A 72,089-nucleotide genomic window follows, 5' to 3' on the forward strand; every position below is an offset into this window, starting at 1 on the left:
GGAAGCTACAAGAAACGAAGACAAACAACACGCAATTCTAACACGACGCTTTGAAATTTGAATTGAAATATTTTTAAACTACATCCACCCAAACCCGGACAACAACCAGGAAAGAGTTTTGCTAAAGAAACTGGCCAGAAGAGGAAGCTTAGTGATGATGCGTTAAGGGAGAGAGACAGGCTATATGAAAGAAACAAGAGGAAGAGAGGTTTTGTCCCGACCTGGCCACAGAAATGGCCGTGGCTTGGTCATGACCAAGAGAATAATGACGTTTTGTGCCAAATCTGCAGGGCCTATCCGTCGTATGCTGACAAGTAAGTAAAGTATATGCTTGGTCCTGGTAGATCCTGGCTGTTTTGAAGCTAGTTTAAAAGTCTAACCAGTTTGCCTTTGTGGAAACCCCAAGGTAACAACATTAGCAAAGGAGCCAAGCATTTTTTTTTCAATTTTTAGATCTGTAACTCCAATCCAGACAAGGCATACTTTAGTTTTGATATGGACCTACATCTGTATTTTACATTTCTGACTGTGAGTTAGCCAACTCTGAGGGTTGCATAAAAAAATGCCTTCTAAATTTTATGGGAGTCTATTTTTTTACACTTGAGAATGACCTCTGATAAATTCTATTTTTTTTTTTAACTTCATGGTCAATAGACTATTTTATGTTTTTTTCTGGATTGGTTTATATTATATAGGCAGTTTTATTTGCAGGATTTAAAGGTGGATCATGAACTCTCGCGCACAAAACCATGGGCCAGTGCTCCTACACTGTGGGCCACTAACTTCTAAATTCTACTGGCCCTGTGGGCCAGTGGGGCAAATTGGTTTATGTCAAGCCCTGTAATCACATTTTTAAAAAAAAGCAATTTGTTAAAACCATAACTAAGTTATGTTGTGATTTGAGAACCATCTGATGTAACTGGGGTCAAAATGCATAGAACACTGCCATCTACTGGCGCCCAGACGCTCAGACCCTGACCCATAATCCTTTGCATACAGGTTTTTGTTTTTTTTTTTAGTACCAGAGTTCTGCGGTTTAAACAACAGAATCCACGACGACAGCTGTAAATGAACATTATACAAACAAAATTTATATTTTTTTCTTTAGCTGCAGCAAGATGCTGCAACAACTATCAGGTGCACAAAGAATTATAATTTATGGGATATCACAGTACTTAGGGCGAATACTGCCATGAACATTACTGGGCAGTAGATGGCAGCAGAGACCACAAACGGGAAAATACTGGATAAGCAACCTGAGCTGCTTCTGACATTTAAAACAAACAATAACAAGTAACGTCTACAAACCCAGAGAATATATTCATGAGAGTTTTAGGCACAATATGCAAAGAGCTTAATGCTGTTGTTCGTGTGGAGCCTGATCAAAGCTTCTCAAATGCATTCCTCCTGTCGTGACTGCACCGATATTACCCATAATGCACCACCTGCACACAGCATGTCCACACTAAAACCTTCAAAATGAGTGCAGTACTTTAAAACTAAAACATACGAGGTCTATTAGAAAAATATCCGACCTTATTTTTTTCAAAAACTATATGGATTTGAATCATGTGCGATTACATCAGACAAGCTTGAACCTTCGTGCGCATGCGGGAGTTTTTTCACGCCTGTCGGTTGCGTGATTTGCCTGTGGGCAGGCTTTGAGTGAGGAGTGGTCCAGCCCTCCCGTCTATTTTTTCATTGTTTACGAATGGCTGAGAGACTGCCACTTTGCTTGATCAAAATTTTTTCAGAAACTAAGGCACATCCGAGTGGACACCATTCGAGAAATTCAGCTAGTTTTCAGTGAAAATTTTAAAGGCTGATGAGAGATTATGGAGTGTTACGGTCACTTTAAGGACTGCCCACAGAGCCAGAGGGCGCGCCATGCTCCGAGCCGCCATCATCAGCCTGTTTCGAGCTGAAAACTTCCAAATTTAAGCCTCTTTTGACTCAGAACATCGTGAGAGAACAGAGAAGTTTCAGAAGAGGTCGGGATCAGCAGTTTATCCGGACTTCTTTCATTACAAAATCTCCTTTAACGGTGGAATGTCCGGATAAACTGCTGATCCCGACCTCTTCTGAAACTTCTCTGCTCTCTCACGACGTCCTGGGTCAACAGAGCCTGAAATTTGGAAGCTTTCAGCTTGAAACAGGCTGACGACGGCAGCTCGGGGTGCGGCCCGCAGTCCTTAAAGCGAGAGTAACACTCCATAATCTCTCATCAGCCCATAAAATTTTCACCGAAAACCAGCTGAATTTCTCGAATGGTGTCCACTTCGATGTGCCTCACAGTTTCTGAAAAAATTTTGATAAAGCAAAGTGGCAGTCTCTGAGCCATTCCTAAACAATGAAAAAATAGACGGGAGGGGTGGACCACTCCTCACTCAAAGCCTGCCCACAGGCGAATGACGCAACCAACAGGCGTGAAAAAACTCTTGCATGCCCACGAGGGTTCAAGCTTGTCTGATGTAATCGCACGATTCAAATCCATATAGTTTTTGAAAAAATAATAAGGTCGGATACTTTTCTAATAGACCTCGTATAGCTGATATTTTCACTTTATAAAACTTCAGAAGTGATGTTAATTTAAATAACGTGTCCAAAATTTGTTTTATTAAAATTTTAAACACAAGTTAAAACTGTATGCCTCTGGATGACTTGGGTGATATTGCCGGTGAGTTGGTATGGTGTCAAGAAGGATTATCTTGTGACCAGTTCTTCTCTGACTGCAGAGGATAAAGCGATTTCTGCTGAAACCAGCTCTCCTCTGTTTACAGAGAATAGAGTTGGTTTTTGACTACAAAACCTTTAACAAGTAAGCGCTGAAATCTTTGATGTCAGACTTGACAAAGGTTTTTAGCTGTTAATGCTTGATTCACTTCACCTACAAAACATATTAGCAATCTAAAAATTATGCATTTTATTGCATGAAATAAGTATTTGATACAATAGAAAAACAGACCTTAATATTTGGTACAGAAGCCATTGTTTGCAATTACAGAGGTCAGACGTTTCCTGTATTTCTTGACCAAGTTTGCACACTGCAGCAGGGATCTTGGTCCACTCCTCCATACAGACCTTCTCCAGATCTTTCAGGTTTTGAGTTTTAGCATCCTCCTAAGATTTTCTACTGAGGACCATCCAGGACCTTGAAATGCTTCTTACAGGGCCCCTCCTTAGTTGGCCTGGCTGTGTGTTTGGGGTCACTGTCATGCTGAAAGACCCAGCCACAACCCATCTTGAATGCTCTGAGGGAAGGAGGTTGTTTGCCAAAATCTCACGATACATGACCCCATCCATCCTCCCTTCAATACGGTGCAGTCATCCTGCCCCCTTTGCAGAAGAGCACCCCCAGAGTATGATGTTTTCACCCCCATACGTCACGATTGGGAAGGTGTTCTTGGGGTTGTTCTCATCCTCTAAACACGGCAAGTGGAGTTGACCTTCTCCCATGCCTTCTCTGGATCGTCCAAATGGTCACTGGCAGTGGTGGGCACAGATAACCAAAAAATTAACTTCGATAACAGATAATCAGATAACTGAAAAGTTATCTTTTATAACGCTAAACCGATAAACCACCCAAAAATGTAGTATTGTCTCCGGCACACTTGCAACTACTAACAAGCATTGAGTTTTAACTAGATGTGGGCGGTCGATCCCAATATCGATAATATCGATACAAACGCTGGCATTGATATTGAACGATCCTCATGTAAAAAGATCGATACTCAAGCTTTTTTTCTCTCCCACACACACTGACTGATGCGCACGTAAATTCATCAAAGTCTACTCTCTGTCTGTAAGAGCAGCACTGCACTGTGTTACACAACACGGAGCAGCGCACCCTTTTATTGTGGTTTGCCAGCCCTCTACCTCAGGAGATTTTAAGTTGTGTTGAGTGATTTTTTTTTAAACAAAAATGTTGATTGTGATAAAGTATTTTGTTGTCACGTACGATGTTTGGTGAAATGTCTAGGTCTTTTGGATCATTTGGATCTATGAAGCTTAAATATGAAAACGTATCGGCATCGGTTTCGGTAATACCGGGCCTGTATTTACTTGGTATCGGATCAATACCAGAATTCCCGGTATCGCCCACCTCTAGTTTTAACACCACGATCGCTTTTGGTAGCATCAAAAGCGACAACAGACCCAAACAATGAGTCAGCACTTCTGTCTTTGAACATCCTGTCGCCTGCTGGAAGGTCTTGTTTAATACATGGCTTCCAGCACAGAAGCAATCTAAGAGGAGCCACAAAGCTCAGCTCTCTACTCAATCACAATGCTCCATGAGGCGGAGGTCTTGGAAAATAAAGTAATGCTGAGTTATGGTTTGGTGTATAAATAAAATGAATACTGATAGAATAACTCCATTAATGTCAATTCTGTCATTTGTACAAAGTTAAAATAGAACATATATCTTTTAATGTTGAATAATGCACTAATTCTTAAGTTTTGTAACAAACAGACACATCGCAAAGGATTCTGGGTAAACTGTGCCTCTGCTAACACTGATTGGTTGACTCATTCATTATGTAAACCAACACATTAATGTGAGGTGTGTCGTGTGTTGGTGTTTACAGATAAATGTGCTTTTGTAAAATATTCCATTTTTTATTTGTAAAAAAAATGCATTTTCAAAAAAAAAAAAAAAAAAAAAGCCAAGTTGTAATTAGATAACCATCTGATATAACTGGTTCAAAAATAAATAGAACACTGCCATGATCTACTGGTGCCAGACGTTCAGTAATTAATGCTGCGTTTACACATAATGACGACAAGTCACAAATTCCACAAAGTATACATTCTTGGCCGCTGATCATGAATGCGATGATTTGGGGAAGAGGCAGGAACTGCTGCAACCTGTTACCACATGTTACGATTAATGGCACGTGTTGCTGGAGAATTATCAGAAACCATTACACACGGTCAAGAATAATGTTCCGTGTTGATGCGCGCTATTGCGTGTTATTGCATGTAACAGCGCATCGTTAAGTTCTGTCACATTGTGAACGAGGTGAATTGTCTCCACACATTCCAGAAGAACTTTGTGACTGCATGCGTAGTTGGGCTCTGTGCCATGGAGTAGCGCAGAGAGGAGGACGACGAGACGGACAGCGCCAGATGTGTGGCTTCATGCGGCTCTCATCTCGCGCGTTTTCCCAAACATCAGGCACATGCAGCAGGTGGAACACCTGCAGGAGCACGCTGAAGAGCAGTGAAATTGCTTGCTTGCCTCTACTGGTGGTTGGCTCTCACTGCGGTATTGTATCACTTCCTGTTCCGGAGCACAGCGGTGTTTTTCTGTATCTGTTAGCTGTTTAATCTGCGCAGTTAGATTGATCTAGTTATCTAGATTACGATTTGTTTCCCAGTGTAATCTTTACGTGCCTTAACTAAAGCACTCCTTCTGCTGAATCACCTCTAAATTATTTACACATTATTCACTTTGCGTGTTTTTAGGAATCCGCTAGCTTAGCGTAGCTACTAGCTCTTAGCCGATTTAGCATGGCGGCTTCTCCTGTCTCTCCCGCACTTTTCTGCTCTGGGTGTGAAATGTTTAGTTATTCCTCGGCCTCCTTTAGCAGTAACGGTACTTGTAATAAGTGTAGCTTATTCGTAGCTTTGGAGGCCAGGCTGGGTGAATTGGAGACTCGGCTCCGCACCGTGGAAAATTCTACAGCTAGCCAGGCCCCTGTAGTCGGTGCGGACCAAGGTAGCTTAGCCGCCGTTAGTTCCCCCCTGGCAGATCCCGAGCAGCCGGGAAAGCAGGCTGACTGGGTGACTGTGAGGAGGAAGCGTAGCCCTAAACAGAAGCCCCGTGTACACCGCCAACCCGTTCACATTTCTAACCGTTTTTCCCCACTCGACGACACACCCGCCGAGGATCAAACTCTGGTTATTGGCGACTCTGTTTTGAGAAATGTGAAGTTAGCGACACCAGCAACCATAGTCAATTGTCTTCCGGGGGCCAGAGCAGGCGACATTGAAGGAAATTTGAAACTGCTGGCTAAGGCTAAGCGTAAATTTGGTAAGATTGTAATTCACGTCGGCAGTAATGACACCCGGTTACGCCAATCGAAGGTCACTAAAATTAACATTAAATCGGTGTGTAACTTTGCAAAAACAATGTCGGACTCTGTAGTTTTCTCTGGGCCCCTCCCCAATCGGACCGGGAGTGACATGTTTAGCCGCATGTTCTCCTTGAATTGCTGTCTGTCTGAGTGGTGTCCAAAAAATGAGGTGGGCTTCATAGATAATTGGCAAAGCTTCTGGGGAAAACCTGGTCTTGTTAGGAGAGACGGCATCCATCCCACTTTGGATGGAGCAGCTCTCATTTCTAGAAATCTGGCCAATTTTCTTAAATCCTCCAAACCGTGACTATCCAGGGTTGGGACCAGGAAGCAGAGTTGTAGTCTTACACACCTCTCTGCAGCTTCTCTCCCCCTGCCATCCCCTCATTACCCCATCCCCGTAGAGACGGTGCCTGCTCCCAGACTACCAATAACCAGCAAAAATCTATTTAAGCATAAAAATTCAAAAAGAAAAAATAATATAGCACCTTCAACTGCACCACAGACTAAAACAGTTAAATGTGGTCTATTAAACATTAGGTCTCTCTCTTCTAAGTCCCTGTTGGTAAATGATATAATAATTGATCAACATATTGATTTATTCTGCCTAACAGAAACCTGGTTACAGCAGGATGAATATGTTAGTTTAAATGAGTCAACACCCCCGAGTCACACTAACTGTCAGAATGCTCGTAGCACGGGCCGGGGCGGAGGATTAGCAGCAATCTTCCATTCCAGCTTATTAATTAATCAAAAACCCAGACAGAGCTTTAATTCATTTGAAAGCTCGTCTCTTAGTCTTGTCCATCCAAATTGGAAGTCCCAAAAACCAGTTTGATTTGTTATTATCTATCGTCCACCTGGTCGTTACTGTGAGTTTCTCTGTGAATTTTCAGACCTTTTGTCTGACTTAGTGCTTAGCTCAGATAAGATAATTATAGTGGGCGATTTTAACATCCACACAGATGCTGAGAATGACAGCCTCAACACTGCATTTAATCTATTATTAGACTCTATTGGCTTTGCTCAAAAAGTAAATGAGTCCACCCACCACTTTAATCATATCTTAGATCTTGTTCTGACTTATGGTATGGAAATAGAAGACTTAACAGTATTCCCTGAAAACTCCCTTCTGTCTGATCATTTCTTAATAACATTTACATTTACTCTGATGGACTACCCAGCAGTAGGGAATAAGTTTCATTACACTAGAAGTCTTTCAGAAAGCGCTGTAACTAGGTTTAAGGATATGATTCCTTCTTTATGTTCTCTAATGCCATATAACAACACAGTGCAGAGTAGCTACCTAAACTCTGTAAGGGAGATAGAGTATCTCGTCAATAGTTTTACATCCTCATTGAAGACAACTTTGGATGCTGTAGCTCCTCTGAAAAAGAGAGCTTTAAATCAGAAGTGTCTGACTCCGTGGTATAACTCACAAACTCGTAGCTTAAAGCAGATAACCCGTAAGTTGGAGAGGAAATGGCGTCTCACTAATTTAGAAGATCTTCACTTAGCCTGGAAAAAGAGTCTGTTGCTCTATAAAAAAGCCCTCCGTGAAGCTAGGACATCTTTCTACTCATCACTAATTGTCAGCCAGGCTGACAAAGAGTCAGAGCTCTATTGAGCTGAGTATTCCATTAACTTTAACTAGTAATGACTTCATGACTTTCTTTGCTAACAAAATTTTAACTATTAGAGAAAAAATTACTCATAACCATCCCAAAGACGTATCGTTATCTTTGGCTGCTTTCAGTGATGCCGGTATTTGGTTAGACTCTTTCTCTCCGATTGTTCTGTCTGAGTTATTTTCATTAGTTACTTCATCCAAACCATCAACATGTTTATTAGACCCCATTCCTACCAGGCTGCTCAAGGAAGCCCTATCATTATTTAATGCTTCGATCTTAAATATGATCAATCTATCTTTGTTAGTTGGCTATGTACCACAGGCTTTTAAGGTGGCAGTAATTAAACCATTACTTAAAAAGCCATCACTTGACCCAGCTATCTTAGCTAATTATAGGCCAATCTCCAACCTTCCTTTTCTCTCAAAAATTCTTGAAAGGGTAGTTGTAAAACAGCTAACTGATCATCTGCAGAGGAATGGTCTATTTGAAGAGTTTCAGTCAGGTTTTAGAATTCATCATAGTACAGAAACAGCATTAGTGAAGGTTACAAATGATCTTATGGCCTCGGACAGTGGACTCATCTCTGTGCTTGTTCTGTTAGACCTCAGTGCTGCTTTTGATACTGTTGACCATAAAATTTTATTACAGAGATTAGAGCATGCCATAGGTATTAAAGGCACTGCGCTGCGGTGGTTTGAATCATATTTGTCTAATAGATTACAATTTGTTCATGTAAATGGGGAATCTTCTTCACAGACTAAAGTTAATTATGGAGTTCCACAAGGTTCTGTGCTAGGACCAATTTTATTCACTTTATATATGCTTCCCTTAGGCAGTATTATTAGACGGTATTGCTTAAATTTTCATTGTTACGCAGATGATACCCAGCTTTATCTATCCATGAAGCCAGAGGACACACACCAATTAGCTAAACTGCAGGATTGTCTTACAGACATAAAGACATGGATGACCTCTAATTTCCTGCTTTTAAACTCAGATAAAACTGAAGTTATTGTACTTCGCCCCACAAATCTTAGAAACATGGTGTCTAACCAGATCCTTACTCTGGATGGCATTACCCTGACCTCTAGTAATACTGTGAGAAATCTTGGAGTCATTTTTGATCAGGATATGTCATTCAAAGCGCATATTAAACAAATATGTAGGACTGCTTTTTTGCATTTACGCAATATCTCTAAAATCAGAAAGGTCTTGTCTCAGAGTGATGCTGAAAAACTAATTCATGCATTTATTTCCTCTAGGCTGGACTATTGTAATTCATTATTATCTGGTTGTCCTAAAAGTTCCCTAAAAAGCCTTCAGTTAATTCAAAATGCTGCAGCTAGAGTACTGACGGGGACTAGAAGGAGAGAGCATATCTCACCCATATTGGCCTCTCTTCATTGGCTTCCTGTTAATTCTAGAATAGAATTTAAAATTCTTCTTCTTACTTGTAAGGTTTTGAATAATCAGGTCCCATCTTATCTTAGGGACCTCGTAGTACCATATCACCCCAATAGAGCGCTTCGCTCTCAGACTGCAGGCTTACTTGTAGTTCCTAGGGTTTGTAAGAGTAGAATGGGAGGCAGAGCCTTCAGCTTTCAGGCTCCTCTCCTGTGGAACCAGCTCCCAATTCAGATCAGGGAGACAGACACCCTCTCTACTTTTAAGATTAGGCTTAAAACTTTCCTTTTTGCTAAAGCTTATAGTTAGGGCTGGATCAGGTGACCCTGAACCATCCCTTAGTTATGCTGCTATAGACGTAGACTGCTGGGGGGTTCCCATGATGCACTGAGTGTTTCTCTTTTTGCTCTGTATGCACCACTCTGCATTTAATCATTAGTGATCGATCTCTGCTCCCCTCCACAGCATGTCTTTTTCCTGGTTCTCTCCCTCAGCCCCAACCAGTCCCAGCAGAAGACTGCCCCTCCCTGAGCCTGGTTCTGCTGGAGGTTTCTTCCTGTTAAAAGGGAGTTTTTCCTTCCCACTGTAGCCAAGTGCTTGCTCACAGGGGGTCGTTTTGACCGTTGGGGTTTTACATAATTATTGTATGGCCTTGCCTTACAATATAAAGCGCCTTGGGGCAACTGTTTGTTGTGATTTGGCGCTATATAAAAAAATTGATTGATTGATTGATTGAAATTAGACTTTTAGCTGACTTGGTGTCAGCAATCAAACTGAATGTGGTCCAACTTTGTTTAATTGTGCGCGCAGTTTTTCCTCCACCTGACTGGAGGAGGTGCAGAGATGCCTGGCTGCACGTGAGTCTCCTCTCGCTCCTCTGGCTCAGACTCGTTCTCCCGCTCATCAGTTACAACTGCAGATGGAACACCTGCAGGAGCGTCCTGAGGAGCTTCTGCAGGAACTGTGGAACGACATTTGGAGCCGAGTTTAATTGTGCCCACATGACAGAAAACTGATTCGTTGTGGTGCGCAGTGAAATGTGATGCTGCGTTACAAGTCTTGTCAAAACTTGACAGTTTCCGTGTCACTTCGTAATAACGCGTGACAGTTTGGGCTCCAAGAACCATCACAGGAACCACTACGAACGTTGTCACGTTCTATTAAGGATCACTACTCATCAAGACGGATCAATACGCTCAGGTGCGACCTCCATGACGTGAGACGAAATGAGAGTGGTGTGTGACATTCGTGGAAGATTTTTTGACAGGCAAAAACATGCTCCACGAATATCAAGAATATCACGCACCAACACGCACTATTAAGAAATCTATTCAGATGAGTTAAGTCACATTAAGAATGTCAGGAATGTGTCACGATTGACAGAAAAATGATATTCGTAACGCGTCTTGCTTATGTGTAAACGCACCTTAAGCTGGGTTTACACTGTGCGAGTTTTTGCCCTTTTTCAGTTGATTTTTCATTTGTGCGAGAATTTTTTGGATCACACCAAGTTTCAGGTTAATCGCACATCCTGCATCGTTTAATATACATGGAGTAACGAACTGCATTCAACATCTCACGACCGCCTCCTGGTTGGCGATCGTATGATCAGATGAAAATCAAACCTGTTTGATAATCTGGTCGGCCGTCGTGATGGTATCCCACTGCTGAAGCGCTACAAGCGTCTAACCTCTCGCACTGTGCCTGTGCAAACACCACAGACATGTCTTGTAATGTTTTTTTTTTGTTTTTTTTACTTTGATGTCTCCCATCGAGAGTTTTTGTAAAAAATAAGAAATGTAAATTAAATTTGAAAAAAAGCTTCTGTTTACCTTTTGCTTCTGGAAACACAAGTTCAACATGTGGTTTTTGAACGTACGTGTGTGAGAACATAAATCGTACACTCTGAACTTTTACACTGTGCGGTTCTGTTGTACAGTTTGAGCTGGAACAGAGTACAGTGATTGAAAATATCAGCCCAGCTTCAGTTTGAATACTGCCATGAACACTACTGGCTAGTAGATGGCAGTAGAGACCGTGAAAACTTACCAAAACAAAATTCTTGATAATCCGTGTCTGCTACATTTAAGATGTGTGGAATTTAATAAACGCAAACACAATAACAACGTGTATTAACCCAGAGAATATATTCACGAGAGTTTTAGGCACTACAGTTTAATACTGTTGTCCGTAGAGCCTGATCAGAGTGTCTGAAATGCATTTCTCCTGTTGTGAACGTACTGAGATTACCCTATCCTACCCATAATGCAATTGGCACAGCCTGTCCACACACAAACCTTAAAAAATAGCACATTACTTTAAAACTAAAACATGTGATATTTTTGCTTTATAAAACTTCAGACGTGACAATTTAAATAACTTGTTCGAAATTAGTTTGGTTAAAACCGGCGTGGGTCGCGACTGTTTCGTCCTACGCCCCGTCAGATAAGTGGTTAAACAGACGCTGCACGAGTGTGTGTTAGAGGTGGAGGTGGAATTCCCACCGTTGTTGTTACGGGGTGTACACACCCACACTTGACTGTCTTTGCTCCTCGCCAGCAGTACCAGATCCGACAGTCGGGGACGGTGATCACCTGGGAATTTGGGACTTGGCGGCTCCAGTATTCACCAGGTTCGGTGGCGGCGGAAATCGTGTGGTTCCGGCTCTTCTCAGGACAGACGTCTTCTATCCTCGAGCCTGCCCACACGTCACCTTTGTGGATTGACTGTTATCAAATTCTGAGATTGTCTGTATATTCGTTGTGCACCTTCACAACATTAAATTGTTACTTTTTTGGCTCATCTATTGACCGTTCATTTGCGCCCCCTGTTGTGGGTCCGTGTCACTACACTTTCACAACAGGAATGCACCAAACTGCACCATTTTCTAGAAAATGGTGCAATTTGGTCCCCCAGAACCCCCAACTCAATATAACTAGTTTTCAAGCTCACCTCTCTTTTCAAAGAATTTGGTTAGCAGCTGCTTTCCCTCATTCAGTTTTGGTTCTCTGTCCTTTTTTTCTCTTCTTTTTTGAAATCCGGACTTTGATTTTTTTTTAGGAAAGCCATTTTATTTCAGCCTAAACACTAGGGCTGCAACTAACGATTATTTTAGTAATCAATTCATCGGTCGTTTATTTTTTCGATTAATTGTTTTGTTTTTTGTTTTTTTAACTTGCAAATGAGTTTTGCCATTATTTCTTTAAGTGAGTTATTAAAAGGCCTTTATCACGCAACGTCAACGTTTGAGCTTGTAACAAAGTTATGTTATATTCTCGTCAAAAACATGCCTGGAGTAGTGTTTTGTTTTATTTTGCACATACATACATCACCGACACACATTTCTATCAGGTTTCACCTGATTATGAGCATTTTTAGATGCCTACAGCAACTATTTCAACCACTGACAACATATTACAGCAAGCATCCACAAAAGTATTTTAAAGGCCTGAGTAAAGTGTAATAAGTGATCTTTAAAAACATATTTTCATGAAAAAAGACACAAATGTGCAGTTAACTGCATTTTATTTTTTTCTTGTGTAAAAACACAGCTTAGATGTGGTTTGACCAAAACAAATTGTCATTAAACTTAAATAAACAGGGGTGAAGTGGAGGTTTAAGAGTCACTAGGTGTTCACAGGAAAGTTATTTATTTCTATATTTATTTATTTATGTTCACTGTTAGTTGGATTTATCTTTTTTGTTGTGTTTAATCAGGTTCTTTTTTTTCCTTTCTCTAAAACTGTATTGTAGCATTACTGGTTATTATTACTGTTGCCATTATTACTAATATATAAATTAAAAAAAAATTTAAAAAAAAAATCTTACAATTTGTAATACATCTGACTCTTTTACGACAACAAACGCTGAGCCATGAATGATTATACAGAAAACAAATGTGCTGACAGCTGCAACAGCTTAATGCTAACTTTAACACTGAAAATGCTGTAGACATGCTAACACGTTAGCATCGGTCCCATTTTTAAGTTATAAAATACATCAACTGTTTCAGAAGACCATAACAGGTCAGATTAACATAAAAAGGTAAATATTACTCACAGACATATGATTTTTGGGGTTTTAGTGGGGGAAAAACTAAGATAAAGCGAAATAAAACAAAGCAGTAGATCGAAGCACTGCTTTGATTGGTTCAAGGTTCAAAGCAAAGCCGCACTACAGAAACGATTGATTTATATGGAAGAAACAAAACATTTGCGGTAAAACAAAGTTATTTAACAACTAATCAATGACTAAATTAGTTAACTATTTTAATAATCGATTAGTTGTTTCAGCTCTACTAAACACCTCTTTCTGTCAGATCCTGTTTGGGATGTGTGTGTGTGTGTGTGTGTGTGTGGGACAGCGTGCTGCCTGTGCACCTGGACTAAACCATTTTACAACTGTGCAGGGGTGGGAAAGGACCTCAGAGATCTTTCAATATTATTGTTAGAGCAGAATTATGTTGTGCAACATTTATACATTCATTCAAATTATATTCTTTTACAACATGAATTGTATGGACATTAATGAAATGCAACACAAAAATGTATTTAATGCCAGTTTTTTGTGGGCCCCCCATGCTCTGGGCCCTGAGTACATAGTACCCTTTACCCCCCAAGTCCGACACTCCTGCCTGGGTCACACGTGTCTAGCAGCATTATAGGACCATTAGCTTTGTTACCCGTTCTAAGCCAGGTCATTGTATATTTCATGTCACTTTAGTTAAGGTATCATAAGTTGTGTTGAATTGTGTGTATGTTGTCACCATTACTTGTCATAGAGCAATTTGTGACGTTCATGATACTCAAGTGAATGATGATAAAGGTACACAGCAGGGTTAGGGTTAGGATCACCAACATGTGCGCTCCAGACAGCGCATGACATGGATTATGTTTTATGCTGTGATGGATGGGGCATTTTTGAGCTGGTGTCGTTGGCAAATGGCACACTTGGAGCGAGAGGGGCTTCCCTAGCCATTGTCTGCCCTGCACTGTGAAACGTATCTGTATGAAGGGTCAAAGTGATCAAAATTAATTGAAATATTGAATGTGGTAAATATGAACGCAGTAAAACAGATTGTGGTAAAAATGAAAGCAGTAAAACTTTGAATGTGGTGAAAATGAAAGCCATAAAACAAATAATGTGGTTAAAAGTGAAAGCAGTAAATATTGAATGTGGTTAAAAAAAAATCAAAAGGGTAAAATTGGACTTGATAAAAATGGAAGGTGTGAAGTACTAAATATGAAAATGAGTAACATAAAAAAACATCTGATTAATATTGCCCCTTTGAAAATTAGAATAGTTAAATTTTGGATGCCATTAAAATCACATTATGCTAAATATAAATCTTATAAATATTATGTCTTAAAAATATAACATTGGCTAATTTAATTCACGGCCTCGATTTTAGTACCTCTACTTTACTCACTTCAGTTGTATCATTTGCTGTACTCGATTTAATGTTGAATGTTTTCATTCACGGCCTCAATTTTAGCAGCTCCACTTTACAATCTTGGACGGCGCACTCATGACTCGTCCAGTGAAGACATTCTCTGACCAATCAGTGGCCGGTAGCCTGTTGACGTCACATTTTAGTATCGGCTCGGCTCGCTTGGAACCGCTTTTGAGCAGGTACTAAAAAAAGCACTCGGTACCAGGTACTAACTAATAGAAAAGCAAAAAAAAACGAGTAGAGTCGAGCTGAGTAGCGCTACTTTTGTGAAGTAGAAAGCGCTTTTAGATTTGGGCGCTCTTCGCCTGCGACTCCCAATGGCACCACCCCGCGGTCAGTGACATGCGCAGTGGCTCTGGATTACAAATTTCCGCTGTCGTAACAGTGGCTACTGTCGTCTTCAATCCAGTGGAAGTGAGCAAAATTGAACAGTTGACGTGGTGAATGATAGAATTGAAGTGTGTAAAGTGGAGCTGCTAAAATTGAGGCAGTGAATGAAAACATTCAACATTAAATCGAGTACAGCAAATGATACAACTGAAGTGGGTAAAATAGTGGTATTAAAAAGGAGGCAGTGAATTAAATTAGCCAATATTATATTTTTAAGACATAATATTTATAAGATTAATATTTAACATGTGATTTTAATGGCATCCAAATTTAACGATTCCAATTGTCAAAGGGGCAATATTAATCAGATGTTTTTTATGTCACTCATTTTCATGTTTAGTACTTGACACCTATTTTTAATCAAGTCCAGTTTTACCCTTTTGATTTCTTTAACCACATTCAGTATTTACTGCTTTCACTTTTAACCACATTAATTGTTTAACTGCTTTGATTTTCACCACATTCAAAGTTTTACTGCTTTCATTTTTACCACAGTCTGTTTTACTGGGTTCATATTTACCACATTCAATATTTCAATTAATTTTGATCATTTTGACCCTTCATATATCTGAGGCTGTACCGGAGGTGAGTTCACATGTATATTCATGGTGTCATGGGCTGGCGAAACAGTGCCACGTCATACATCCTACAGAGTTAGATCAGGATCATTCAATAACATATAAATTACAAGTAAGTAAGCTTTATTTATATAGCACTTTTCACAGACCAAGGTCATAAAGTGCTTCACACGATATAAATAGACAATAAAAACAACACATACAAATATAAAACAAAATAAATTTAAACTAAAATGCCAGTTTAAAAAATGTGTCTTTAGTTGCTGTCTAAAAACATCCACAGAATCCAGTGAGCGAAGGGAACAGGGAAGCTCATTCCAGAGGCGAGGTGCCACAGCTTTAAAAGATCTGTCCCCTCAAGTTTTAAAACAAGTTCAGGGAACCATCAACAGGTTCTGATTGGAAGACCTGAAACTCCTGCTGGAAACATAAGGCTTGATCAGGTCCTTAATGTACTCCGGTGTCTGCCCATGTAGAGCTCTAATGGTCAGCACTAGGATTTTGTAATTTATCCTGTAAAAAACTGGGAGCCAATGTAAAGACTTGAGGACAGGAGTAATATGCACTCTCCTGTGGGCGCGGGTAAGAAGTTGTGCAGCAGAATTTTGTACTACCTGCAGGCGGGCCAGCTCTTTCTTATTGAGGCATGTAAAGAGACTGTTGCAATAATCAAGTCGCAAAGAGACAAATGCATGTACAATCATCTCTAGCTCATTAAAAGCCACCATTTTGCATAATTTGGAAATGTTCCGAATTTGGAAAAAACAGTTCTTAACGAGCTGCCTAGTGTGATGTTCCAAAGACATCCCTCCATCCAAAATGACACCCAGGTTACGCAGGCTGCCTTTAACAGAGCTGCTCAGATTACCAAGGTGATTCTTAATGACAGACATAGTACTATCTGGAGCTACAATCAATGTCTCAGTCTTATTAGAATTCAACTGCAGGCTGTTTTCAGTAAGCCATTCTGTAATTTTAGTGAGACAACTAATGAGAGAACAAATTTTCTGGGCTTCAGTTGTCTTAAAAGAACAGTACAGCTGCAAGTCATCGGCATACAAATGGTAGGACAGGATCAGCTTACCAAGAGGAAGGATATACAGCAGGAACAAAATCGGACCCAGGACTGAGCCCTGCGGCACACCCCACAAAAGATCAGCAGATTCAGGTATCACATTATTCACAGAAACACTAAAAGTTCTACCAACCACACACAAACCACTCTAATACAACAACAACGAGATCCAATCAGATCCGAGCCTGCAATGATGCACTGAAGCTTATGGGGCAGTGGTAGGGCAGATAGTGGACCAACTATGTATACTGCTGTCCGTTCGTCTTCAGACTGACCTTGACACTTCTTGAATGTGGGTGGATGTGTCACTCCGATGGCATTCGGCCTAAATCGGCCTATATGTGATGGGGGTCTAAGCAGAGAAGGTCTTGGGAAGGATTTGTTTGGGACACTACTTAGCCTCCTGAGACCCAGCCCATTCATTATGTCCTCTGTAGTGGACAAAAAAGAAGTTAAAAATTATAGGACACTTTTTTATAGGAGGCAAAGATGGATATGCCCCAATGCGATTTGAGGCTGACACTGAGCCAAATTCTTTTTGAGTCAAATTCCAACACTAACATGCATCATTTGTCATACAGAACCCAGGGGGTAACCAGAGGAAATTATCCCCTCCTAAACAGAATTTAATGGTCAGATGACATTTCTGCACACAGAATGCCACAAATGGACAAGGCAACACATTTCTTCCCTGTGAGGAGCACAGTTCTGGGTTTGGGGGATCCAACATAGTTATTTCACATGTGTAGTGTAAGCAGTCACGTCACAGCTGACCATCAGGCCATTCAGTGTGAGCTCATAAAACCTTAGCTTTGGTTTCACAATGCAGAGTCAAAGCAGGAATTTAAAAAAAATGCTAAACTTGTACAGTGTATGCCCAGCTTTAAAGCTTCATCACACTTAGTAGGAATGAACACAAGCCATGCTGAATCAGGCGGAATGTAAAAAAAATAATTTCTATCACATTTGGGAGGGAATAAGAATTGCAGAGGGCAGCCGTCCAAATACCCAGACTGCGTGCCAACCTGCCCCAACTAATTCGTAAATTTCTGGAAAGGTCTTCTGCCTGAAGTTAAAGAATTTCTGAAACGTTCAAACCATGCTGAATATGCACAGCTTTTGGATTTGTAAGGAAGTTTAAAAGCAAATTACATGTGCTATCAAGCAGGCTGCAACAGTGAGACCTGCAGAACTTTACACACATGGACACAGAACTTAAGCACCAGGACAAACGTTGTGGTGCCTAAGATTGCACTTTATGATGATCACATGTAGAGCATCTTGTCAGAATTTGACAGGCGCTTTACTGACTACATCCAAAGAGCCTGTTGTCAGTTTTCTCTGTGTCATGATTTACTCCTGCTCAGTCCTCGACAGTTATGTTTTTCTGTCAGTCTGTCCTTATTGAGTTCTTTTGTCTGCTTTTTTGATCATCTGTTTATCTTGCTTTTGTCACAGCTGTTTGGTTTCTGTTCATCATACTTCAGCTACATCTTGAGTTCGATTCTGGTTTAGATTAATCTTTGATCCACTGTCCTTGATTTTTGTTCATCATTACTTTTGTCACAGCTTGTTTTCTGTTCATCACACTTCAGCCACATGTTGAGTTCCGTTCTTGTTTAGTTTAGCTTTGATCCACTGTTTTGGATTGTTTCATGTTTACTTATGTCACTAGTTTGATTTGTCAGGTTTAACACATTAGTCTTCAGTTGTATAATTTGTGTCAGTTCTGTTCCGGTTTCAGCCTTTGATTTTCTTGTTGCCTTCTTTTCTATTTTAGGGTCAAGTATTAATCTTTTCTTGTCAAGATTCCATGCGTCCGGGGGTTCCGGTTATGGTGTCGGTGTGAGCAGACGCACTCAAAATGATTTCTTGATGACAAGCTTAATTTGACAACATTTTTATCTCTTAAACCACAAGAAGTAGCATCGCACATCAACGGACACCAGAATGAGTAAATCTCACAGCAGTCACAGTAAAAACCAACCCCAACTAACTCAAGATGGCTAATGATGTAGCTGCTAATGTGGAGCCGCTAACATTGAACATGTTGGTTGAAGAGCTACAGAAACTTCATAAGAGTGTAACGAGTGAGCTCACCGCCTCCATGAATGTTGCTTTGGCTCCAATCCAAGCCTCACTTCAAGAGACCGTAACTTCTCACACCGCTACCATCACCGTCATGGAGACAGCGCTCACCGCTAACTCAGATGGAATCGCCGCTTTGGAGGAGGACGTGACCACGCTAAAAATCACAACTGGAGACCGCTATGCAGGTGAATGAGAAACTTCAGCAGTCCATGGAGGATCTGATTTTGTGCTCCAAAAGAACGAACCTACGTGTGATCGGTGTCCCTGAAGGAATGGAGGGGAGTGACGCCCGGCTCTTTATAACCACACTGTTAAAGAAGGTGGCCGGTGAAGCTTTGTAGGATCTGGACATTGAGCTCGAACGCGCTCATCGCAGTCTGGCTCCGAAGCCGCCTCAAGGATCCCGACCCTTCATCATCCGGTTTCATAAATATAGTCACAGAGAACGAGTGTTGCAGTGGGCGAAGAAAAACCGCAACATCTCATATATGGGACATTTCATCAGGACTTTTGAAGATTTCAGCCACACAAGTGCCAAGAAGAGGGCCAGTTTCAACAAAGTGAAGAGCCAGCTCTACAAGGATGGAATACGCTTCTGTGTTATTTATCCAGCCCGCCTGAAGATCACCATAAACAGACAGACGCGCGTATTTGACTCGGCTGAGGAGGCAGAGCGATTCTATTTGGGGCAACAGAAGTAAGCGAATAATGTGGAAGTTTAAAGTTCTAGGAATAACTGAATGGACAGAATTTACAGTTCTGGTGTCTCTGAGGAGCCCTTATTGGTACAAAGAGCGTGGTTGGCTCTATTTATAAATGTGTTACAGTGTTTAGAAATTAAGGGAAGCAAATTACGTAGCGAGTAATCGGAGTTCTGTAAATTTTTTCCTGCTTACTTATGTTTTTTCTCCTTTCCTTTTTTTTGGTTTGAGTTTTAGGTGAGTTTAGAACAAGTTTAAAGTATAAGCCGTTTTTCTTTTATGCCAATTCGGGCATCAACTGTAGTTCATATACAAGGGGGGTTTCTGTTTTTACTGTTTTTTTCTGTTGTCTTTTTATTGTCTTTTTTTTTTTGGTGTTTTTACATCTGATATACTCTGTTGCAATGTCCATGCGGTTACATCTCTGCTTTATATAATAAGTCTTTTGGATGAGTATTTATTCTATACTGTCAAAGTTATACCATCCAAATATCTGTTTCTAATGTAATGGATGGGCTTGGTTCCATTAGGTTTACAAGCTGGAATGTGAAAGGACTTGGTGGACCTATAAAAAGAGCAAGAGTTTTCTCACACCTTAAACAGCTGAAATCAGAAATAATGTGTGTGATCATACCAGACTATGAAAGCCTTGGATTGGACAAGTGTTTCAATAACAATAGCCGCTCAAGAGGCACAGCAATATTAATATTAATACACAAAAGATTGCAGTTCTCACCCGAACAAATTTTACCTGACCCAAATGGGCTTAATATCATTGCTGTTGGCAAGTTACTCCAAACCCCAGTCATTTTGACTGGTGTTTATCGCCCGAATTGGGACTGTCCTAGTTTTATTACAACTTTATTCTCACTAATTCCTTGTCTGAACACACATTACTTAATTTTCGGGGGAGATCTCAATTTAGTAATTGACCCTGCCCTTGATAAATCTAATCCGAAAAATGTGACTCCCTTGAAGATGGCAAAAACTCTGACTACACTTATGAACCAAATTGGTTGTGTGGATGTGTGGTGTCATAATCATCCAACAATAAAAGAGTTTTCATTTTATTCACATGTACATCAGACTCACTCTCAGATTGACTTATTTTTTAGATAAAAAGCTACTTACTGTGAAATCATGTGACTATTCTACAATAATCATTTCAGATCACGCCCCTCTTTTGTTAGATATGCAGCTCATTCCCAAAAGTGAGAATCGTCTAACGTGGTGTCTCAATACAGGGTTATTATGCTCTGATACATTTTGCAACTTTGCATCTGATAAGATTTCCTTATTTATTCAAACGAATAGATCTGATTCTACCTCTTCTTCCTTTTTGTGGGAAACCTTCAAAGCAGTCACACGCGGTGAGATTATCTCCTATTGTGCTAGATTAAACAAGCAGGGAAAACAAAGACAACAAGAACTACTGGAAGCAATCAGGCTAATTGATAACCAGCATTCTCCTAATTCTTCGCATCAAACAGAGAGATTAATGCTCCAAACTGAATTTGACATCATCACCACAAATAAAGCAGAGTCACTTTTAAGACGCACAAAATACACATATTATGAACACGGTGACAGGGCCAGTCGGCTGTTGGCACTGACACTGAAACGACAAGATTCATCTCGTTTTATTACACAAATTCATAAAGACCCAAGTACTATAACCAAAGATCCATTAGAGATAAATAAGGCTTTCAGCCAATATTACACTAATCTTTACAAGTCTGAGGCCCCATCTGATAAAACTCAAATGAATACTTTTTTGGATAACCTAAATTTCCCAAAGATTAAAAATATAACTAAGGAAAACCTTGATTCTCCTCTTTGTTTAAATGAAGTAATAACCAGTCTTAAACTAAAGCAAAGTGGCAAAGCACCGGGCCCAGACGGTTTTCCAGCTGATTTTTTAAAGAAATTCTCTGACCAACTTGCCCCCTTGATGTTGGACATGTTTAATGACTCACTGGAATGTGGAATACGCCCTCTAAGTTTAACCCAAGCCTCAATTTCACTTATTCCAAAACCTAACAAAAATCTGGAAGAATGCAGTAATTGGAGACCCATCAGTCTTCTTAAGGCTGATGTTAAATTATTAGCTAAGGTTTTAGCTAACCGTCTTGACCCCTGCCTACCAAGCATAATATCCAGTGATCAAACTGGCTTCACTGGGGGACGACATTTATTTTCAAATATTCGTTGGTTACTCAATATTATACTTTCAAAATCTCATGTACAGGAGGCTGAAACGGTGGTATCAATGGATGCAGAAAAGGCTTTTGACAGGGTGGAGTGGGGATATTTATTCACAGTTCTCAACAGATTTGGTTTTGGTCCGAAATATATTTCATGGATACAACTTTTATACAATGCTCCTACTGCTCCTAATGTACTATTTGGCAGCTAATATTCAGAAAATTAGCATGTGGTACATCTCCCCTAAAACAGACTGGTGCCAAATGGAGGCGCATTCATGCAGCTCTGTCTCTAACATCTTTGGTCTGTGCCCCTCTAAACTCATATCCTAATAATTATACCTCAAACACAGTAGTTTTATCTACAATAAAGATTTGGAGACAGTTTCAACGCCAATTTAAAATTACTTCTGCTTCCACACTAATGCCCCATCTGTGATAACCCTTTATTTACGCCTTCAACTCTTGACCCAGTTTTTTCTTTATGGAAGGATAAGGGCTTAGTTTTCTTTAAACAACTCTTTCAGGATAAAGTCTTTATGTCCTTTGATACTCTTAAAACTAAATTCAATCTTCCACAGTCTCATTTATTTAGATATTTCCAGGTCCGCAATTTCACTCAACATAATTTTCCCCATGACTCCCTTATAGATTCGATTCTATCTCATCGTGCAGCCCGTGGAATCATCTCAACGGTGGTCAAAATGATTGCATCTCCATCTCTTTTAACAGTTAGATATGCTTGGGAATCAGAACTCAACGTCACTTTCTCAGATGACTGGTGGCAGATGGCCTTGGAAAGAGTCAACACAACCTCTCCTTGTGCTAGCCTGACATTGATACAATTTAAAATTTTGCACAGAACGCATTTATCAAAAGTTAGACTCAACAAACTATTTAACACCAGAGACATATGTGACAGATGCTCCCTCTCATCTGATAATCATGCGCACGTTTTTCTCCTGTATAAAATTGGGACAATTCTGGACCTTTTTTATGATACGTTGTCTAGAGCTCTTAATAGGCCCCTGGTTCCCAGCCCCTTAATTTCTATTTTTGGTGTGCCTGATAACTTTGCCTGTTTCTCTACCAGGGAGAAGAATGTTATTGCTTTTTCTTTTCTTGTTGCTCGCAGACGAATCCTTCTCCACTGGAAGGATAATAAACCCCCACCTTATAAATCGTGGTTGAAGGACTTAATGTCCTTTATCCACTTAGAGAAAGTGAAATTTAGTATGAGAGGCTGTACAGACAATTTCAATAAGACTTGGGGCTCTTTTCTTACTTTGGTTAATGCCATGTCATCGTTGGAAGACTAATATACTTTTGACAGTTCATAGAGCAGGATGGTAAGAAATTATAAAGACTAAATTGGAATACACTGTAACTTCTTCTGATATTATGTGTATATATATGCACGTATGGATGTATGTGTGTGTACGAGGGCTGTCTGTAAAGTATAGGTCCTTTTTATTTTTTTTCAAAAACTATATGGATTTCATTCATATGTTTTTACGTCAGACATGCTTGCACCCTCATGCGCATGCGTGAGTTTTTCCATGCCTGTCGGTGACGTCATTCGCCTGTGAGCACTTCTTGTGGGAGGAGTCGTCCAGCCCCTCGTCGGAATTCCTTTTGTCTGAGAAGTTGCTGAGAGACTGGCACTTTGTTTGATCAAAATTGTTCTAAACCTGTGAGACACATCGAAGTGGACATGGTTCGAAAAATTAAGCTGGTTTTCAGTGAAAATTTTAACAGCTGATGAGAGATTTTGAGGCGATTCTGTCGCTTTAAGGACTTTTCACGGTGCGAGACGTCGCTCAGCGCTCTCAGGCAGCGTCATCAGCCTGTTTCAAGCTTAAAACCTCCACATTTCAGGCTCTATTAATCCAGGACGTCGTGAGAGAACAGAGAAGTTTCAGAAGAATTCGGTTTCAGCATTTTATCCGGATATTCCACTGTTAAATGATATTTTTTAATGAAAGACGTGCGGACGGGTCCGCGCGTCGGGACGCAGCCGACGCGGCGGCACAGGAAAAACACCTCCGTGTTGATAACCATTTGTTAAAATCCAGTTGGCTTTTGATGGCTTTCAGTGGAGTGAGTATATGAGAAATTGTTTATCAGCTGGAGATGTTCCAACTTGTCCTCAAGGCTTCCAACAGAGGTGTTTTTCCTGTGGCGGAGCGTCGCGGCGGCTGCGAGCCGACGCTGCAATGCGTCCGCACGTCTTTCATTAAAAAAATCTCCTTTAACAGTGGAATATCCGGATAAAATGCTGAAACCGACTTCTTCTGAAACTTCTCTGTTCTCTCACGACGTCCTGGATCAACAGAGCCTGAAATGTGGAGGTTTTAAGCTTGAAACAGGCTGATGACGCCGCCTGAGAGCGCTGCGCGACGTCTCGCACCGTGAAAAGTCCTTAAAGCGACAGAATCACCTCAAAATCTCTCATCAGCTGTTAAAATTTTCACTGAAGACCAGCTTAATTTTTCGAACCATGTCCACTTCGATGTGTCTCACAGGTTTAGAAAAAATTTTGATCAAACAAAGCGCCAGTCTCTCAGCAACTTCTCAGACAAAGGAATTCCGACGAGGGGCTTGACGACTCCTCCCACAAGGAGTGCTCACAGGCGAATGACGTCACCGACAGGCGTGGAAAAACTCACGCATGCGCACGAGGGTTCAAGCATGTCTGACGTAAAAACATATGAATGAAATCCATATAGTTTTTGAGAAAAATAAAAAGGACCTATACTTTACGGACAGACCTCATATATATATATATATATATATATATATATATATATATATATATATATATATATATATATATATATATATATATATATATTTGCCTGACCATGCCTGTAATGTTTTTTTTAAGTGAGGTGAGATCATGTGAAATATTAATGCCTAAATAGAGGAAGCTAAAAGGGGCTAATTGAAAGGGCAATATATAATCCATCCCACCTCACAGGTGTGCCATGTCAAGATGCTGATTAGACACCATGATTAGTGCACAGGTGTGCCTTAGACTGCCCACAATAAAAGGCCACTCTGAAAGGTGCAGTTTTATCACACAGCACAATGCCACAGATGTCGCAAGATTTGAGGGAGCGTGCAATTGGCATGCTGACAGCAGGAATGTCAACCAGAGCTGTTGCTCGTGTATTGAATGTTCATTTCTCTACCATAAGCCGTCTCCAAAGGCGTTTCAGAGAATTTGGCAGTACATTCAACCAGCCTCACAACCGCAGACCACGTGTAACCACACCAGCCCAGGACCTCCACATCCAGCATGTTCACCTCCAAGATCGTCTGAGACCAGTCACTCGGACAGCTGCTGAAACAATTGGTTTGCATAACCAAAGAATTTCTGCACAAACTGTCAGAAACCATCTCAGGGAAGCTCATCTGCATGCTCGTCGTCCTCATCGGGGTCTCAACCTGACTCCAGTTCGTCGTCGTAACCGACTTGAGTGGGCAAATGCTCACATTCGCTGGCGTTTGGCACGTTGGAGAGGTGTTCTCTTCACGGATGAATCCAGGTTCACACTGTTCAGGGCAGATGGCAGACAGCGTGTGTGGCGTCGTGTGGGTGAGCGGTTTTCTGATGTCAATGTTGTGGATCGAGTGGCCCATGGTGGCGGTGGGGTTATGGTATGGGCAGGCGTCTGTTATGGACGAAGAACACAGGTGCATTTTATTGATGGCATTTTGAATGCACAGAGATACCGTGACAAGATCCTGAGGCCCATTGTTGTGCCATCCAAGAACATCACCTCATGTTGCAGCAGGATAATGCACGGCCCCATGTTGCAAGGATCTGTACACAATTCTTGTAAGCTGAAAATGTCCCAGTTCTTGCATGGCTGGCATACTCACCAGACATGTCACCCATTGAGCATGTTTGGGATGCTCTGGACCGGCGTATACGACAGCGTGTACCAGTTCCTGCCAATATCCAGCAACTTTGCACAGCCATTGAAGAGGAGTGGACCAACATTCCACAGGCCACAACTGACAACCTGATCAACTCTATGCGAAGATGTGTTGCACTGCATGAGGCAAATGGTGGTCACACCAGATACTGACTGGTATCCCCCCAATAAAACAAAACTGCACCTTTCAGAGTAGCCTTTTATTGTGGACAGCCTAAGTCACACCTGTGCACTAATCATGGTGTCTAATCAGCATCTTGACATGGCACACCTGTGAGGTGGGATGGATTATCTCAGCAAAGGAGAAGTGCTCACTATCACAGATTTAGACTGGTTTGTGAACAATATTTGAGGGAAATGGTGATATTGTGTATGTGGAAAAAGTTTTAGATCTTTGAGTTCATCTCATACAAAATGGGAGCAAAACCAAAAGTGTTGCGTTTATATTTTTGTTGAGTGTGTATATATATATATATATATATATATATATATATATATATATATATATATATATATACACATACATACATACATACATACATACATACATATTAGCCTTTTTTGTGTCTAATGTTCTGTTTTCATGGCGTATCATTTATAACTGTCTGATATATGCCATATATATGTGTGGGTTCAACGTTCGTGATGTTCTGTTCTAAAAAAAAACAAAAAAAAAAACTGAATTGTACCTGAAGAATGCATAAATTGTTGAAATTTCAATAAAAACAAATAAAAAAAAGATTCCATGGGTCCTTTGTTCATTAGTTTTTCTCGGCCTTGTTATTTTAATATTGCTAGTTTATGGTTATTAATCATGTCCATGTTGTCACTGCCATCCCTTGTCTACACTCCTCATCTCTGTTCTCATGTATTCATGCCTAGTTTCATTTGTATCATTGTGATCACTGCACTCTCTTGTGCTGCACCTGCACTTCCTCATTTCTGTTGGCCACACCCCGTTTTGTCTGTCATCTTGTCACTGCGCTCTTTTGTCCTTCACCTGCACGTCCTCATCTCTGTTGGCCATACCCCATTTTGTCTGTCATCTCCTCACCCCCTTGTCACTGCACTTTCTTGCCTCAGTGTCTCATTTTTGTTTGTCCATGCCCTCCTCCTGCCAACTCAGCACATCTGTTTCACATCACTGCTAATTATCCTCTGTGTATTTATACCCTTTGAGTTGTGTGTTCTGTGCTTGTTCATTGATGTTCTGTCTTTGTTCCAGCTCACGTACCTTAGTTCGTAGCTATAGTTCTTTGTTGCCGACCGTGCCTGTTTTTCTTGACCTCGCCTTTGTCTCAGCCCTTGTAACTCTGTTTGCCGTGCTTAGACCTCAGCCTGTATTTTTGATGATGTCCTTGCTTTACACCTGCCTGTATCTATGCCTCGCAGACTGCCTTTTCGTGTACCAGACTCACTGCCTGAATTTTCGATAAAGCATTTTATATCCTACCACCTGCTTGTGATTCTGCATTGTGCCTCCTTCCTCCTGCTGTGCCCAGCTCCCCTGAGAATCATGACACTCTGTTTTCCATTTGGGGAAAATATAGATGTGGACTGTATATCGTCCAAAGTGGCATCACTCTTCAACCTGGATCCTCACACTGAAAAATGACATTGAGCTCAAATCCAGAGCAACACCTGACATGAATGTTCAAATCTGGACTCTAATGCCTGCTTGCGGCTGGCTCTCAGCTCCTACTGTCCAGACTATGAAAGACTAGCTTCCTCCTCTCGGTGCCAGAAGTCCCACTAAGGTTGGTAAATCTCGATACACTGCCAACTTTAAAAGTAGATTTCGGTTCAAAAAAGTTTGGGCACCCCTGGTTTAGATGATGTATCAGTCATTATAGGTTTGTTACAGCTGTGACACCGCGTTCACAACAGCTGCGCAGATGTGCTTGTCTGTTATGCTGTTACGCTGACTTGCAACGCAGCCATCTGGACGGAGTGTTACAGCCATGATAACACAATATTACAGATACATCTATCACATGAGGTAGACTGACAATGGATCTGTAATATGATCATTATAGACGTAACACCGCGTTCAACTGCACACTCTGCTCTGCCGCTCAAAGACGCATCGACTTGCAGTGACACTGTTTTCGGTTTGATTGCGCAATGTTCATGTCTAGTTCACAAACTGAATGTGTGCCACAGACTTTGCACATTACAATATTTGCTTTGTGCACCACAAACGAGATAGAGTGGTGGTGCTGTCCGGCAGCTCCGTCCAGCATTCCCCACATGCTGACAGGAGTTGACCATGACGAATGTCTCTTGAGCTTGATCAGGCTGTTGCAAATGCAGTTTTAATGCCGTGAGACTATTTAGAATGCAGTTAGAGTCCACTTCGACTGCCTTTTTATAGTTTTCTACTTTGACAGCATCATGAATGATTTGAACATGAGCAAAACATTTGAGGCGGCCACACGACCTTGCCCGACTGTTTAGACTACTCTGACAATGCTGCCTGATGTTTCAGAACGCACATCAACACTTCTGGAATGTGGGACGAACTTTCATTCGGACACCATTCGGGCTCTAATCTGACAGGGGTATCAGGAACACCAGCAGCTACACATGTTTATCCATGTATAAGTGGAGTAGTGTCAGGAAGGGCATCTGGAATAAAACATGTGCCAAATCAAAATGTAGATCCTTAGCAGATCTACTGTGGCAACCCTGAACACACAGCGCCAGCCAAAATAAAATTAAAACTAAAAGCCACAAACTATAAAAATAAATAAATAAATAAAAACAAAAAGTTTCAATCAGAAAATTGGACCGGGAGTGACATGTTTAGCCGCATGTTCTCCTTCAATTGCTGGCTGTCTGAGTGGTGTCCAAAAAATGAGGTGGGCTTCATAGATAATTGACAAAGCTTCTGGGGAAAACCTGGTCTTGTTAGGAGAGACAGCATCCATCCCACTTTGGATGGAGCAGCTCTCATTTCTAGAAATCTGGCCAATTTTATTAAACCCTCCAAACCGTGACTACCCAGGGTTGGGACCAGGAAGCAGAGTTGTAGTCTTACACACCTCTCTGCAGCTTCTCTCCCCCTGCCATCCCCCTGATCCCCCATCCCCGTAGAGACGGTGCCTGCTCCCAGACCACCAACAACCAGTAAAAATCTATTTAAGCATAAAAATTCAAAAAGAAAAAATAATAGCACCTTCAACTGCACCACAGACTAAAACAGTTAAATGTGGTCTATTAAACATTAGGTCTCTCTCTTCTAAGTCCCTGTTAGTAAATGATATAATAATTGATCAACATATTGATTTAGTCTGCCTTACAGAAACCTGGTTACAGCAGGATGAATATGTTAGTTTAAATGAGTCAACACCCCTGAGTCACACTAACTGTCAGAATGCTCGTAGCACGGGCCGAGGGGGAGGATTAGCAGCAATCTTCCACTCCAGCTTATTAATTAATCAAAAACCCAGACAGACCTTTAATTAGTTTGAAAGCTTGACTCTTAGTCTTGTCCATCCAAATTGGAAGTCTCAAAAACCAGTTTTACTTGTTATCTATCTGGTCTATTTACCTGGTCGTTACTGTGAGTTTCTCTGTGAATTTTCATACCTTTTGTCTGACTTAGTGCTTAGCTCAGATAAGATAATTATAGTGGGCGATTTTAACATCCACATAGATGCTGAGAATGACTGCCTCAACACTGCATTTAATCTATTATTAGACTCACTCAATTGGTTTTGCTCAAAATGTAAATGAGTCCACACACCACTTTAATCATACTTTAGATCTTGTTCTGACTTATGGTATGGAAATTGAAGACTTAACAGTTTTCCCTGAAAACCCCCTTCTGTAAGATCATTTCTTAACATTTACTTTAATGGACTACCCAACAGTGGGGAATAAGTTTCATTACAGTAGAAGTCTTTCAGAAAGCGCTGTAACTAGGTTTAAGGATATGACTCCTTCTTTGTTATGTTCTCCAATGCCATATACCAACACAGTGCAGAGTAGCTACCTAAACTCTGAGTGAGATAGATTATCTCGTCAACAGTTTTACATCCTCACTGAGCACAACTTTGGATGCTGTAGCTCCTCTGAAAAAGAGAGCCTTAAATCAGAAGTGCCTTACTCCGTGGTATAACTCACAAACTCGCAGCTTAAAGCAGATAACCCGTAAGTTGGAGAGGAAATGGCGTCTCACTAATTTAGAAGATCTTCACTTAGCCTGGAAAAAGAGTCTGTTGCTCTATAAAAAAAAAGCCCTCCGTAAAGCTAGAACATCTTACTACTCATCACTAATTGAAGAAAATAAGAACAACCCCAGGTTTCTTTTCAGCACTGTAGCCAGGCTGACAAAGAGTCAGAGCTCTATTGAGCAGAGTATTCCTTTAACTTTAACTAGTAATGACTTCATGACTTTCTTTGCTAATAAAATTTTAACTATTAGAGAAAAAATTACTCATAACCATCCCAAAGACATATCGTTATCTTTGGCTGCTTTCAGTAATGCTGGTATTTGGTTAGACTCTTTCTCTCCGATTGTTCTGTCAGTTATTTTCATTAGTCACTTCCTCCAAACCATCAACATGTCTATTAGACCCCATTCCTACCAGGCTGCTCAAGAAAGCCCTACCATTAATTAATGCTTCGATCTTAAATATGATCAATCTATCTTTATTAGTTGGCTATGTACCACAGGCTTTTAAGGTGGCAGTAATTAAACCATTACTTAAAAAGCCATCACCTGACCCAGCTATCTTAGCTAATTATAGGCCAGTCTCCAACCTTCCTTTTCTCTCAAAAATTCTTGAAAGGGTAGTTGTAAAACAGCTAACTGATCATCTGCAGAGGAATGGTCTATTTGAAGAGTTTCAGTCAGGTTTTAAAATTCATCATAACACAGAAACAGCATTACTGAAGGTTACAAATGATCTTCTTATGGCCTCAGACAGTGGACTCATCTCTGTGCTTGTCCTGTTAGACCTCAGTGCTGCTTTTGATACTGTTGACCATAAAATTTTATTACAGAGATTAGAGCATGCCATAGGTATTAAAGGCACTGCGCTGCGTTGGTTTGAATCATATCTATCTAACAGATTACAATTTGTTCATGTAAATGGGGAGTCTTCTTCACAGAATAAGGTTAATTATGGAGATCCACAAGGTTCTGTGCTAGGACCAATATAATTCACTTTATACATGCTTCCCTTAGGCAGTATTATTAGAAAGCATTGCTTAAATTTTCATTGTTACGCAGATGATACCCAGCTTTATCTATCCATGAAGCCAGAGGACACACACCAATTAGTTAAACTGCAGGAATGTCTTACAGACAAAGACATGGACGACCTCTAATTTCCTGCTTTTAAATTCAGATAAAACTGAAGTTATTGTACTTGGCCCCACAAATCTTAGAAACATGGTGTCTAACCAGATCCTTACTCTGGGTGGCATTACCCTGACCTCTAGTAATACTGTGAGAAATCGGAGTAATTTTTGATCAGGATATGTCATTCAATGCGCATATTAAGCAAATATGTAGGACTGCTTTTTTACATTTGCGCAATATCTCTAAAATTAGAAAGGTCTTGTCTCATGATGCTGAAAAACTCATTCATGCATTTATTTCCTCTAGGCTGGACTATTGTAATTCATTATCAGGTTGTCCTAAAAGTTCCCTGAAAAGGCTTCAGTTCATTCAAAATGCTGCAGCTAGAGTACTGACAGGGATTAGAAGGAGAGAGCATATTTCACCTATATTGGCCTCTCTTCATTGGCTCCCTGTTAATTCTAGAATAGAATTTAAAATTCTTACTTGTAGTTCCTAGGGTTTTTAAGAGTAGAATGGTAGGCAGAGCCTTCAGCTTTCAGGCTCCTCTCCTCTGGAACCAGCTCCCAATTCGGATCAGGGAGACAGACACCCTCTCTACTTTTAAGATTAGGCTTAAAACTTTCCTTTTTGCTAAAGCTTATAGTTAGGGCTGGATCAGGTGACCCTGAATGATCCCTTAGTTATGCTGCTATAGACTTAGACTGCTGGGGGGTTCCCATGATGCACTGAGTGTTTCTGTTTTTGCTCTGTATGCACCACTCTGCATTTAATCATTAGTGATTGATCTCTGCTGTCCTTCACAGCATGTCTTTTTCCTGGTTCTCTCCCTCAGCCCCAACCAGTCCCAGCAGAAGACTGCCCCTCCCTGAGCCTGGTTCTGCTGGAGGTTTCTTCCTGTTAAAGAGGAGTTTTTCCTTCCCACTGTCGCCAAGTGCTTGCTCACAGGGGGTCATTTTGACCGTTGGGGTTTTTCTGTAATTATTGTATGGCTTTTGCCTTACAATATAAAGCGCCTTGGGGCAACTGTTGTTGTGATTTGGCGCTATATATTAAAATTGATTTGAAAATTTTGTTTTCCTGTTTTAATTTTGTGGGGGGGGTTGTTTTGTTTTTACATATAGTATATTGAGGGTGGAGCGAGTAAATGGAAGATGTAAAAGAAAGCAATGACATTGCCATTTCATGGTTCACAGTGACCCGTACGTAACACTGTCATTACTTCAGGCCACATTTGTTTACAAGTTTACATGTTTGTTGCTCTTGGTGAAGACTTTAATTGGATCCACAGAGGATGATTCTGGTTCATAAAAGCTTTACATGCACAGATTGTTGTGTGGGCTGCTGAAGAGGAGGTACTGCTGGCCCACCACCACCAGAGGGCGCCCTGCCTGGAGTGCGGGCTCCAGGCACCAGAGGGCGCTGCCACCTTATGGGAGCAGCCTGGGTGACAGCTGTCACCCATCACTGGACACAGCTGTTCCACTCAGCACGGAGGTATATCAGTAGGACGGCGTCTCCACCTCAGTGCCGAGATATCGCCTTGAGTTTAAGGTAATCCTTCTCTGCAAACGTATACTAAAGACTCTGATAAACCTTGCTAAACCTTTTCAGGACAGCTGATTACAGAAAGCAACTTGCTCGGATAAGTACTCACCTTTCCTGCTTCTGTGTAACAAGAGGTGGAGGCGGCTTCGCCCCTCTCCATCTACTGGGTGCGGTCGCATCCCTACCTGTGTGTTTGTGCTCTTTCCCGCCAGCAGTACCGGATCCGACGAGCGAAGGCAGTGGCCACCTGGGAATTCAGGACTTGGCGGTTCCAGTACTTCTGGGTTTCGGTGGCAGAGGAGATCTGGGTGGTTCCGGTTCGACTAGGACGGACGTCTCCTACCTTCGAGCCTGCCCACACGACACCAGCAGATTTCGGCTTACACCTCCAAATTATTAATTGTTGTATTAGTTGTGCTCTTTTCATAACAGTAAAACTTGTTCTTTACTTTTCTCCATTGTCCGTTCATTGCGCCCCCTGTTGTGGGTCCGTGTACCTACACTTTCACAACACAGATTATATTTAGAATTCTGCAGATGAAATGTGTGAAATTTCATGTCAGGTAACTATGAATGAATTGGACATAATCCAGTCCTGATGACACCACAAGATATTTTAAAAAGAGTTCACATTTCCTGCTCATATTGTCATTACATTAACCTGTTCAATGTCAAATAATAATGGATGGGGAATTAAATGTAACATATATAACTCTAGGCAGCCATGTGGAATTGTACAAATACAAATATCTTCATTTCATCATGTTTACAGTGTATTTTGTAATAATCTGCTGTAATTCTATGATTGTGTGTCTGATCTGCATTCACAAAAACCTCCATGAGCCAATGTACATTTTCATTGCAGCTCTGTTATTCAATTCAGTTCTTTTTAGTTCTGTTCTCTACCCAAAGCTTTTAATTGATTTTGTTTCTGAAAAACAGATCATTTCATATTCAGGCTGTTGGTCTCAGTTTTTTTCTGTTTTACTCTATAGGATGTTCAGAAATTTTCCTCTTAGCAGCCATGGCTTATGACAGGTATGTGTCTATATGTAAACCTCTGCAATATCACACCATCGTGACAAAAACAAACATCATTATCGCTCTGTTTGTAGCTTGGTTTGTGCCAGCATGTCATATGGCAGCAGAAGCTTTCATGGTTGTTGATCTTTGCAATTTTCCCCGTGTTATTCATACTTTTTACATATGCAAGGATTCTGTTACCAAAGTAGTGCAGACGTGAGGAAAAAAGCTGCAGAGACCTGTTTACCCCACCTGCTGGTTTTAATCAGCTTTTTATGTTTGACTATATATGATGTCATTGTTGTTCGAGTGGAATCAAATATTCCAAAAACTGTTCGTTTAATAATGACTTTACAAGTTATTGTGTATCATCCTCTCTTTAATCCACTGATATATGGACTCAAAATGAAAGAAATTTCAAAACAGTTTGAGTTGTTCTGAGAAGCAAAAAGAAATAATGTGCCAACAATTATTACAAATAATTTATGTGATCTGCAATAACATTTGATTTGGCTAAAAGAATACATCATGGTCATTTATATGAGTGAGAAGTGAAATTTCACAAAAAAAAAAAAGTTTATTCTGGAAAACCAAGATGAAGTAATCATTAGACCTGTTAAGATCATTTTTACTGGAGGATATATTGCCTCAGAATATTTCATGATGAAGGATAAGATTACAATATTATCAACATCAGCTTTAGGGCCATTTTACGCCAGTGTCATATAATGAAAATAGAGCATAAAATTCAAGTTCATCCTTTCAAAGACCAAAGAATGTTTAATTCTAAAACAATATTCACAGATGTTTTTTCCCCAAAAAGGTTGATATGGGCTAATGGACCTTCAGGGGCTGAACTAATTGGCTGTTTTCTCCAAATAGTGGAACTTCCTCAGACATCAATGGGCCGATGCAAAGAGGAATTTAAAAAAAAAAAAAAAAAAAAAATTAAGAATTGGCATGTTTTTACTTTGACGAACCACAACTTGAGCCAACTTAAGTTAAATATTAGGCAAATTTCCTTATTTTCTGTTACATGTCATGTCATTTAATGTTATGTTTAGATCATAATGTTTAAAAAAAAATGCTTAAAAACACATTCATATTGGGTGGATATAGTGTTTGTTCAAAACTCGCACAAAGTATCTGCGAGCAGCAGAGAGCTCCGTGAAGCACTTTAGCTCTGTGCGACAGGGTAAATGTGAAATCTTTTTTCATTAAATGTTTATGAATTGATAGCATCTCTTGTAATTATTAATTATTATTATTAATTATTATTATTATTATTTAATGTTGTTGTGATTGTGCAATATGTCAAGCCAGAAGGCCTTCAACATTTTGTCCAATTTGTTTAATTTCTGTGCAAATGACAGCATCTCTTCAAACTTGATTTACAGTCACTGTACACAGTGTCGGTATTCTGCAGCCACCTCATCTGTGAAAGTTTGGACTAATTCATATCAAATGTCAATGCTGTCATACGCTGGTGGCGTTGTCTGGCTGGCATGCAGTGGAGTGATCTCATATGGGCACAGTGATTCAATAATAATGTGGATTCAATTCAATTTAATTCACATTTCAACTTAATGTATAGCACCAAATCACAACAAAGCTGCCTCATACACGTACAGTAAGCTCAAACCTTACCAACCCCTGGAGCAAGTACACAGGTGACAGTGGTGAGGAAACTCCCTCTGATAATATTGAGGAAGAAACCTCAAGCAGACCAGACTCAGAGGGGTGACCCACTGCTTAGGCCATTACTAATGCGGCTCAGAAAGCTTTTGCTTTTAGGTGCATATTTTGGAAGAAAAAGGTTAATTAACCAATTACATTAATGATTCTGAGGTTTCTGAATGGAATAGCACCATCATGTTCTTTCAACTGGCAGGCTGCTGTTCTGTCTGATCTCCTCACACAGAGAGATCAGGCTAACCCTGCATGGGATACTGAAAGGACAGCTGACCCACTTACAGATATATTTGCATTTTGGGTCAAAATCCATAGAACACCGCCATCTAGATGGGAGTGTAAATAGCATCCAACTGTCACACGGTTGCCATTCGGTGTGCTGCCTGAATCACACTTAAACAGAATTTTCACTTTTGCAAATCCTTTTTTTTTTTTTATATATATATATATATATATACACAGATGAAAAAAATACATATTTACAAATACACCTTTATTTGTAAAAAAAAAAAAAAACATGCACGTTACAGTAATTTGTGTGTTGGTTTTTTACAAAATAATTAAACCAACCAACCAGTAATAAGGAGGCTCATTTTCCTTGCCTTTTGGCATCTGAGTTTTAATGCTCAAACTTTCAGAATTAGTGCATTACTTTAAAACTAAAATATATTTGTGATATTTTCCATTTGTAAAAATTACAGAGTTAACGTTAATATCAATAAACCATTAGTTTGGTTTTTAAATCAAACCATAAGTCAAACCTGCTTTGCCGTTTATGCCTTTTGCCACACGCCAAGCGTTCTGTATGCTGTGAATGTAAATTACTCTTTTTTTGTAGCAGCTAGGCAGCCAGGTCCCTTCTGCTGGGGTAGGGTTGAGCTGAGCTCCTCACATCTGCCTGACTGCTGCCAAACACATAACAGACAGGAACTAACGTGTGATTTTAGGGTTTACAAACGTTTTTTTGACTATTCGGCTGTACTTACTATGCCAGCAAAACAAAAAAAAAAAAGTTACGGGACTAAAAGTCAGCGAAACTAAACTAAATGTAGCAGAAGCTAATTGGTCCGCTGATGGCTTTTGAAGTTATCTGAAAAGATAGTCTGCTAACAAAAAGTTAGCTTCACAAATTAGGGGTTAGCAGATTAGCAGAACTGTGCCCACCACTGGGATGGACTAAGAAAGGTGATCTGTGGTACATTTTCTGGACCAAGCTTTCACCAATTGCAGAGAGTTGACAGCAGCTGACCAAGTCAGAATGCCATGGACGATGCAAACATTATCGCTTTGGTCTTACCTGCACGCCGCTCTGCAGCTGCAGGTGCCAGGATTAGGAGCTACTCATTTCAAGCTCATCTACTTAAGTGGCAAATACAAACAGCTATCAATGCTTTTACAGAACATTTCATCTGATATCACTGGCTCCATTAAACCAAAAGCATTGGCATTGTAAGATGACCTGCATCTGAATTGTCTTTGACTCATGTTATGTGGCAGATGATGTGATTATTCTAGAAGCTGAAACGATTAGTCGAGTAATTTGAATAATTCGATTACAAAAAATGTTTGAGGCAAATTCTGTGCCTCAGAGCTCTGTTTAACGTTGTAATACATATGCCAGGCCTGTGTGTGGCACTGTAACGCCCCCAGAAAAAAAAAATTCAGAAGAAGACTAGAGCATGCGCACAGGCCATGTAACAGCTAATCAATTTAGTGCCAAACGCTATGGCTTTCCAACACGACACAGAGTAAAATAAAGCCTTTAAGAGAAAGAGTGTCCATGCTGATCATCTGAAATAGACTGCGCATTTAAAGCAAAGCAGTGCGTTTGTCTACTTTTTAGAAAACACACCTTCCGCTCGACGTGGGGACTGACTATTCGCCTGGCGGCCGGCTGTCGTCTCTCTCTGCCCAGTGTGAGGGGCTCAGTGCTCACCTTACACTGGGCGAGTCACAGCTGCATCCTCAGTCACACAGTTCCTCAGTCCACTGTTTCTTCTGTGTTTTGCTCAGACTCGCACTGAGTATTTCCCTTTTTGGGCAATACATAACACTTCACAAATACTGTAACTTAAGGCCCTCTCACACCTTGACGATTTAGCCTGCGTATGCCGGTGTCCCGTTGAGATGAGGTGAACGTTGAGATGAGGTGCGTCGCGCTACTGCGCATGCGTGCGCATGCGCACATCGCTCTACCCCAGACTTGAAGACGTCACCCGTCGAGATGAGGTGCCTCGTGCAACTGCACATGTGGAGATGATGTAACTCGCTCGACGTGCAACTGCGCATGCGCATTTTGTTTTGTTTTTTTTGTTTGTTTTTTCTGTCAAAGTTTTTTTTAATTAATTGTATTCAGTGTATTTATAGCCTAGTAAGTAAACATTTTCTGTATTTTAAGTTAGGAGCATAAATGTATGTATATGTATATTTTGCCTGTCGAAATAAGCTAACTCCAGGTTAAAAATACTTATCGTTTTATAGTGAGGAGATTTTATACATTACTACGTTCGGATGAACAATTTATACATTTACTTGCCCATCAAAATAAGCGAACTTCGTCAAGTAATTTTTTCAGTGCACACATATGCAGTTACGCGAGGAACCTCAACTCGACGACGCACCTCAGCTCCACAGAACACCGGCCGTATTAAAAACTCTGGCACACGCTGCCATATGTCTACTAAATTAATGTACCTTGACGAATATCCAGCGTCTTCCGACAGCCCCTTTTACACCCAGTAGTTCTGGTCGGTACTGCACCATGTGGTGCACGTCAGAAAAGTAATAAAACATTATATTTTTATTTTCATTTTTTATCTTGGTGGACCATCTTTATTGTGTACAGAATGCTGATGAGTGGACTGGCTGTGGAAAACGCTGCCGTGAATGAATGGAGGGCTGTGTCTCTTAACTTTTAAAGCGCCGAGTGGCTGCTTCCTGATCAGGTCATCACAGACCTGAATAATGAAACGCTGTGATGAGTTAAACTTTTAAAGTGCCAGTCGACTGTGATCAGGTGTGATCTGAAGGAAGTGCTGTGTGATCTGTAGGTGTGATCTGTCGGTGTGGTCATCGCCGACAGCCACAGCACTCTAAATGTTTAAACAGCGCATTAATCAGCTGTAATCACCCTGTTTGATAGATCAGGTCATCAGATGATCACACCACAGTGACAACTTTAAAAGTTTAATCATCACAGCGCTTCTGTGTGATCAGCGCGCATGGGACGGGCATGAGAAATGCACCTGCAGCAGAAAAAACCACAGAGGGACTTGCTTTAAAGCGCTGCATTTCCAGCAATGAATTAAAGGATTTTCTGAGGTCATTTTCAAAAATCGGGAGCTTTATGTGGATTCATGTCTGTCTGTGATGGTGAATTGGACGGAAATGAACAGGTAAGACTGTATATTTTTCCGTCTATGAATGAAACAGTCGTTCTGCATACGGACCGCAGCTTTCAGCCAATCACTGGCCAGCATTAATGGACAGATGAGTAAATTACAAAAAACGTGTGCCAGCAATCACAGAACTTGCAAACAAATTATGTCCAGCATGTGTGGGATGTGTGAGTCACACGCTGGCACTCACTGAAAATTATCAGCATGCCCCAAATTTTTTGAGGAGCTCAGCTTATCAGGACGTACATCAATGAGCTTCAACTCGTGTCAACTTGCTCTTAACTTATAATAAACTTACCCATAACTTATTGGACTCATGCCAGCATTTTTTTAATATGGTCGGCATACGCTGGCTAAATTGTCATGGTGTGACAGGGCCTTTAAATAAAATAATAATAAAAAAACCTGACTGTGGGGCTTGCATGTTCACCTCCAACTGAAATGCATCTGCTGAATCGCAGAGAAAGAGGAATAAAAAACCCACCTCAAAAGTGGTTCAATTTTACAAGTTGGGGTAAAAAACTAAAAATAGAAAGCCACATCCCATCGCCATTTCAGCAAAATCTCAAGACTTTGGCACAGCAACATTGTGCCACTGCTTAGGGCCCCTTCACACATAGTGAAAATAAAGTACACTCAGGGTGACTCACGGGGAAACAGCTCATATGATTGAACCACAAACATCGTGCCGACGGGCAGGCATGCATGATGTCGGTGCGACGGTTCCTGCATGCGGGAACACACTTCCAGCAGCTGCACAACATGGTTACACATCGTGCAGCTGCTGTGAAGAAAAATAAATAACTAAAGAAATACATGCTGCGACATGCTAAATAAAAAATAAAAATTACATGCCACCCACGAACCCGCGCCTTCCAAAAGCTCTAATTGCCAGTCAAACTTTACCACTGAGTTACGATCACTGTCCTGTGAAAGCTGCGGGAGAGCCTGCCTGATATGAGGAAGGAGATGGGTGCATGTAAAATGAATAAACCCACACACCATACAGAAACACTGCATTTATCAAGTGGGCAATACAAATATGATCCATCTGTTCCTCTGTAGATGACTCATGGTCAGACGTACAGTCATGAAATGACATGAATGAGAAGCAGTTCACTCTTCTCATGTCCACATCAGTTCAGCCAGCCGCGCGTCTTGTGGACAGCATGACGCAACCACAGACACCGCGTCATGTGGAACAGAGCTCACGTGGGTGATGTGACAGTCATATCACCCACTGCGTGTTGTGATCTGACGGTCCATTTCAACCAGGGGGGTAGCCAGTCAATGTGCACGCCGTACGCATGCTCACTCGCTGCAGGCCATCCCCACAGCAATTTTTTTTTTTTATGTTCCACGTGATGACAGCAAGCAGACACACACGTGCCACAGTGGGAGTTGTTAGTCCATGTCTGTCCAAACACAGTATGTGTTATCCAGCTGGGATGTCCAGAACCACAGATCCCCACAGCTGCTTCTGTCGGCGGCCACACCCTCCTGTCAGTTCAGCGCATACTCCAAGCCACACTCATGGGGCACTTAGACAAATTTCACTGCCAGCACGACAATGATTGTCTGTTGACTGTTGTCGTGTTAATAGTGCGAATGGCCACACATTTCAAAGGTGCCATCTGAGCAGTGTTAGATGTTTGTGCCTGTCACCTGTAATTTGGCCGACACTTGCTGCAAGAGGGATCGATGGGCTCACACAGCGCACACTCTGTCTTTTAGCCGCTGGTGTGCGCAAATAGTTAGCAACAGGTGTACAAGGCGTTGGAAGCAGGTACGATTTTATATGTTTTGTACACGATTCCTGCTTCATGCGCAGTTTATGCACAAATCGACCAAATTCACACTATGTGTGAAGGGGCTCTTAAGGAGAGTCCTGGACTATTGACGTTATTTAAAATGTAAAAGTACTTTTTATCCGATTAATCGCCAGAATATTCAACAGAATACTCGATTACTAAAATAATCAATAGCTGCAGCCCTAGATTATTCCATATTTAACTGAATGATTGATTGTTTGAGAGTGCAGCCCTCTAAGGCAAGTTCTTTTTGGCTCACTTTTGCTTGTACATAATTTGTGATACATGTTTGCTATGATCGTTCCATATTTGATTGATTGACTGATTGATTGTGCAGCAGTCCTCTAAGGCAACTTCTAGCAGCTCACTTGTATAGAATTTGTGATAAATGTTTTGCTGTGATTATTCCATATTTTACTGATTGATTGGTTGCAGCCTTCTAAGTCAGGTTCTTGTGGCTCACGATAATAATGAGATGTTAAGCTAGGGGTTCATACAATGTACTCATTTACTCCATGGTGAGGATTTTTTTACTTGGTCCAACATAGACAATGGATAAAAGTCACCTCCAATTTAAGGTCTCATGCAAATGACCCAGGAAGTGCCTGAGCAGGATTCAAAACAACTCCATGAATGCCTGCTTTGTCCATGTCTCATTTATATATTTCAGCATTATTTGTTACAAATGGTACACAGAAGCTCTGAAGTAGTTTTAGAGTTGTACATTTGACTTTCTCATGGTTTAAAAACATAGGATTTAATTTAAAAATCATCAAAACTGGTCCCGTAGAAAAAATTCTATGGACATTAGCTGTTTTCTGTGGCCGAAATGGTGGTCCATCTTGGAAAATGGTCGCCATTTTTGAAAATTTAAATGGCGAACAGTTTCTAAAATATGTACCAAAATTAATTTAATCTAATTTTAGTGCTTCTAACTGAATTTGAACGATTCTTGCAGTTAACTGCTGTACTATATGGTGCTTTACTGAACAGTCATGGTGACGAAGGAGCTGAGCCAGAAAGGCTGACTTACAATTACCAGTCGATTTTTGCTCCTATCCTTACCTGTGGTCATGAGGTAGGAGTAGAGACCAAAATAAGGTCAAGGATGCAAAAGGAAGAAATGCGATTCTTCCGTTGGGTATCTGGGCTCACACTCAGGGACAGGGTGAGGCATCAAAAGGAGCCAGCTGAGGTGGTCAGGCATCTGGATAGGATGCCCCTGGCATCTGAAATGGTTCGGGTACTATCTCACAGATAGAGCTGAGTATGTGGCCTTGTGACCTCTTCGGCCTTGGTGAAGGAATTCGGCTCCCCCTTCTCATCTATCTACCCCCCAGCCTGCTGTTGCCTAGCAATGCCAGACTTACACACACGGACAGAAACTTAACTCATCTGCACACGACGCATGTCTCCCTCCCTCCATCCCTATTACCCCCTACCCCTTGTGTCCTCTCCACTCCCCTCACCCTGGCTTCCTCCCTGCACCCTCCAAGGCAGCGCGGTTTTTACTGCTGCAACCTTAAACTCCCCAAGCTTTGCGGTGAGGGCCCCTCCTGCTGCAGCCTTCACCCACTTTGCTCATTTGGATTGCTTCACGTTTAGTGCACATAAACAATGTCAAATGTATACATTGTATACATGTATACAAATGTATTGTGGATAAATTGCTGTATTTTGGCTGAGGTAACTGGAGTGTAAACATAATTTCGGTGTTGTTGCACTTGTGTAATGACAATGACAATAAATGACATCTCTCTCATTTTTCAAAGGCAAAGTGTGTCTAGGGCTGTCACAATTATTACAACCTTATTTTTTTCAAAAACCATATGGATTTGAATCACGTGTGATTACATCAGACATGCTTGAACCCTCGTGGGCATGCAAGACTGTTTTCACGCCTGTCGGTTACGTCATTCACCTGTGGGCAGTCTTTGAGTGAGGAGTCGCCCACCCTCTCGTCAATTTTTCATTGTTAGGAATGGCTCAGAGACTGCTGCTTTGTTTGATCAAAATTTTTTCAAAACTGTAAGGCACAACTGGTGGACACCATCGATAAATTCAGCTGGTTTTCGGTAAAAATTTTAAACGGCTGATTTGAGATTTTGGTCTGGTAGTGTCGCCGTAAGGACGGCCCACTGCGCCTGATGGCGATCTGCGCTTCGAGGCGGCAGCGTCTCGCCGTTTCAAGTTGAAAACTTCCACATTTCAGGCTCTGTTGACCCAGGAAGTCGTCAGAGAACAGAGAACTTTCAGAAGAAGTTGCATGAGGAGTTTATTCGGACATTCCATTGTTAACGGACATTTTGTAATGAAAGAACGTGCGAGCAGAGTCGCATGTCGGGCCGGACCCGACCGCGGGGGGTCGCAACAGGAAAACACCTCCGTTGGAAACCTTAACGGACAAGTTGGAACATGCCCAAGCTGTTAAACAATTTCTCAGTTACTTGTTGAAAGCCATCAAAAAGCCGCCTGAATTTTACAAATGGTTTTCAACACGGAGGTGTTTTTCCTGTCGCGGGCAGACACAGATTCACCGAGTCATCACGGAAACGACTCGGCGAATTTGCACGCACGTCTTTCATTAAAAAAATGTCCTTAAACAGTGGAATGTCCGCATAAAAGTCCCTCATGCCGGCCTCTTCTGAATCTTCTCTGTTCTCTCACGACGTCCTGGGTGATTAAGCCTTAAATTAGGATGTTGTTCAGGTTGAAACAGGCCGACGACGGCGCCTGGAAGCGCTGCACGACCATCCCGCTCCGTGGGAAGTCCTACAGCGACAGAAAACACCCCATAATCTCTCATCAGCCGTTAAACTTTTCACCGAAAACCAGCTTAATTTCTCGAATAGTGTCCACTTGGATATTCCTCACAGGTCCAGAAAAAATTGTGATAAAGCAACGCGCGCCGTCTCGAGCAGCGTGTGAAACAAAGGAATGCTAGCCGAGAGGGCGGGACCACATCTCACTCAAGGCTGCCCACAGGGAAATAGCGTCACCGACACGCGTGAAAAAACTCACGCATGCTGCACGAGGGTCCAAGCATGATTGCTGTAATCGCACGTCATTCAAATCCATATAGTTTTTTGAAAAAATAAAAAGGTCGGTTATTATCTAATAGACCCTCGTATAAAAGTAAAAAAAAAAAAAAAAAAAAAAAGTAAAATTCCAATCAAATTAATCATCAAACATGGTCAAGTCTATACACATAAAAAAAAAAAAATTATATATGTGTAAAGGTACACCAATAGATACAACCTCAGAAACGCATGCATTTGAAGTGAGTTTGATCTGATCAGGTAATAAATTCCATTCATTCATACCCTAAAGATGGCAGTGTTCTTAATGGCATTAGTTCTAGCTGCAGGCAGCATAAAGTTTCCCACCACGTCTGGTTATGTATCTGATTTCTGAATTAAAAGAAAAAATTCCTAAACAAAATACAAGGTGACTTAGAGACAATCTTTCTAATAAAATGATCAGTGAATATAAAAGTCTGTCTCTGATTAACAGCCATTACAGTTTTATGCACTGTAATGGTACTTGTCCTATAACTGCACTTAAGTGCTATACAAGCAGCCCTGCTTTGAATAATCTGTAATTTATTTATCATTTCTCCAGTGGCATTTGACCGAACCGCTGGACAATAGTCCAGGTATACTAATATTAATGCTTTAACAGCATAATTCATTGTAGTACAATTTAAAAACCTTGCATGTCTTCTCATAATCGATATACCCTGCCCATTTTTACAAAAATATTTATAGGTTTTTTCCATGATGATTTTGAGTCTACCATTACACCCAGCAGCTTGGTCTCATGCACTTGATTTATTGTTATATTATTAATTTAATGTTTAATACGGGGTTTTCATAATACACAACTGGAGCCAATACACACATACAGAAATACAAAACATTACCCCACCAGTACCACCTCATCATATAATAACACTATCTCTGATCCAAAAAAAACATCAGTACTGGAGTACCTCAGGGCTGTGTCAGTTCGCCTGTTCTTTTTACTCTTTATACTAACAATTGCATTAGCCACTTTCATGGAAACCATGTTTTTTATTTTTCTGATAATACTGCCATCCTCAGTCTGCTTTACAAAGACTCAGATCCATCACTGTACTTTAAGAAGGTAGCAGTCCTTTTGTCCACTGGTGTGATGCTAACTTCTTACCATAAATGTAAAGAAAACTGAGGAGATGATATTGACCCTTGTTCTATTAGGTGATCATAACCCCCTGGTAATCCATGATGAAGAAATCAAGCAGTTTAGCTTTTACAGGTATCTAGGCATTTACTTAGATTACCAGTTTAGCTGGGAAACATGTCAATAATTATGCTCTCGGTTACAGCAGAGGTTATATTTTCTGCGCAGACTCAGGGTGTTTGGGGTCGATCAGAACATCTTGTTTCCGTTTTACCAGGTTGTTTTGGAAAGCATTATCCGGTATGGGATGTCATCTTGGTACGGTAATCTCTCTGTGCAGTTAAAATCTAAGCTTGCTCGTCTGGTGAAGACTGCCATGAAAGTTGTAGGGAGGACTGGAAACTCTTCCTGCAGTCCATGTATGAACAGTCTGTTCTCAGACAAGCACAGTGAGCTTTGTCGGATCCTTCCCACATCCTCTATCCTGAGTATGAACTCCTACCATCTGGTAGGCGATAAAGAATCGCTCAGTGCAGACTGAATCGCTTTTAAAAACTCATTCGTGCCCACGACAATTAGAGTCTTAAATAATAGTTCCTGGGATAGGAAGTAGGATTGTGCATTCATGACATGGTGGCATTGCTATTCAGCGTTATTTGTCAGTATTTTCCTTTTAACCATATGTGGGAGACGGCTGTGCAATAGGGGTGTGTGTTTTAGGGATATGTGCAATATGCATGAATCATTTGTATGAGACTGCTGTTTAATAGGGATATGTGCAATTTGGATATGTGTATCAGGGATATGTGCAATATGTATGCGCCATCTGTGCAAAAGGGGGTGTGTGCAATATTAGTGGTGTGTATCAAGTTATGTACAATATGCATGAGTTATGTAATTATGTCATGGCAGTTTTATCTGTGCAGCTCTTGGAGTCGAAGACAAATTTCCCGGAAGGGACAATAAAGTGTATCGTATCGTATCATATGTCTGTTGGCACTGGTGCTTATCTTTGAATTTCGTAGCGTCAAACAGATGAGACTCTACAACGCCTTCTGGACTGGTCACCAGTCCGACACAGGTTACTTCCCCAGCTGAGGCTGGTACCCATTTTACAACTGTGTGGACTAAGTTTCTTGCACAAGGACACAGACAGGTAGCACAGGTGAGATTTGACCCAGTCTACACATCACCTGCCCATCTCCTTATTCACTCAACTACTTGCTCTACTATACTGCCTCACCACAGACCAGGAACTGTACAGTAGACGGACAGGACAGCACAATGACATCAAAACAAAAGATATCTATATTTAGCAGAATTATCTTTGAAGTGCAAATATGAAATTTGTCTCTAAAAGTCACTGTATTTGTCAGACTGCAATTTTATTCTTTACTTTGGGGTGGCGGCCAAGTGGTTAGTGTGCTTGGTTTCAGTGCAGAAGGTTCAACCTCTCTTCCCACCACTACATTTCTCCATGTAACGTGGAGTTGCATCAGGAAGAGCATCCAGCATAAAAAAAAAGGGGCTTGTGCCAATTCAACCGCAGATACACCTCAGATCTGCTGTGGGAGCAGCCAAAGGATTTTTTTTCTTTAACAAACTACCTTGATCTTTTTTTTTTTTTTTTTTTTGTTTTTAAACCACAGCTGGTAAAGCTTCACCTCCTTCCTGATGCCACAAATGAAAACATCAAAACTCAGGAGCAAAATAAATAAACTTACCCTGTGGGTTGTGGATGTTGACCATCCCCTCTGAGGGTTACACAGGCTGAGCGTCAACACAGGCTGAGCGTCATGCCGTACAATGCTCGATGTGGTCGATCAAGAACACTACATGCATGTGCATGATGGCACAGAGCATCTTGATTTTCATATCGGGTGCACATCTCAACAGGCTACAGCTTGGACACTGCGAGCATTATGATGATGAAGAAAAAAAAGAAGCTTTATTGTCATTGGACATAATGAAATCTGTCATCTGCATTTAACCCAATGTAATTACAGTTAGAAAACAATTCAATCACAAGGAGCAGTGGGCAGTCACGGTCTGTCACCTGGGAACCAATTCCAGATGGAGAGATGCTGCCTTGGTTAAAGGAGTAGTGTTGTGAAGTGTCGTGACACGGACCCACAACAGGGGGCGTTAATGAACGAACAATGGATAAGCCAAAAAGTAACAATTTAATGTTGTGAATCGCACAACGAAGTACAGGACAATAACAATATGGTGGAATGCCAATTATACACAAGGTGACGTGTGGGCATGCTCGAAGATAGAAGACGTCTGGCGAGAGAAGAGCCGGATCCCACACAGCTTCCACCACCAACGATCTGAAGAACACCGGAGCCGCCAAGCCCTGCGCCCCAGATGGTCACTGTCTTCAGCAGTCAGACCCGTACTGCTGGCAGAGAACAGAAACAGTACTGATGAGTGTGAGTTCGCACACTCAGTAATCCCACAGTCAGTGTTCAGTTAGGAGGGAGACCTCCACCTCCGAATCACACACTCGTGCAGCTCCTGAGACAACCACTTATCTGGTTTGGGGTGTGAGGCGAAGCCGTCGCAGTCCACACCAAAACGCCAACACAGCAGACAAGGGATCCGTCCCAGGAAAACGCTGCAAAGAGATCAGACTAATTCTCAATTAAGATTCAGCAGAGAAGTTACCTGAATGGTAGCTGATTTCTCGGCGGGGAGGTGGAGTTGCAGTCCGGCCTTTATGGTGGTGGTGATGAGCAGTGGATGAGTGACAGCTGGTACGGATGATGGGTGACAGCTGTCACTCCCGGTCGCTCCGACGCCCTCTCGTGCTTGAAGCCCGCACTTCAAGCAGGGCGCCATCTTGTGGTGGTGGGCCAGCAGTACCTCCTCTTCAGCGGCCCACACAACAGTAGACCCTAATGGCCATGTTTTGATTATGAGATTAAACCCATGCAGACAGAGAAAACATGTAAATCCTACACAGAGTGGAAGTGGGCATGGGTGGACTCAAACCCCAGACCTTCTTGCTGTGAGCCAAAAGTGCTAATCATTGAAAGAGACTTCAGATGCAACTCGGGCCTCACAGCTGCATTAGGGCACACAGAAAGTCAAAAAATCAGAATAAATACATTTTTCTGCCTGGCAACCACCTGTATCACTGATGCTGTGGGCCATCCACACCCACAGGTAATTAACTCTACAGGTAATTAATTGTGTTCAGCCAACAAGGATAGGGTTAACAATAATAAATAGATCAACAAAGCAGTCTAAAGTTACAGAATGCCAGTTGTTATGTGCGCCCTGCAAAAAGTGCGGTGTCCTGTCCAGGGTGTACCTCACCTCACGCCCTTTTAGTGCTGGAATGGGCCCCAACCACCCATGACCCTTAATTGGAGTAAGCGGGTATAGAAAATGGATGGATTATTATGTGCAAAAAATGTCTTTAAAACACCATCAGAAGTGGGGCTTTAATCTAACAAGAAAAGAAAGCAAGTGTGCTTCCTGTTTTTGAACACTGTTATCAGCTCCACACTATGAAACAGCAATTATAACATGCTCTGTTGATGATATAAAACAGACATTGCATAGTGTGTAAAGGAAAGCAGTGTGTTTTTAAAGCATGCATATATCATGGGGCCGCTGATCCAAGCAGCAGCAAAGACTGGCCTCTTGCTCACAAATAATGCTGCGTTTACACACAGACATGTCACGAATGTCACTTTTTTGTCATTCGTGGCACATCCCTGACATTCTTAACATGACTTAACGCATCTGAATAGGTTTCCTAATCCTCCGTTTACACATAAGTCACAAATACCATGAAGTATACATTCCTGACCGCTGATCACGAATGTGATTCAGGACAGAGGGGTCAGGTGTCCTCAGGAACTGCTGCAACCTGTTACCACGTGTTACGATTAATGGCACGTGTTACTGGTGAATTATCAGGAACCATTATGCACGGTGAAGAATTAATGTTCCGTGCTATTGCACGTAACAGCGCATCGTTACATTCTGTCAAGTTGTGAATGAGGCAAATTGTCTCCACACACACACCTTTGTCTGTCATCTTGTCACTGCGCTCTTTGTCCTTCACCTGCACGTCCTCATCTCTGTTGGCCATACCCCATTTTGTCTGTCATCTCCTCACCCCCTTGTCACTGCACTTTCTTGCCTCAGTGTCTCATTTTTGTTTGTCCATGCCCTCCTCCTGCCAACTCAGCACATCTGTTTCACATCACTGCTAATTATCCTCTGTGATTTATACCCTTTGAGTTGTGTGTTCTGTGCTTGTTCATTGATGTTCTGTCTTTGTTCCAGCTCCGTACCTTAGTCGTAGCTATAGTTCTTGTGCCGACCGTGCCTGTTTTTCTTGACTCGCCTTTGTCTCAGCCTTGTAACTCTGTTGCCGTGCTTAGACCTCAGCCTGTATTTTTGATGATGTCCTTGTTTACACCTGCCTGTATCTATGCCTCGCAGACTGCCTTTTCGTGTACCAGACTCACTGCCTGAATTTTCGATAAAGCATTTATATCCTACCCCTGCTTGTGATTCTGCATTGTGCCTCCTTCCTCCTGCTGTGCCCAGCTCCCCTGAGAATCATGACACTCTGTTTTCCATTTGGGGAAAATATAGATGTGGACTGTATATCGTCCAAAGTGGCATCACTCTTCAACCTGGATCCTCACACTGAAAAATGACATTGAGCTCAAATCCAGAGCAACACCTGACATGAATGTTCAAATCTGGACTCTAAGCCTGCTGCGGCTGGCTCTCAGCTCCTACTGTCCAGACTATGAAAGACTAGCTTCCTCCTCTCGGTGCCAGAAGTCCCACTAAGGTTGGTAAATCTCGATACACTGCCAACTTTAAAAGTAGATTTCGGTTCAAAAAAGTTTGGGCACCCCTGGTTTAGATGATGTATCAGTCTTATATTTGTTACAGCTGTGACACCGCGTCACAAACAGCTGCGCAGATGTGCTTGTTGTATGCTGTTACGCTGACTTGCAACGCAGCCATTGGACGGAGTGTTACAGCCATGATAACACAATATTACAGATACATCTATCACATGAGGTAGACTGACAATGGATCTGTAATATGATCATTATAGACGTAACACCGCGTTCAACTGCACACTCTGCTCTGCCGCTCAAAGACGCATCGACTTGCAGTGACACTGTTTTCGGTTTGATTGCGCAATGTTCATGTCTAGTTCACAAACTGAATGTGTGCCACAGACTTTGCACATTACAATATTTGCTTTGTGCACCACAAACGAGATAGAGTGGTGGTGCTGTCCGGCAGCTCCGTCCAGCATTCCCCACATGCTGACAGGAGTTGACCATGACGAATGTCTCTTGAGCTTGATCAGGCTGTTGCAAATGCAGTTTTAATGCCGTGAGACTATTTAGAATGCAGTTAGAGTCCACTTCGACTGCCTTTTTATAGTTTTCTACTTTGACAGCATCATGAATGATTTGAACATGAGCAAAACATTTGAGGCGGCCACACGACCTTGCCGACTGTTTAGACTACTCTGACAATGCTGCCTGATGTTTCAGAACGCACATCAACACTTCGGAATGTGGGACGAACTTCATTCGGACACCATTCGGCTCTAATCTGACAGGGTATCAGGAACACCAGCAGCTACACATGTTTATCCATGTATAAGTGGAGTAGTGTCAGGAAGGGCATCTGGAATAAAACATGTGCCAAATCAAAATGTAGATCCTTAGCAGATCTACTGTGGCAACCCTGAACACACAGCGCCAGCCAAAATAAAATTAAAACTAAAAGCCAAAACTATAAAAATAAATAAATAAATAAAAACAAAAGTTTCAATCAGAAAATTGGACCGGGAGTGACATGTTTAGCCGCATGTTCTCTTCAATTGCTGGCTGTCTGAGTGGTGTCCAAAAATGAGGTGGGCTTCATAGATAATTGACAAAGCTTCTGGGGAAAACCTGGTCTTGTTAGGAGAGACAGCATCCATCCCACTTTGGATGGAGCAGCTCTCATTTCTAGAAATCTGGCCAATTTTATTAAAACCCTCCAAACCGTGACTACCCAGGGTTGGGACCAGGAAGCAGAGTTGTAGTCTTACACACCTCTCTGCAGCTTCTCTCCCCTGCCATCCCCCGATCCCCCATCCCGTAGAGACGGTGCCTGCTCCCAGACCACCAACAACCAGTAAAAATCTATTTAAGCATAAAAATTCAAAAAGAAAAAATAATAGCACCTTCAACTGCACCACAGACTAAAACAGTTAAATGTGGTCTATTAAACATTAGGTCTCTCTCTTCTAAGTCCCTGTTAGTAAATGATATAATAATTGATCAACATATTGATTAGTCTGCCTTACAGAAACCTGGTTACAGCAGGATGAATATGTTAGTTTAAATGAGTCAACACCCTGAGTCACACTAACTGTCAGAATGCTCGTAGCACGGGCCGAGGGGAGGATTAGCAGCAATCTTCCACTCCAGCTTATTAATTAATCAAAAACCCAGACAGACCTTTAATTAGTTTGAAAGCTTGACTCTTAGTCTTGTCCATCCAAATTGGAAGTCTCAAAAACCAGTTTTACTTGTTATCTATCTGGTCTATTTACCTGGTCGTTACTGTGAGTTTCTCTGTGAATTTTCATACCTTTTGTCTGACTTAGTGCTTAGCTCAGATAAGATAATTATAGTGGGCGATTTTAACATCCACATAGATGCTGAGAATGACTGCCTCAACACTGCATTTAATCTATTATTAGACTCACTCAATTGGTTTTGCTCAAATGTAAATGAGTCCACACACCACTTTAATCATACTTTAGATCTTGTTCTGACTTATGGTATGGAAATTGAAGACTTAACAGTTTTCCCTGAAAACCCCTTCTGTAAGATCATTTCTTAACATTTACTTTAATGGACTACCCAACAGTGGGGAATAAGTTTCATTACAGTAGAAGTCTTTCAGAAAGCGCTGTAACTAGGTTTAAGGATATGACTCTTTGTTATGTTCTCCAATGCCATATACCAACACAGTGCAGAGTAGCTACCTAAACTCTGAGTGAGATAGATTATCTCGTCAACAGTTTTACATCCTCACTGAGCACAACTTTGGATGCTGTAGCTCCTCTGAAAAAGAGAGCCTTAAATCAGAAGTGCCTTACTCCGTGGTATAACTCACAAACTCGCAGCTTAAAGCAGATAACCCGTAAGTTGGAGAGGAAATGGCGTCTCACTAATTTAGAAGATCTTCACTTAGCCTGGAAAAAGAGTCTGTTGCTATAAAAAAAAAGCCCTCCGTAAAGCTAGAACATCTTACTACTCATCACTAATTGAAGAAAATAAGAACAACCCCAGGTTTCTTTCAGCACTGTAGCCAGGCTGACAAAGAGTCAGAGCTCTATTGAGCAGAGTATCCTTAACTTAACTAGTAATGACTTCATGACTTTCTTTGCTAATAAAATTTTAACTATTAGAGAAAAATTACTCATAACCATCCCAAAGCATATCGTTATCTTTGGCTGCTTTCAGTAATGCTGGTATTTGGTTAGACTCTTTCTCTCCGATTGTTCTGTCAGTTATTTCATTAGTCACTTCCTCCAAACCATCAACATGTCTATTAGACCCCATTCCTACCAGGCTGCTCAAGAAAGCCCTACCATTAATTAATGCTTCGATCTTAAATATGATCAATCTCTTTATTAGTTGGCTATGTACCACAGGCTTTTAAGGTGGCAGTAATTAAACCATTACTTAAAAAGCCATCACCTGACCCAGCTATCTTAGCTAATTATAGGCCAGTCTCCAACCTTCCTTTTCTCTCAAAAATTCTTGAAAGGGTAGTTTGTAAAACAGCTAACTGATCATGCAGAGGAATGGTCTATTTGAAGAGTTCGTCAGGTTTTAAAATTCATCATAACACAGAAACAGCATTTGAAGGTTACAAATGATCTTCTTATGGCCTCAGACAGTGGACTCATCTCTGTGCTTGTCCTGTTAGACCTCAGTGCTGCTTTTGATACTGTTGACCATAAAATTTTATTACAGAGATTAGAGCATGCCATAGGTATTAAAGGCACTGCGCTGCGTTGGTTTGAATCATATCTATCTAACAGATTACAATTTGTTCATGTAAATGGGGAGTCTTCTTCACAGAATAAGGTTAATTATGGAGATCCACAAGGTTCTGTGCTAGGACCAATATAATTCACTTTATACATGCTTCCCTTAGGCAGTATTATTAGAAAGCATTGCTTAAATTTCATTGTTACGCAGATGATACCCAGCTTTATCTATCCATGAAGCCAGAGGAACACACCAATTAGTTAAACTGCAGGAATGTCTTACAGACAAAGACATGGACGACCTCTAATTTCCTGCTTTTAAATTCAGATAAAACTGAAGTTATTGTACTTGGCCCCACAAATCTTAGAAACATGGTGTCTAACCAGATCCTTACTCTGGGGCATTACCCTGACCTCTAGTAATACTGGAGAAATCGGAGTAATTTTTGATCAGGATATGTCATTCAATGCGCATATTAAGCAAATATGTAGGACTGCTTTTTTACATTTGCGCAATATCTCTAAAATTAGAAGGTCTTGTCTCATGATGCTGAAAAACTCATTCATGCATTTATTCCTCTAGGCTGGACTATTGTAATTCATTATCAGGTTGTCCTAAAAGTTCCCTGAAAAGGCTTCAGTTCATTCAAAATGCTGCAGCTAGAGTACTGACAGGGATTAGAAGGAGAGAGCATATTTCACCTATATTGGCCTCTCTTCATTGGCTCCCTGTTAATTCTAGAATAGAATTTAAAATTCTACTTGTAGTTCCTAGGGTTTTTAAGAGTAGAATGGTAGGCAGAGCCTTCAGCTTTCAGGCTCCTCTCCTCTGGAACCAGCTCCCAATTCGGATCAGGGAGACAGACACCCTCTTACTTTTAAGATTAGGCTTAAAACTTTCCTTTTTGCTAAAGCTTATAGTTAGGGCGGATCAGGTGACCCTGAATGATCCCTTAGTTATGCTGCTATAGACTTAGACTGCTGGGGGGTTCCCATGATGCACTGAGTGTTTCTGTTTTGCTCTGTATGCACCACTCTGCATTTAATCATTAGTGATTGATCTCTGCTGTCCTTCACAGCATGGTCTTTTTCCTGGTTCTCTCCCTCAGCCCCAACCAGTCCCAGCAGAAGACTGCCCCTCCCTGAGCCTGGTTCTGCTGGAGGTTTCTTCCTGTTAAAGAGAGTTTTTCCTTCCCACTGTCGCCAAGTGCTTGCTCACAGGGGGTCATTTTGACCGTGGGGTTTTTCTGTAATTATTGTATGGCTTTTGCCTTACAATATAACGCGCCTTGGGGCAACTGTTGTTGTGATTTGGCGCTATATATTAAAATTGATTTGAAAATTTGTTTTCCGTTTTAATTTTGTGGGGGGGTTGTTTGTTTTTACATATAGTATATTGAGGGTGGAGCGAGTAAATGGAAGATGTAAAGAAAGCAATGACATTGCCATTTCATGGTTCACAGTGACCCGTACGTAACACTGTCATTACTTCAGGCCACATTTGTTTACAAGTTTACATGTTTGTTGCTCTTGGTGAAGACTTAATTGGATCCACAGAGGATGATTCTGGTTCATAAAAGCTTTACATGCACAGATTGTTGTGTGGGCTGCTGAAGAGGAGGTACTGCTGGCCCACCACCACCAGAGGGCGCCCTGCCTGGAGTGCGGGCTCCAGGCACCAGAGGGCGCTGCCACCTTATGGGAGCAGCCTGGGTGACAGCTGTCACCCATCACTGGACACAGCTGTTCCACTCAGCACGGAGGTATATCAGTAGGACGGCGTCTCCACCTCAGTGCCGAGATATCGCCTTGGTTTAAGGTAATCCTTCTCTGCAAACGTATACTAAAGACTCTGATAAACCTTGCTAAACCTTTTCAGGACAGCTGATTACAGAAAGCAACTTGCTCGGATAAGTACTCCACCTTTCCTGCTTCTGTGTAACAGAGGTGGAGGCGGCTTCGCCCTCTCCATCTACTGGGTGCGGTCGCATCCCTACCTGTGTGTTTGTGCTCTTTCCCGCCAGCAGTACCGGATCCGACGAGCGAAGGCAGTGGCCACCTGGGAATTCAGGACTTGGCGGTTCCAGTACTTCTGGGTTTCGGTGGCAGAGGAGATCTGGGTGGTCCGGTTCGACTAGGACGGACGTCTCCTACCTTCGAGCCTGCCCACACGACACCAGCAGATTTCGGCTTACACCCTCCAAATTATTAATTGTTGTATTAGTTGTGCTCTTTCATAACAGTAAAACTTGTTCTTTACTTTTCTCCATTGTCCGTTCATTGCGCCCCCTGTTGTGGGGTCCGTGTACCTACACTTTCACAACACAGATTATATTTAGAATTCTGCAGATGAAATGGTGTGAAATTTCATGTCAGGTAACTATGAATGAATTGGACATAATCCAGTCCTGATGACACCACAAGATATTTTAAAAGAGTTCACATTCCTGCTCATATTGTCATTACATTAACCTGTTCAATGTCAAATAATAATGGATGGGAATTAAATGTAACATATATAACTCTAGGCAGCCATGTGGAATTGTACAAATACAAATATCTTCATTTCATCATGTTTACAGTGTATTTTGTAATAATCTGCTGTAATTCTATGATTGTGTGTCTGATCTGCATTCACAAAAACCTCCATGAGCCAATGTACATTTTCATTGCAGCTCTGTTATTCAATTCAGTTCTTTTTAGTTCTGTTCTCTACCCAAAGCTTTTAATTGATTTTGTTTCTGAAAACAGATCATTTCATATTCAGGCTGTTGGTCTCAGTTTTTTTTCTGTTTACTCTATAGGATGTTCAGAAATTTTCCTCTTAGCAGCCATGGCTTATGACAGGTAGTGTCTATATGTAAACCTCTGCAATATCACACCATCGTGACAAAAACAAACATCATTATCGCTCTGTTTGTAGCTTGGTTGTGCCAGCATGTCATATGGCAGCAGAAGCTTTCATGGTTGTTGATCTTTGCAATTTTCCCCGTGTTATTCATACTTTTTACATATGCAAGGATTCTGTTACCAAAGTAGTGCAGACGTGAGGAAAAAAGCTGCAGAGACCTGTTTACCCCACCTGCTGGTTTTAATCAGCTTTTTATGTTTGACTATATATGATGTCATTGTTGTTCGAGTGGAATCAAATATTCCAAAAACTGTTCGTTAATAATGACTTTTACAAGTTATTGTGTATCATCCTCTCTTTAATCCACTGATATATGGACTCAAAATGAAAGAAATTTCAAAACAGTTTGGAGTTGTTCTGAGAAGCAAAAAGAAATAATGTGCCAACAATTATTACAAATAATTTATGTGATCTGCAATAACATTTGATTTGGCTAAAAGAATACATCATGGTCATTTATATGAGTGAGAAGTGAAATTTCACAAAAAAAAAAAAGTTTATTCTGGAAAACCAAGATGAAGTAATCATTAGACCTGTTAAGATCATTTTTACTGGAGGATATATTGCCTCAGAATATTTCATGATGAAGGATAAGATTACAATATTATCAACATCAGCTTTAGGGCCATTTTACGCCAGTGTCATATAATGAAATAGAGCATAAAATTCAAGTTCATCCTTTCAAAGACCAAAGAATGTTTAATTCTAAACAATATTCACAGATGTTTTTTCCCCAAAAAGGTTGATATGGGCTAATGGACCTTCAGGGGCTGAACTAATTGGCTGTTTTCTCCAAATAGTGGAACTTCCTCAGACATCAATGGGGCCGATGCAAAGAGGAATTTAAAAAAAAAAAAAAAAAAAAAAATTAAGAATTGGCATGTTTTTACTTTGACGAACCACAACTTGAGCCAACTTAAGTTAAATATTAGGCAAATTTCCTTATTTTCTGTTACATGTCATGTCATTTAATGTTATGTTTAGATCATAATGTTTAAAAAAAAATGCTTAAAACACATTCATATTGGGTGGATATAGTGTTTGTTCAAAACTCGCACAAAGTATCTGCGAGCAGCAGAGAGCTCCGTGAAGCACTTTAGCTCTGTGCGACAGGGTAAATGTGAAATCTTTTTTCATTAAATGTTTATGAATTGATAGCATCTCTTGTAATTATTAATTATTATTATTAATTATTATTATTATTATTTAATGTTGTTGTGATTGTGCAATATGTCAAGCCAGAAGGCCTTCAACATTTTGTCCAATTTGTTTAATTTCTGTGCAAATGACAGCATCTCTTCAAACTTGATTTACAGTCACTGTACACAGTGTCGGTATTCTGCAGCCACCTCATCTGTGAAAGTTTGGACTAATTCATATCAAATGTCAATGCTGTCATACGCTGGTGGCGTTGTCTGGCTGGCATGCAGTGGAGTGATCTCATATGGGCACAGTGATTCAATAATAATGTGGATTCAATTCAATTAATTCACATTTCAACTAATGTATAGCACCAAATCACAACAAAGTGCCTCATACACGTACAGTAAGCTCAAACCTTACCAACCCCTGGAGCAAGTACACAGGTGACAGTGGTGAGGAAACTCCCTCTGATAATTTGAGGAAGAAACCTCAAGCAGACCAGACTCAGAGGGGTGACCCACCTGCTTAGGCCATTACTAATGCGGCTCAGAAAGCTTTTGCTTTTAGGTGCATATTTTTGGAAGAAAAAGGTAATTAACCAATTACATTAATGATTCTGAGGTTTCTGAATGGAATAGCACCATCATGTTCTTTCAACTGGCAGGCTGCTGTTCTGTCTGATCTCCTCACACAGAGAGATCAGGCTAACCCTGCATGGGATACTGAAAGGACAGCTGACCCACTTACAGATATATTTGCATTTTGGGTCAAAATCCATAGAACACCGCCATCTAGATGGGAGTGTAAATAGCATCCAACTGTCACACGGTTGCCATTCGGTGTGCTGCCTGAATCACACTTAAACAGAATTTTCACTTTTGCAAATCCTTTTTTTTTTTTTATATATATATATATATATATATACACAGATGAAAAAAATACATATTTACAAATACACCTTTATTTGTAAAAAAAAAAAAACATGCACGTTACAGTAATTTGTGTGTTGGTTTTTTACAAAATAATTAAACCAACCAACCAGTAATAAGGAGGCTCATTTTCCCTTGCCTTTTGGCATCTGAGTTTTAATGCTCAAACTTTCAGAATTAGTGCATTACTTTAAAACTAAAATATATTTGTGATATTTTCCATTTGTAAAAATTACAGAGTTAACGTTAATATCAATAAACCATTAGTTTGGTTTTTAAATCAAACCATAAGTCAAACCTGCTTTGCCGTTTATGCCTTTTGCCACACGCCAAGCGTTCTGTATGCTGTGAATGTAAATTACTCTTTTTTTGTAGCAGCTAGGCAGCCAGGTCCCTTCTGCTGGGGGTAGGGTTGAGCTGAGCTCCTCACATCTGCCTGACTGCTGCCAAACACATAACAGACAGGAACTAACGTGTGATTTTAGGGTTACAACGTTTTTTTGACTATTCGGCTGTACTTACTATGCCAGCAAAACAAAAAAAAAAAAGTTACGGGACTAAAGTCAGCGAAACTAAACTAAATGTAGCAGAAGCTAATTGGTCCGCTGATGGCTTTTGAAGTTATCTGAAAAGATAGTCTGCTAACAAAAAGTTAGCTTCACAAATTAGGGGTTAGCAGATTAGCAGAACTGTGCCCACCACTGGGATGGACTAAGAAAGGTGATCTGTGTACATTTCTGGACCAAGCTTTCACCCAATTGCAGAGAGTTGACAGCAGCTGACCAAGTCAGAATGCCATGGACGATGCAAACATTATCGCTTTGGTCTTACCTGCACGCCGCTCTGCAGCTGCAGGTGCCAGGATTAGGAGCTACTCATTTCAAGCTCATCTACTTAAGTGGCAAATACAAACAGCTATCAATGCTTTTACAGAACATTTCATCTGATATCACTGGCTCCATTAAACCAAAAGCATTGGCATTGTAAGATGACCTGCATCTGAATTGTCTTTGACTCATGTTATGTGGCAGATGATGTGATTATCTAGAAGCTGAAACGATTAGTCGAGTCATTTGAATAATTCGATTACAAAAAATGTTTGAGGCAAATTCTGGGCCTCAGAGCTCTGTTTAACGTTGTAATACATATGCCAGGCCTGTGTGTGGCACTGTAACGCCCCCAGAAAAAAAAAATTCAGAAGAAGACTAGAGCATGCGCACAGGCCATGTAACAGCTAATCAATTTAGTGCAAACGCTATGGCTTTCCAACACGACACAGAGTAAAATAAAGCCTTTAAGAGAAAGAGTGTCCATGCTGATCATCTGAATAGACTGCGCATTTAAAGCAAAGCAGTGCGTTTGTCTACTTTTTAGAAAACAACACCTTCCGCTCGACGTGGGGACTGACTATTCGCCTGGCGGCCGGCTGTCGTCTCTCTCTGCCCAGTGTGAGGGGCTCAGTGCTCACCTTACACTGGGCGAGTCACAGCTGCATCCTCAGTCACACAGTTCCTCAGTCCACTGTTTCTTCTGTGTTTTGCTCAGACTCGCACTGAGTATTTCCTTTTTGGGCAATACATAACACTTCACAAATACTGTAACTTAAGGCCCTCTCACACCTTGACGATTTAGCCTGCGTATGCCGGTGTCCCGTTGAGATGAGGTGAACGTTGAGATGAGGTGCGTCGCGCTACTGCGCATGCGTGCGCATGCGCACATCGCTCTACCCAGACTTGAAGACGTCACCCGTCGAGATGAGGTGCCTCGTGCAACTGCACATGTGGAGATGAGTTCACTCGCTCGACGTGCAACTGCGCATGCGCATTTGTTTTGTTTATTTTGTTTGTTTTTTCTGTCAAAGTTTTTTTTAATTAATTGTATTCAGTGTATTTATAGCCTAGTAAGTAAAACATTTTCTGTATTTTAAGTTAGGAGCATAAATGTATGTATATGTATATTTTGCCTGTCGAAATAAGCTAACTCCAGGTTAAAATACTTATCGTTTATAGTGAGGAGATTTTATACATTACTACGTTCGGATGAACAATTTATACATTTACTTGCCCATCAAAATAAGCGAACTTCGTCAAGTAATTTTTTCAGTGCACACATATGCAGTTACGCGAGGAACCTCAACTCGACGACGCACCTCAGCTCCACAGAACACCGGCCGTATTAAAAACTCTGGCACACGCTGCCATATGTCTACTAATTAATGTACCTTGACGAATATCCAGCGTCTTCCGACAGCCCCTTTTACACCCAGTAGTTCTGGTCGGTACTGCACCATGTGGTGCACGTCAGAAAAGTAATAAAACATTATATTTTTATTTTCATTTTTTATCTTGGTGGACCATCTTTATTGTGTACAGAATGCTGATGAGTGGACTGGCTGTGGAAAACGCTGCCGTGAATGAATGGAGGGCTGTGTCTCTTAACTTTTAAAGCGCCGAGTGGCTGCTTCCTGATCAGGTCATCACAGACCTGAATAATGAAACGCTGTGATGAGTTAAACTTTTAAAGTGCCAGTCGACTGTGATCAGGTGTGATCTGAAGGAAGTGCTGTGTGATCTGTAGGTGTGATCTGTCGGTGTGGTCATCGCCGACAGCCACAGCACTCTAAATGTTTAAACAGCGCATTAATCAGCTGTAATCACCCTGTTTGATAGATCAGGTCATCAGATGATCCCACCACAGTGACAACTTTAAAAGTTTAATCATCACAGCGCTTCTGTGTGATCAGCGCGCATGGGACGGGCATGAGAAATGCACCTGCAGCAGAAAAACCACAGAGGGACTTGCTTTAAAGCGCTGCATTTCCAGCAATGAATTAAAGGATTTTCTGAGGTCATTTTCAAAAATCGGGAGCTTTATGTGGATTCATGTCTGTCTGTGATGGTGAATTGGACGGAAATGAACAGGTAAGACTGTATATTTTTCCGTCTATGAATGAAACAGTCGTTCTGCATACGGACCGCAGCTTTCAGCCAATCACTGGCCAGCATTAATGGACAGATGAGTAAATTACAAAAACGTGTGCCAGCAATCACAGAACTTGCAAACAAATTATGTCCAGCATGTGTGGGATGTGTGAGTCACACGCTGGCACTCACTGAAAATTATCAGCATGCCCCAAATTTTTTGAGGAGCTCAGCTTATCAGGACGTACATCAATGAGCTTCAACTCGTGTCAACTTGCTCTTAACTTATAATAAACTTACCCATAACTTATTGGACTCATGCCAGCATTTTTTTAATATGGTCGGCATACGCTGGCTAAATTGTCATGGTGTGACAGGGCCTTTAAATAAAATAATAATAAAAAAACCTGACTGTGGGGCTTGCATGTTCAACCTCCAACTGAAATGCATCTGCTGAATCGCAGAGAAAGAGGAATAAAAAACCACCTCAAAAGTGGTTCAATTTTACAAGTTGGGGTAAAAAACTAAAAATAGAAAGCCACATCCCATCGCCATTTCAGCAAAATCTCAAGACTTTGGCACAGCAACATTGTGCCACTGCTTAGGGCCCCTTCACACATAGTGAAAATAAAGTACAACTCAGGGTGACTCACGGGGAAACAGCTCATATGATTGAACCACAAAACATCGTGCCGACGGGCAGGCATGCATGATGTCGGTGCGACGGTTCCTGCATGCGGGAACACACTTCCAGCAGCTGCACAACATGGTTACACATCGTGCAGCTGCTGTGAAGAAAAATAAATAACTAAAGAAATACATGCTGCGACATGCTAAATAAAAAAATAAAAATTACATGCCACCCACGAACCCGCGCCTTCCAAAAGCTCTAATTGCCAGTCAAACTTTACCACTGAGTTACGATCACTGTCCTGTGAAAGCTGCGGGAGCCTGCCTGATATGAGGAAGGAGATGGGTGCATGTAAAATGAAATAAACCCACACACCATACAGAAACACTGCATTTATCAAGTGGGCAATACAAATATGATCCATCTGTTCCTCTGTAGATGACTCATGGTCAGACGTACAGTCATGAAATGACATGAATGAGAAGCAGTTCACTCTTCTCATGTCCACATCATGTTCAGCCAGCCGCGCGTCTTGTGGACAGCATGACGCACCACAGACACCGCGTCATGTGGAACAGAGCTCACGTGGGTGATGTGACAGTCATATCACCCACTGCGTGTTGTGATCTGACGGTCCATTTCAACCAGGGGGTAGCCAGTCAATGTGCACGCCGTACGCATGCTCACTCGCTGCAGCCCATCCCCACAGCAAATTTTTTTTTTTTATGTTCACGTGATGACAGCAAGCAGACACACACGTGCCACAGTGGGCAGTTGTTAGTCCATGTCTGTCCAAACACAGTATGTGTTATCCAGCTGGGATGTCCAGAACCACAGATCCCCACAGCTGCTTCTGTCGGCGGCCACACCTCCTGTCAGTTCAGCGCATACTCCAAAGCCACACTCATGGGGCACTTAGACAAATTTCACTGCCAGCACGACAATGATTGTCTGTTGACTGTTGTCGTGTTAATAGTGCGAATGGCCACACATTTTCAAAGTGCCATCTGAGCAGTGTTAGATGTTTGTGCCTGTCACCTGTAATTTGGCCGACACTTGCTGCAAGAGGGATCGATGGGCTCACACAGCGCACACTCTGTCTTTTAGCCGCTGGTGTGCGCAAATAGTTAGCAACAGGTGTACAAGGCGTTGGAAGCAGGTACGATTTTATATGTTTTGTACACGATTCCTGCTTCATGCGCATTTTATGCACAAATCGACCAAATTCACACTATGTGTGAAGGGGCTCTTAAGGAGAGTCCTGGACTATTGACGTTATTTAAAAATGTAAAAGTACTTTTTATCCGATTAATCGCCAGAATATTCAACAGAATACTCGATTACTAAAATAATCAATAGCTGCAGCCCTAGATTATTCCATATTTAACTGAATGATTGATTGTTTGAGAGTGCAGCCCTCTAAGGCAAGTTCTTTTGGCTCACTTTTGCTTGTACATAATTTGTGATACATGTTTGCTATGATCGTTCCATATTTGATTGATTGACTGATTGATTGTGCAGCAGTCCTCTAAGGCAACTTCTAGCAGCTCACTTGTATAGAATTTGTGATAAATGTTTTGCTGTGATTATTCCATATTTTACTGATTGATTGGTTGCAGCCTTCTAAGTCAGGTTCTTGTGGCTCACGATAATTAATGAGATGTTAAGCTAGGGGTTCATACAATGTTACTCATTTACTCCATGGTGAGGATTTTTTACTTGGTCCAACATAGACAATGGATAAAAGTCACCTCCAATTTAAGGTCTCATGCAAATGACCCGGAAGTGCCTGGAGCAGGATTCAAAACAACTCCATGAATGCCTGCTTTGTCCATGTCTCATTTATATATTTCAGCATTATTTGTTACAAATGGTACACAGAAGCTCTGAAGTAGTTTTAGAGTTGTACATTTGACTTTCTCATGGTTTAAAACATAGGATTTAATTTAAAAATCATCAAAACTGGTCCCGTAGAAAAAATTCTATGGACATTTAGCTGTTTTCTGTGGCCGAAATGGTGTCCATCTTGGAAAATGGTCGCCATTTTGAAAATTTAAATGGCTAACAGTTTTCTAAAATATGTACCAAAATTAATTTAATCTAATTTTAGTGCTTCTAACTGAATTTGAACGATTCTTGCAGTTAACTGCTGTACTATATGGATGCTTTACTGAACAGTCATGGTGACGAAGGAGCTGAGCCAGAAAGGCTGACTTACAATTTACCAGTCGATTTTTGCTCCTATCCTTACCTGTGGTCATGAGGTAGGAGTAGAGACCAAAATAAGGTCAAGGATGCAAAAGGAAGAAATGCGATTCTTCCGTTGGGTATCTGGGCTCACACTCAGGGACAGGGTGAGGCATCAAAAGGAGCCAGCTGAGGTGGTCAGGCATCTGGATAGGATGCCCCCTGGCATTCTGAAATGGTTCGGGTACTATCTCACAGATAGAGCTGAGTATGTGGCCTTGTGACCTCTTCGGCCTTGGTGAAGGAATTCGGCTCCCCCTTCTCATCTATCTACCCCCCCAGCCTGCTGTTGCCTAGCAATGCCAGACTTTACACACACGGACAGAAACTTAACTCATCTGCACACGACGCATGTCTCCCTCCCTCCATCCCTATTACCCCCTACCCCTTGTGTCTCTCCACTCCCCTCACCCTGGCTTCCTCCCTGCCACCTCCAAGGCAGCGCGGTTTTTACTGCTGCAACCTTAAACTCCCCAAGCTTTGCGGTGAGGGCCCCTCCTGCTGCAGCCTTCACCCACTTTGCCTCAATTTGGATTGCTTCACGTTTAGTGCACATAAACAATGTCAAATGTATACATTTGTATACATGTATACAAATGTATTGTGGATAAATTGCTGTATTTTGGCTGAGGTAACTGGAGTGTAAACATAATTTCGTTGTTGTTGCACTTGTGTAATGACAATGACAATAAATGACATCTCTCTCATTTTTCAAAGCAAAGTGTGTCTAGGGCTGTCACAATTATTACAACCTTATTTTTTTCAAAAACCATATGGATTTGAATCACGTGTGATTACATCAGACATGCTTGAACCCTCGTGGGCATGCAAGACTGTTTTCACGCCTGTCGGTTACGTCATTCACCTGTGGGCAGTCTTTGAGTGAGGAGTCGCCCACCCTCTCGTCAATTTTTTCATTGTTTAGGAATGGCTCAGAGACTGCTGCTTTGTTTGATCAAAATTTTTTCAAAACTGTAAGGCACAACTGAGTGGACACCATTCGATAAATTCAGCTGGTTTTCGGTAAAAATTTTAACGGCTGATTTGAGATTTTGGTCTGGTAGTGTCGCCGTAAGGACGGCCCACTGCGCCTGATGGCGATCTGCGCTTCGAGGCGGCAGCGTCTCGCCGTTTCAAGTTGAAAACTTCCACATTTCAGGCTCTGTTGACCCAGGAAGTCGTCAGAGAACAGAGAACTTTCAGAAGAAGTTGGCATGAGGAGTTTATTCGGACATTCCATTGTTAACGGACATTTTGTAATGAAAGAACGTGCGAGCAGAGTCGCATGTCGGGCCGGACCCGACCGCGGGGGGTCGCAACAGGAAAAACACCTCCGTTGGAAACCTTAACGGACAAGTTGGAACATGCCCAAGCTGTTAAACAATTTCTCAGTTACTTGTTGAAAGCCATCAAAAGCCGCCTGAATTTTACAAATGGTTTTCAACACGGAGGGTGTTTTTCCTGTCGCGGCAGACACAGATTCACCGAGTCATCACGGAAACGACTCGGCGAATTTGCACGCACGTCTTCAGTTAAAAAAATGTCCTTAACAGTGGAATGTCCGCATAAAGTCCTCATGCCGGCCTCTTCTGAATCTTCTCGTTCTCTCACGACGTCCTGGGTGAATTAAGCCTTAAATTAGGATGTTTTTCAGGTTTGAAACAGGCCGACGACGGCGCCTGGAAGCGCTGCACGACATCCCGCTCCGTGGGAAGTCCTTACAGCGACAGAAACACCCCATAATCTCTCATCAGCCGTTAAACTTTTCACCGAAAACCAGCTTAATTTCTCGAATAGTGTCCACTTGGATATTCCTCACAGGTCCAGAAAAAATTTTGATAAAGCAACGCGCGCCGTCTCGAGCAGCGTGTGAAACAAAGGAATTCAGCCGAGAGGGCGGGACCACATCTCACTCAAGGCCTGCCCACAGGGAAATAGCGTCACCGACACGCGTGAAAAAACTCACGCATGCGCACGAGGGTCCAAGCATGATTGCTGTAATCGCACGTCATTCAAATCCATATAGTTTTTGAAAAAATAAAAAGGTCGGTTTATTATCTAATAGACCTCGTTATAAGTAAAAAAAAAAAAAAAAAAAAAGTAAAATTCCAATCAAATTAATCATCAAACATGGTCAAGTCTATACACATAAAAAAAAAAAAATATATATGTGTAAAGGTACACCAATAGATACAACCTCAGAAACGCATGCATTTGAAGTGAGGTTTGATCTGATCAGGTAATAAATTCCATTCATTCATACCCTAAGATGGCAGTGTTCTTTAATGGCATTAGTTCTAGCTGCAGGCAGCATAAAGTTTCCCACCACGTCTGGTTATGTATCTGATTTTCTGAATAAAAGAAAAATTCCTAACAAAAATACAAGGTGACTAGAGACAATCTTTCTAATAAAAATGATCAGTGAATATAAAAGTCTGTCTCTGATTAACAGCCATTACAGTTTTATGCACTGTAATGGTACTTGTCCTATAACTGCACTTAAGTGCTATACAAGCAGCCCTGCTTGAATAATCTGTAATTTATTTATCATTTCTCCAGTGGCATTTGATCCGAACGCTGACAATAGTCCAGGTATACTAATATTAATGCTTTAACAGCATAATTCATTGTAGTACAATTTAAAAACCTTGCATGTCTTCTCATAATCGATATACCCCTGCCCATTTTTACAAAAATATTTATAGGTTTTTTCCATGATGATTTTGAGTCTACCATTACACCCAGCAGCTTGGTCTCATGCACTTGATTTATTGTTATATTATTAATTTTAATGTTTAATACGGGGTTTTCATAATAACACAACTGGAGCCAATACACACATACAGAAATACAAAACATTACCCCACCAGTACCACCTCATCATATAATAACACTATCTCTGATCCAAAAAAAACATCAGTACTGGAGTACCTCAGGGCTGTGTCAGTTCGCCTGTTCTTTTTACTCTTTATACTAACAATTGCATTAGCCACTTTCATGGAAACCATGTTTTTAATTTTTCTGATAATACTGCCATCCTCAGTCTGCTTTACAAAGACTCAGATCCATCACTGTACTTTAAGAAGGTGCAGTCTTTTGTCCACTGGTGTGATGCTAACTTTCTTACCATAAATGTAAAGAAAACTGAGGAGATGATAATTGACCCTTGTTCTATTGGTGATCATAACCCCCTGGTAATCCATGATGAAGAAATCAAGCAGTTTAGCTTTTACAGGTATCTAGGCATTTACTTAGATTACCAGTTTAGCTGGGAAACATGTCAATAATTTATGCTCTCGGTTACAGCAGAGGTTATATTTTCTGCGCAGACTCAGGGTGTTTGGGGTCGATCAGAACATCTTGTTTCCGTTTTACCAGGTTGTTTTGGAAAGCATTATCCGGTATGGGATGTCATCTTGGTACGGTAATCTCTCTGTGCAGTTAAAATCTAAGCTTGCTCGTCTGGTGAAGACTGCCATGAAAGTTGTAGGGAGGACTGGAAACTCTTCCCTGCAGTCCATGTATGAACAGTCTGTTCTCAGACAAGCACAGTGAGCTTTGTCGGATCCTTCCCACATCCTCTATCCTGAGTATGAACTCCTACCATCTGGTAGGCGATAAAGAATCGCTCAGTGCAGACTGAATCGCTTTTAAAAAACTCATTCGTGCCCACGACAATTAGTAGTCTTAAATAATAGTTCCTGGGATAGGAAGTAGGATTGTGCAATTCATGACATGGTGGCATTGCTATTCAGCGTTATTTGTCAGTATTTTCCTTTTAACCATATGTGGGAGACGGCTGTGCAATAGGGGTGTGTGTTTTAGGGATATGTGCAATATGCATGAATCATTTGTATGAGACTGCTGTTTAATAGGGATATGTGCAATTTGGATATGTGTATCAGGGATATGTGCAATATGTATGCGCCATCTGTGCAAAAGGGGTGTGTGCAATATTAGTGTGTGTATCAAGTTATGTACAATATGCATGAGTTATGTAATTATGTCATGGCAGTTTTATCTGTGCAGCTCTTGGAGTCGAAGACAAATTTCCCGGAAGGGACAATAAAGTGTATCGTATCGTATCATATGTCTGTTGGCACTGGTGCTTATCTTTGAATTTCGTAGCGTCAAACAGATGAGACTCTACAACGCCTTCTGGACTGGTCACCAGTCCGACACAGGTTACTTCCCCAGCTGAGGCTGGTACCCATTTACAACTGTGTGGACTAAGTTTCTTGCACAAGGACACAGACAGGTAGCACAGGTGAGATTTGACCCAGGTCTACACATCACCTGCCCAGCTCCTTATTCACTCAACTACTTGCTCTACTATACTGCCTCACCACAGACCAGGAACTGTACAGTAAGACGGACAGACAGCACAATGACATCAAAACAAAAGATATCTATATTTAGCAGAATTATCTTTGAAGTGCAAATATGAAATTTGTCTCTAAAAGTCACTGTATTTGTCAGACTGCAATTTTATTCTTTACTTTGGGGTGGCGGCCAAGTGGTTAGTGTGCTTGGTTTCAGTGCAGAAGGTTCAAACCTCTCTTCCCACCACTACATTTCTCCATGTAACGTGGAGTTGCATCAGGAAGAGCATCCAGCATAAAAAAAAGGGCTTGTGCCAATTCAACACGCAGATACACCTCAGATCTGCTGTGGGAGCAGCCAAAGGATTTTTTTTCTTTAACAAACTACCTTTGATCTTTTTTTTTTTTTTTTTTTTTTTTTTTTAACCACAGCTGGTAAAAGCTTCACCTCCTTCCTGATGCCACAAATGAAAACATCAAAACTCAGGAGCAAAATAAATAAACTTACCCTGTGGGTTGTGGATGTTGACCATCCCCTCTGAGGGTTAACACAGGCTGAGCGTCAACACAGGCTGAGCGTCATGCCGTACAATGCTCGATGTGGTCGATCAAGAACACTACATGCATGTGCATGATGGCACAGAGCATCTTGATTTTCATATCGGTGCACATCTCAACAGGCTACAGCTTGGACACTGCGAGCATTATGATGATGAAGAAAAAAAAGAAGCTTTATTGTCATTGGACATAATGAAATCTGTCATCTGCATTTAACCCAATGTAATTACAGTTAGAAACAATTCAATCACAAGGAGCAGTGGGCAGTCACGGTCTGTCACCTGGGAACCAATTCCAGATGGAGAGATGCTGCCTTGGTTAAAGGAGTAGTGTTGTGAAAGTGTCGTGACACGGACCCACAACAGGGGGCGTTAATGAACGAACAATGGATAAGCCAAAAAGTAACAATTTAATGTTGTGAATCGCACAACGAAGTACAGACAATAACAATATGGTGGAATGCCAATTATACACAAGGTGACGTGTGGGCAGGCTCGAAGATAGAAGACGTCTGGCGAGAGAAGAGCCGGATCCCACACAGCTTCCACCACCAACGGATCTGAAGAACACCGGAGCCGCCAAGCCCTGCGCCCCAGATGGTCACTGTCTTCAGCAGTCAGACCCGGTACTGCTGGCAGAGAACAGAAACAGTACTGATGAGTGTGAGTTCGCACACTCAGTAATCCCACAGTCAGTGTTCAGTTAGGAGGGAGAACCTCCACCTCCGAATCACACACTCGTGCAGCTCCTGAGACAACCACTTATCTGGTTTGGGGTGTGAGGCGAAGCCGTCGCAGTCCACACCAAACGCCAACACAGCAGACAAGGGATCCGTCCCAGGAAAACGGCTGCAAAAGAGATCAGACTAATTCTCAATTAAGATTCAGCAGAGAAGTTACCTGAATGGTAGCTGATTTCTCGGCGGGGAGGTGGAGTTGCAGTCCGGCCTTTATGGTGGTGGTGATGAGCAGTGGATGAGTGACAGCTGGTACGGATGATGGGTGACAGCTGTCACTCCCGGTCGCTCCGACGCCCTCTCGTGCTTGAAGCCCGCACTTCAAGCAGGGCGCCATCTTGTGGTGGTGGGCCAGCAGTACCTCCTCTTCAGCGGCCCACACAACAGTAGACCCTAATGGCCATGTTTTGATTATGAGATTAAACCCATGCAGACAGAGAAACATGTAAATCCTACACAGAGTGGAAGTGGGCATGGGTGGACTCAAACCCCAGACCTTCTTGCTGTGAGCCAAAAGTGCTAATCATTGAAAGAGACTTCAGATGCAACTCGGGCCTCACAGCTGCATTAGGGCACACAGAAAGTCAAAAAATCAGAATAAATACATTTTTCTGCCTGGCAACCACCTGTATCACTGATGCTGTGGGCCATCCACACCCACAGGTAATTAACTCTACAGGTAATTAATTGTGTTCAGCCAACAAGGATAGGGTTAACATAATAAATAGATCAACAAAGCAGTCTAAAGTTACAGAATGCCAGTTGTTATGTGCGCCCTGCAAAAGTGCGGTGTCCTGTCCAGGGTGTACCTCACCTCACGCCCTTTTAGTGCTGGAATGGGCCCCAACCACCATGACCCTTAATTGGAGGTAAGCGGGTATAGAAAATGGATGGATTATTATGTGCAAAAAATGTCTTTAAAACACCATCAGAAGTGGGGCTTTAATCTAACAAGAAAAGAAAGCAAGTGTGCTTCCTGTTTTTGAACACTGTTATCAGCTCCACACTATGAAACAGCAATTATAACATGCTCTGTTGATGATATAAAACAGACATTGCATAGTGTGTAAAGGAAAGCAGTGTGTTTTTAAAGCATGCATATATCATGGGGCCGCTGATCCAAGCAGCAGCAAAGACTGGCCTCTTGCTCACAAATAATGCTGCGTTTACACACAGACATGTCACGAATGTCACTTTTTTGTCATTCGTGGCACATCCCTGACATTCTTAACATGACTTAACGCATCTGAATAGGTTTCCTAATCCTCCGTTTACACATAAGTCACAAATACCATGAAGTATACATTCCTGACCGCTGATCACGAATGTGATGATTCAGGACAGAGGGGTCAGGTGTCCTCAGGAACTGCTGCAACCTGTTACCACGTGTTACGATTAATGGCACGTGTTACTGGTGAATTATCAGGAACCATTATGCACGGTGAAGAATTAATGTTCCGTGCTATTGCACGTAACAGCGCATCGTTACATTCTGTCAAGTTGTGAATGAGGCAAATTGTCTCCACACACACACCCATATTTATCCATCAGCTGCTACATAATTCAGATGACTCCAGTTTGCTCCTTAAAATCCACAGCAGAAGAACTTTGTAACTGCATGCTTAGTTGGGCTATGTGCCATGGAGAGGCGCAAAGAGGAGGATGAGATGGAGAGAACCAGATGTGTGGCTCCATGCAGCTCTTGTCTCGCACATTCTCAAACATCAGGTGAAGCAGCAGCAGGAGGAACACCTGCAGGACCTCGCTGATGAGCATTGGTACGAAAGTTTTAGCCAACTTGGCGTCACTATCCTTCAGCATATTGCAGCAATGAAACTGAATGCGGTGCAGCAGGGTTTAATTGTGCGCACGTCAGAGAAGAACGAAGTCATGCTCTATTAAGGATCACCACTAATCAAGACGGATCAACATGCTCAGTTGCGACCTCCACGACATGAAGCAAAATGAGGGTGGTCCGTGACATTTATGGAAGATTTTCTGACAGCGAAAAACATGCTCCATGAAAATCACGAATATTACGCACCAACACACATTATTAAGAAACCTATTCAGATGTGTTAAGTCACGTAAGAATGTCAGGAATGTGCCAAGAATGATGCAAATATGACATTCGGAATGCGTCCTGCCTATGGGTAAACACAGCGTAACAGTGCGTGTCATTGAATGATATTGGTGGAGCATGTTTTTGGCTGTCAAAAAATCTCACTCATTTAGTCTCATGTCGTGGAGGTCGCAACTGAGCGTGTTGATAAGTGCTGATCCTTAATAGAGCATGACAGCATTCACAGTGGTTCCTGTGATGGTTGTTGGAGCCCATACTGTCACGCGTTGTTACAAACTGAGACGGAAACTGTCAAGTTTTGACACAAATTGTAAAGTGGTGTTACATATCACTGAACACCACTACAAATCATTTCTCATTCAGTTTCATTGCTGCAGCATGCCTCTCATTCAGTTTCATTGCTGCAGCATGCCTAAGGACAGTGAAAACAAGTCGGTTAAGTCTCGTTCTAATGCTCCTCAGTGTGCTCCTGCGGGTGTTTCACCTGTTGTTGTGCCTGATGTTCGGAAGAACGAGTCTGAGCCAGAGGAGAGCCACGTGCAGCCAGACATCTGGCTCTCTCCTTCTCCTCCTTTCTGCACAACTCAGCAGCTGATGGTAGCATGAATATGGAGGTGTGTGGAGACAATTCGTGATTCATAACGTGACAGAACGTAACGAAGGGTTATTACACGCAACATTATTATTGACCGTGCGTAATGGTTTGTGAATTCGCCAACGATACATGCCATTAGTCGTAACGCGTGTAACAGGTTGCAACAGTTCCTGAGGACTCCTGACAACTCTGCCTCAAATCATCACATTTGTGATCAGCGGCCAAGAATGTATAATTTGTGGCATTGTGACTTATCATTATGTGTAAACGCAGCATAAGCGAGGAAACATGCACTTTTTTACTGAATCAGGTTTAATCCATCCCATATAGATCAATCAAAAAAACGTCTTTATGGGGCCATTTGCGATCATATTCGATCAGATGAGATGAGATATACTTTACTGATCTCACAGTGGAGAAATTACGTTTACACTCCAGTTACCTCAGACAACATTTAGTCCGAAATTAT

General features: G+C 41.5%; 1 protein-coding gene across 1 annotated transcript; it reads left to right on the forward strand.

The window, feature by feature from the left end:
- Window positions 1-33,087: 33,087 nt before the first annotated feature.
- On the forward strand, window positions 33,088-33,870 carry LOC117525314 (olfactory receptor 11G2-like). The gene is given in 4 exon segments (XM_034187141.1): window positions 33,088-33,378; window positions 33,380-33,564; window positions 33,566-33,625; window positions 33,627-33,870. Coding segments are annotated over 4 exon segments (780 nt in total).
- The last annotated feature ends 38,219 nt before the right edge of the window (window positions 33,871-72,089 follow it).

This window comes from Thalassophryne amazonica, chromosome 14 (assembly GCF_902500255.1).
Source record: "Thalassophryne amazonica chromosome 14, fThaAma1.1, whole genome shotgun sequence".
NCBI classification, from domain to species: Eukaryota; Metazoa; Chordata; class Actinopteri; order Batrachoidiformes; family Batrachoididae; genus Thalassophryne; species Thalassophryne amazonica.